This window comes from Henckelia pumila, chromosome 3 (assembly GCF_033568475.1).
Source record: "Henckelia pumila isolate YLH828 chromosome 3, ASM3356847v2, whole genome shotgun sequence".
Classification (NCBI taxonomy): Eukaryota; Viridiplantae; Streptophyta; class Magnoliopsida; order Lamiales; family Gesneriaceae; genus Henckelia; species Henckelia pumila.
Window position 1 is genome coordinate 44,600,605 of NC_133122.1, and position 59,434 is coordinate 44,660,038.

Genomic DNA, 59,434 nt, shown 5'->3' on the forward strand with positions numbered 1-59,434 from the left:
CTTTGGAGAACATTTTGCACCCGAATCACTGGTTTCACACTTTGGAGAACATTTTGCACCCGAATCACTGGTTTCACCCTCCACACCAGGGGTCATAGGCTCAAAAGAATTTGTATGGTTTGTCTCATTAACAACTGAACCTGATGCAGGTTTTATTGGTGAACTTGATTTTTCATTACTTAATTTCTGAGTCTCGGCCTTCACAACTTTCTCTGGAAGGTCGTCTTTTGCAGCATGACCCTCTGGCTCACTATCCTTGGTTTCAACACTTTCTGGTAAGGCTTTGGGTGAAACATGAATGGTACCATTCGGTTTCACATTGATAGCATTGGGCTTACTGCCTACTCGTAAGCCTGCAACATCTCTCCCCATTTGCCTGCTTGAAAACAAAAAATCAAAGTGATGTCCATTTTCAGATTTCATAATAATGTTCCAATTTAAGATGCGAGTTTTTTGGTACTGCAAGGACATAAACTAAGCTCAAGGTCATTGGAAAATAGTCTTGAAATATTAGATGGTTGTGTTATAGGAATTTGTGTGACTTAAGCACTTCTGAAAAAAAATAATGTAAACCATGAATCAACAATATTTGCCAGTAGTGGTTGTCTAGGTGTGTGCCAACGTCGCAATAATCAATATATATATTAAATATGAAACACAGAAAAAATCACAAAGCTAGATAAACTATAATTGCCTTGGAATTCAAAGCTTACATATTCTTGACTCAGAATACGTTGAAAAATATTTAAAAGAACAATAGATCTTCTCTACAAATATTTCAAAAGGCAATAACAAAACCTGAAAGAAATGAAATCATTAAAAAAGGAAGAACAAGTTTTCCTTAAAACAAAAATGAAATCACTAAAAAAGAAAAAAAAAAAAAAAGTTTTCCCTTTAACCAAAATAAATACATTAGAACGATCAGAAATAAATAGCTAACCATCCTTTTTTTTTCAACAAGAACAAAAGTTGGGCATCTTCTCATGACAATTAACGAAAGACTTTTAAGCGAAAGAAACCCAACACGTCCTACTCTAGGAGCACATAAATGTAATGTAAAAGCTAAAATTTCATTTGAAACTCAAATAAAATAATGGTAAAGGCCTGACTTTTAAATCCATCAATTGAAAGAGAAGCGAAGAAAATTTGTCACCTAAATGCCAAAGATTTTTATTTTTATTTTCCTTTGAGGAAGCCAAAGATTATTGATATCACCACACTCAAATATTATCGAATCCCATCAATGAAATCGTACAGAAAATAGCAAATGCCAGCATATTTCCCTCATCTGTCAACCCCATTTCACCAAACAAACAAAGAAAAAAATGCACAAATTAACAAGATTATCAAACCATTTACTCGTATAACAAGATAATCAAGAAAGCTCGAGACAAACACAAAGATCGAACCAAACAAACAGCAAAAGCAAATGCATTAAACGATTGGGAAATCAAAAGTACAACCAATTAATTAACTAACCAAAAAATACAGTAAAAAAATCTTACAATTTTTCCCCTTTCTTCCCGATCCGGGTAACAAATTTCCCCCAAAAACAGCACACCGCCTACAAATAATGCGAGCCCAACTCGTTATTTTCCTCGCCAACCAAAAAATTTTCCTTTTCTTGGCTAGTTTTTACCCTTCTTTTTCAGTCCTTTGGTAAGTCTCCAATCTCGAAAACCCGTTTATGTCGGACTGTTGCTCATTTTTAGTGTTTTTCATTTATTTGTTTTCTTTTTTGTTTTATATTTTTTCCTCTTTCACTTTATTTACCATCGTCTGTACGAATTAGGATGGAGTAAATCATCGACTATTTAATGCAATGTTTGATTTTTTTTTCCTAAAAAAACACACACAAAAATAAATAATTATATGAGACGGATTTTTTTACTTAATCGAACTGAAAAAAGAAAACATTGTTTTTTTTATTAAAGTCTTGTTTGGTATCAAAAGTTGGATCAGAAAAATATTTTTAAAAAAAAAAACGTGTTTTTTAGTTTATAAGGTGTTTAGATGGTCATAAGTGTTTAAAAAAACACTTTTTAAGTCAAATTTAGAATTTTTTCAAAGACCCAAAATTAGAGCTTACAAAATCAATTTTTTTTAAAAAAAAGTCTATGAAATCCAAACGGACTCTAAGTCTTTTATGCACGGTTTCACGAAACTATATGCATGAGACGAATCTAACTGATCATGTCTATAATGAAAATTAATACTTTGAAATAAAAAAAAATATTTTTTTTTGGATTGAGTCAAATAAGATATTTGTTTCACAAAATTGATCTGTGAAACTGTTACGTAATAGTTTTTGTATATTTTTTATATCAAAATTATTATTTTTAATGCAATGTTTGATTATTTATCATCGTCTTCGTCTGTACGAATTAGCATGGAGTAAATCATCAGCTATTTAATGCAATGTTTGATTGTTTTTTTCTAAAAAACACACACACAAATAAATAATTATGTGTGATGAATTTCTTACCCAATCGAACTGATAAAAGAAAACATTGTTTTTTGAGCAAGTCTTTTATGTACGGTCTCACAAACTATATGCATGAGACGAATTTAACCGATCATGTCTACGATAAAAATTAATACTTTGAAATAAAAAAAGTATTCTTGGGTTGAGTCAAATAAGATATTTGTTTCACAAAATTGATTTGTGAAACTGTCATGTAAGAGTTTTTGTATATTTTTTTATATCAAAATTATTATTTTTCATTGCAAATATGGTTCATATTGAACCATTTTGTAGATATAATTCTTGGCATCGTCTATTTTTTTAAAAAAAATATTGTTTTTTTTGCTCGGTACACGTGTAAACATATTTTTTTAAAAAGAATTAAATCAGAAATGTCTTTTTAAAAATTTAAAATTTAAAAGTGTGTACATATATACTTATAATTACAGTTTTAATTCGACTTCAATAGAGAACTAGACTTACTAAAAAAAATAGAGAGCTAAACATTTAATCATTAGATTTAGAAAGCGTGGTTCACTTGCTTCAATTGGCTTACCTTCCAATGTTTCTAGAAAAATATATCTACTTTCTAATAATTAAAGTTTAAACAATATGTAGTCCAACTCTTTAAATCCATATATAATTTTACATTTTATATATTTTTCCCCTACTGTAACTAAATTATATATTGTGTCGTTCTTCATATGATCATTCCATAAATAACATGATTACACAATCAAACTCAACTTCATAGCCTTAATTGATCGAGTTTGCCTGCAGTTTTTCGTTGTGTTTGGTTTGCATACTATTATATGTATTCAAGTTTGCGCAATATAAATCCGAATGAGAATGACAACACATTCTGTAACACCCGGTATTTTTAATTACATAAATCCGCCTGCATAATTAGGATATTTAATTAATTAAATTTATGATTTATGGGTTAAATAATTATGTGAATTATATATGCATGATTTAATTTATTTCTAAGCATTTAACCCATAATTAGTGATTTTTATGATTTTTAGTATTTTTATTATTTAATCGCGTAGACGGGACCGTGGACGGACGAGATGACAACTTTTCATCCAAATTATTTTATGAGCCTTTTTAGAGCCCTAAAATAGTATTTTGAGTTTTATTATCTCAAAATTTTAAGTATTTAATTTTATTTAATTTTAGGAGTCCATTTTTATCCAAAATTAGCCAAAATATTGACTTTTTAGTATTTTTAAAATTCCCCTAAATTATTATTTCGAGATTTATTTTATGTTATCAGATTTCTAAAGTTTAATTAAGAGTTTAAGTTGTATATTAATTATTTAAAACCTTTTTATTTAATTATTTAACCTATATTCTATTTAACACAAAAATAAATCAACCCTAATCTACCAAACCCTTCTAGCCGATTGTTTTCTCCCCCATCAGCCGTCACTTTCATCCCACCTTCTTCTTCATCGATCTTCAATCCTAGAAACTCCATAGAAGGTCGGTTTCAAGGTTCCAAGCAACCCAAGGTCGCCCCGTCGTCCTGAAGTCCTTCCTACGCGTGTTAAATCCATATTTACGGTGAAAGGCATGATTCTTCATTCTCTTTTCTTCTCCATATTAGTATATGCATGTGTGGTCGTGTATTCATCAGATTTTCCAAGAATATTTTTCAGAAAGTTTCAATTTTTAATGTTGCACCTTGTTCTTGCATTGTTTTGGGTTTCATACTCACGTTTTCTTGCATGGATGGATCATGGCTGCTGCTCCTTAGTTGGATACATGTATCAAGGTACCTTGGGTCGAGTCAGGTCGGGGCTTGAGGCTAAGGAAGAAAGGAAACGAAGCCTTTCCTTTCTGAAGCTTCTGTCGCGCAGGTTTAGGGTTCTGGGGAAGAAGGCTGAGATCTTTTTCCTCAGGCCACTATTTTGGGTAAGGTCGGTTGGGTTAGAACCCCCTTTGAGTTTTCTAAGTTTTTGCAGAAGGTTTCATGGTCTTTCGTGGTCGGAGCTTCGAGAACGAACGTTTCTCCCGCAGCTGCTCGGGTCTGCGCGACAGTGCAGAAGGGCCGGGTGGCAGAGCTTCGTTCTCACCCCATAGTCGACGGTTTGGGCTGGTTCTTGGCTTGTTGGAAAGGTCTGGATGTGAGCTAAGTCCTAGGGGTGGCCCTCCGGCCGGTGGGTGGTCGGAGCAAGGCGGCCGCCGGGATTTTCGGTGGCTGCTCACTGTGGCCGAACAGTTTTGGGAAGGGGGGATCGGGCTAGGGTTTTGGCATGTTCCGGGTCGGGTCAGGGGCTCGGGTCGGGTCAGTAAGTTAGTGGGTCGGGTTAAGTTGGTCCGGGTCCGGGTTTGGTGGGCCGGGCTCGAGTCTTTTTATTTTTAAAACATTTTAAGAATTATTGGGTTTTTGAGTCAATTAAATTAAAATAAAATTATTTGGACTCCCAAATAATTTTATTTGGATTTTTAAAATTTTAATTAAGTTAGTCCATAATTTTTATGGGCTTTTGGGCCCATAAAAGTTATTGGGTCAGTCTTTGGGTTTTTGGGCCCATTAGGCCAGGTTAAGTTGTTATTGGGCTTAGTGTATTTTAATGAGCTTTATTAATTTAATTGGGCTTAGAATAATTATTTGGGCTTAAAGTTTAAGATATTGGGCTTAAGTATGTTAATGGGCCAGATTTAAGTAAATGGGTTTGAGTGTTAGGACCAGCAGTCCAGGACCATCCATGAGAAAATTGCATGTGTCCTGATTATATATTTAATTATTTTTATGCATTTAAGTTATTTTAATATTTATATGTTAGTAAGAAAATTAAATTAAATATATATGAAGGACACACAATTTATTTAAGTACATGCATTCATGAAATCAATTTTTATGCTATGATTTAATTTCTATGGTTGAGCAAATAAAATATTTTAGGTGGAAATTGAAGTAGTGTGGCCATTTATGTATGGGCAGTTTCTGTCATTTATGTATGGGCAGTTTTCTGCCATTTATGTATGGGTGGTTCGCCACCAGCCTCGTACGATGGTTTCTTAGACTGATCAGTCGCACTATGGGTCACACTTACGGATAGGACCATTCGATGTTAAGAAAATAAATGCTCAACAACTCAAGTATGTATGTTATGTATTATGTATTTATGTTTATTTAAGTAAGTTATGTTATGTAATTTTTAAGCATGCTCATTCATGTATATGTATGTATTAGTATTAAATTGTTTTAAATTATTTTGAACCCTTGTTAGTATGCATGTTGGGCCTCTAGGCTCACTACACTGATATGGTGCAGGTGAGTACGTAGAGGAGCAGGTTACTCCTACCGGTGGTGAGGACGTATGAGCAGCGCTGCAGTAGCCCCGTGACCGTGACAGCTTCTGAGTCACCGTGCATGATGTCATGTGAAACATTTTATTATATTTTTAGTGGTTGAGGTTTATGGAAATATTTTATTAAATGTTTTAGTGCATGCACATATTTTAATTATTTTATTTATGCAGTATATTTTTAATTCTAGGGTTGACTCAGATGTTTAATTATTTTAAAGAATGCATTTTTTCTTAAGTATTTAATTGTTTATTTATTTAGCCATGTATTTATTTTAAATATTTTATCCTGTGCATATATGTATGGGCATATATGTACATATTTTATTTAGTAGTATAAAAAAAAAAAAAAATTTCCGCATATTTATTTATTATAGAGTTAGGGTCGTTTCAGTTGGTATCAGAGCCAGGTTCCTTGGAGGGGTCACTACTGCTTTGCGAGCTCAGAAATCCACGCTACCGGTCTGTAAGTTTTAAATGTTTATAGTATGATTTAATTTCTATAATTTAAGTTAGCCTTAAATTTTAAACACTTAGTTATGCAAGGCGATTTACGTAAATAAATATGTGGTGGTGCAGAATGCCTCCCAGACAGGTGAATCGACGTGGGAGACCTCCACATCCACCTCCACCTCCACCGCCACCTCAGCAGCACCCCATGACAGCACTGGAGCAGGCCAGTGCCACGATGATGGCGGGTATTACTGCCTTGCTGGAGCAGCAGGCTGCCCGTCCCAGACTGTCCCACGAGGAGGACGTCGCAGAGAGGTTCCAGAAGAAGGGGCCTAAGGAGTTTGTGGGGACCACCGATCCGTTGGTGGCTGAGGGATGGATTCGCTCTCTTGAGTCCAATTTCGACTATATGGGGATCACAGACGCCGACAGGGTGAGCTGTGCTACGTATATGATGCGAGGCGATGCAGCCCTTTGGTGGGAGGGTGCAGTCAGAGGAGTCCATCTACCTACACTGACGTGGGCTGAGTTCAGGCGTATCTTCTACGCCAAATATTTCACTGAGGATGTGCGCAGTCGCATGATCCGAGAGTTCATGAGTCTCCGTCAGGGGGACAGATCTGTGGTGAAGTACGTGAGCCAGTATGAGAGGGGCTGTCATTTTGTGCCCATGATTGCTGATAGTCCGCAGGAGAAGCTGCGACAGTTTGTTGAGGGCTTGAGGGCTGAGATCAGGCATGACGTACGTATGGCAGACGTCTTTACATATGAGTCTGCAGTCAGCAGGGCCTTGCGTTCCGAGGAGGGACGGAGGGAGATACAGAGAGAGCAGCAGGGTAAGAGGCAGTTTGTGCAGACAGGGTATCAGCGACCATCTTCGCAGCCACCTGCGAAGAAACAGTCTACAGGGCCATCTAAGGGCCCGAATCAGCAGAGGCCTCAGGGGAAGCCACAGCAGCAGACTAGGGGCGGGGCCCCTACTCCAGGGAGATATCCAGTGTGTCCGAAGTGCCAGAAGATGCATTCCGGGCAGTGTCTATTGGGAGCAGGAGTCTGCTATCGTTGCAAGGAGCCAGGGCATCAGATTGCCAACTGCCCGCAGAGGCAGAATGTCAGTGGGCGAGTTTATGTGATGCAGGCTGAGGAGGCAGACCCAGATACCTCCTTGATCACCGGTATACCTAACCCCTAGAACTTTCTCAATTCTTTTCTTTTGTTTAATTGCGATTATATCTGAATGCCTGTTACATGAGTTTAATTATCAGCATGCTAGAATAAGAATTTTGTTTCTTTGTGATTAGAATTAAGGATTTTAGTGTTTTAACCTTGGGAGCATAGTGGTATGAATTGTTGGGAATCTTCTGCGTGCAGGGAGAATTCTAGTTGGAGGCAACTCCACGTTTGCGTTGCTAGATTCAGGAGCCACGCATTCGTTTATCTCCCGAGATTTTATCAGACGGATAGGCATTTCACCGGAGGTTGTAGACAGTGGTTACGATGTTACCATGCCATCCGGACAGATTATCACTACCACTAGTGTCATCAGGGATCTGGAATTGGAGCTGCAGGGACACTCCATTCGAGCAGATCTAGTGGTTCTTCCATTGACTGGGTTTGACTTGATTCTGGGTATGGACTGGCTATCAGTTAATGGAGCTTCGATTGATTTCCGACGTAGGACAGTGTCAGTGAAGCCAGCAGGAGGTGAGATGTTTACTTTCTTTGCATCTCAGTCTAGCAGTATTCCTCAGATGATATCACTTGTTCGTGCGAGGAAACTGTTGCGCCATGGATGTCAGGGTTTTCTTGCTAGTGTGGTCACTACCTCAGATGTTTCTAGCAGATCTTTATCAGACATAGAGGTGGTACGTGACTATCCAGATGTTTTTCCTGACGATGTTGCAGGAGTTCCACCAGTGAGAGAGGTGGAGTTCAGTATTGAGTTGTTGCCGGATACTGTGCCTATCTCTAAGGCACCATATCGACTTGCTCCTACAGAGATGAGAGAGTTGAAGGAGCAGATTCAGGAGCTGTTGGAGAAGGGCTTTGTTCGTCCTAGCTTTTCTCCATGGGGAGCTCCAGTGTTGTTTGTGAAGAAGAAGGACGGCAACATGAGATTGTGCATTGACTACCGAGAGCTCAATAGAGTCACAGTGAAGAATAAGTATCCACTACCGAGGATAGAGGATTTATTCGATCAGTTACAGGGAGCTTCGGTATTCTCCAAGATCGATCTGCGATCTGGTTACCATCAGCTGAGAGTCAGGGATTCAGACGTGTCTAAGACTGCCTTTAGGACACGATATGGGCATTACGAGTTCTTAGTGATGCCCTTTGGGTTGACCAATGCTCCAGCAGTTTTTATGGATCTCATGCATCGTGTCTTCCAGCCGTATCTAGATCAGTTTGTCATTGTATTCATTGATGACATATTGATCTACTCGAGGAGCATTGAGGAGCATACACAGCATTTGCATACAGCCTTGCAGACTTTGAGAGAGCATCGACTGTTTGCAAAGTTCAGTAAGTGTGAGTTTTGGTTGGAGCAAGTGGCGTTTCTAGGCCACATTATTTCTAGGGATGGGATTGCAGTGGATCAGTCCAAGGTGCAGGCAGTGAAGGATTGGGGGATTCCAAAGAATGCTTCGGAGATTCGTAGCTTCTTGGGTTTAGCAGGATACTATAGGAAGTTCATCAAGGGTTTTTCCTCTATTGCAGTACCCTTGACTTCCTTAACCAAGAAGAACGCGAAGTATAGTTGGAGTCCAGATTGTCAGAGGAGCTTTGATCAGCTGAAGGATGCACTTACTTCAGCACCTGTGTTAGCTATGACAGTGCCACATGAGGAGTTAGTGGTTTACACCGACGCGTCCAAGCTTGGGTTGGGCGCAGTACTTATGCAGAGTGGCAGAGTTATCGCATATGCGTCGCGACAGTTGAAGATTCATGAGCAGAACTATCCGACGCATGATTTGGAGCTTGCAGCAGTGGTATTTGCGTTGAAAATCTGGAGGCACTATCTTTACGGCGAGAAGTGCAAGATTTTCACCGATCACAAGAGCCTCAAGTACTTCTTCACCCAGAAGGAGTTGAACATGAGGCAGCGCAGATGACTTGAGCTTGTTAAGGACTATGACTGTGACATTAGCTACCACCCGGGTAAGGCTAATGTAGTAGCAGATGCTTTGAGTCGAAAGTCGTCAGTGGTATCATGTTTGACTGTACAGTTACCACTATAGACCGAGATTCAGAGGTTTGGGTTGGAGTGCTATCCGAACGGCCATGCACCGAGCTTGTCAGTGTTGACGGTGCAGCCAGTTTTGAGAGATCGGATTAGAGAGGGGCAGTCCACTGATGAAGAGCTACAGCGATGGCGACAGAGAGATGAGGCTAGAGGAAATCTCTTGTATACAGTGGAGGATGGCATCGTTCAGTACCGTGGGAGGATGTGGGTACCGAACGTTGATCAGTTGAGAGCCGAGATTCTAGCAGAGGCTCATGCATCTCCGTACTCCATTCACCCCGGAAGTACGAAGATGTACCGAGACTTGCAGTTATTGTATTGGTGGCCTGGGATGAAGAGTGACATCGGGAGAGTGGTGTCAGAGTCCTTGACTTGTCAGCAAGTCAAAGCAGAGCATCAGCGTCCAGCAGGACTTCTTAGACCTCTCCCTATTCCGGAATGGAAGTGGGAGAATATTACGATGGACTTTGTGGTTGGCTTACCGAGGAGTACCAGAGGGTGTACAGCGATTTGGGTGATTGTGGATAGACTCATCAAGTCAGCTCATTTCTTGCCGGTAAGAACTACTTACACTTTGACACAGTATGCAGAGCTTTACATCAGAGAGATTGTTAGACTGCATGGCATACCAGTGTCTATCGTGTCAGACAGAGATCCAAGGTTCACCTCAGCGTTTTGGAAGAGTCTGCACACAGCTTTGGGGACTAGACTTTTGTTCAGTACAGCATTTCATCCCCAGACAGATGGTCAGTCCGAGAGAGTGATCCAGGTTCTCGAGGATCTTTTGAGAGCTTGTGTCATCGATTTTCGAGGATCTTGGGAGACTAGACTGCCATTAGTGGAGTTTACCTATAACAACAGCTTTCAGTCGTCTATAGGTATGGCTCCTTATGCAGCACTGTATGGGAGGAGATGCAGATCTCCGGTGCATTGGGATGAGGTTGGTGAGCGGATTTTGTTGGGTCCGGAGATTGTGCAGCAGACAGCTGACATCGTGACGCAGATTCGAGATAGGATGAGGACTGCGCAGAGTCGGCAGAAGAGTTATGCAGATGCCAGACGACGCGATTTGGAGTTCGCTGTAGTGATCACGTATTCTTGAAGGTGTCACCTATGAAGGGAGTAGCGCGTTTTGGACGGAGAGGCAAGCTTAATCCGAGATTTATAGGGCCATTCGAGATCTTGGAGCGAGTTGGCACGTTGGCCTATCGTTTAGCTCTACCTCCAGGGCTAGCGGCAGTGCACAACGTTTTCCATGTATCCATGCTTCGGAGATATGTCTCCAACCCGTCGCATGTATTGGATTTCGAACCCTTACAGTTGCCACCAGATCTTGTGTACGAGGAAAGACCAGTGCGGATCTTGGCTAGAGAGGAGCGGAGGCTTAGGACGCGGGTCATACCGATGGTCAGAGTCCAGTGGCTGAATTACTCGGAGGAAGAAGCTACTTGGGAGACCGAGGAGGATATGAGGACTCGCTACCCGGAGTTGTTCGGGTAAGTACTTTAATTTCGAGGACGAAATTCAATTTAAGGGGGGGAGAATTGTAACACCCGGTATTTTTAATTACATAAATCCGCCTGCATAATTAGGATATTTAATTAATTAAATTTATGATTTATGGGTTAAATAATTATGTGAATTATTTATGCATGATTTAATTTATTTCTAAGCATTTAACTCATAATTAGTGATTTTTATGATTTTTAGTATTTTTATTATTTAATCGCGTAGACGGGACCGTGGACGGACGAGATGACAACTTTCCATCCAAATTATTTTATGAGCCTTTTTAGAGCCCTAAAATAGTATTTTGAGTTTTATTATCTCAAAATTTTAAGTATTTAATTTTATTTAATTTTAGGAGTCCATTTTTATCCAAAATTAGCCAAAATATTGACTTTTTAGTATTTTTAAAATTCCCCTAAATTATTATTTCGAGATTTATTTTATGTTATCAGATTTCTAAAGTTTAATTAAGAGTTTAAGTTGTATATTAATTATTTAAAACCTTTTTATTTAATTATTTAACCTATATTCTATTTAACACAAAAATAAATCAACCCTAATCTACCAAACCCTTCTAGCCGATTGTTTTCTCCCCCATCAGCCGTCACTTTCATCCCACCTTCTTCTTCATCGATCTTCAATCCTAGGAACTCCATAGAAGGTCGGTTTCAAGGTTCCAAGCAACCCAAGGTCGCCCCGTCGTCCTGAAGTCCTTCCTACGCGTGTTAAATCCATATTTACGGTGAAAGGCATGATTCTTCATTCTCTTTTCTTCTCCATATTAGTATATGCATGTGTGGTCGTGTATTCATCAGATTTTCCAAGAATATTTTTCAGAAAGTTTCAATTTTTAATGTTGCACCTTGTTCTTGCATTATTTTGGGTTTCATACTCACGTTTTCTTGCATGGATGGATCATGGCTGCTGCTCCTTAGTTGGATACATGTATCAAGGTACCTTGGGTCGAGTCAGGTCGGGGCTTGAGGCTAAGGAAGAAAGGAAACGAAGCCTTTCCTTTCTGAAGCTTCTGTCGCGCAGGTTTAGGGTTCTGGGGAAGAAGGCTGAGATCTTTTTCCTCAGGCCACTATTTTGGGTAAGGTCGGTTGGGTTAGAACCCCCTTTGAGTTTTCTAAGTTTTTGCAGAAGGTTTCATGGTCTTTCGTGGTCGGAGCTTCGAGAACGAACGTTTCTCCCGCAGCTGCTCGGGTCTGCACGACAGTGCAGAAGGGCCGGGTGGCAGAGCTTCGTTCTCACCCCATAGTCGACGGTTTGGGCTGGTTCTTGGCTTGTTGGAAAGGTCTGGATGTGAGCTAAGTCCTAGGGGTGGCCCTCCGGCCGGTGGGTGGTCGGAGCAAGGCGGCCGCCGGGATTTTCGGTGGCTGCTCACTGTGGCCGAACAGTTTTGGGAAGGGGGGATCGGGCTAGGGTTTTGGCATGTTCCGGGTCGGGTCAGGGGCTCGGGTCGGGTCAGTAAGTTAGTGGGTCGGGTTAAGTTGGTCCGGGTCCGGGTTTGGTGGGCCGGGCTCGAGTCTTTTTATTTTTAAAACATTTTAAGAATTATTGGGTTTTTGAGTCAATTAAATTAAAATAAAATTATTTGGACTCCCAAATAATTTTATTTGGATTTTTAAAATTTTAATTAAGTTAGTCCATAATTTTTATGGGCTTTTGGGCCCATAAAAGTTATTGGGCCAGTCTTTGGGTTTTTGGGCCCATTAGGCCAGTTTAAGTTGTTATTGGGCTTAGTGTATTTTAATGGGCTTTATTAATTTAATTGGGCTTAGAATAATTATTTGAACTTAAAGTTTAAGATATTGGGCTTAAGTATGTTAATGGGCCAGATTTAAGTAAATGGGCTTGAGTGTTAGGACCAGCAGTCCAGGACCATCCATGAGAAAATTGCATGTGTCCTGATTATATATTTAATTATTTTTATGCATTTAAGTTATTTTAATATTTATATGTTAGTAAGAAAATTAAATTAAATATATATGAAGGACACACAATTTATTTAAGTACATGCATTCATGAAATCAATTTTTATGCTATGATTTAATTTCTATGGTTGAGCAAATAAAATATTTTAGGTGGAAATTGAAGTAGTGTGGCCATTTATGTATGGGCAGTTTCTGCCATTTATGTATGGGCAGTTTTCTGCCATTTATGTATGGGTGGTTCGCCACCAGCCTCGTACGATGGTTTCTTAGACTGATCAGTCGCACTATGGGTCACACTTACGGATAGGACCATTCGATGTTAAGAAAATAAATGCTCAACAACTCAAGTATGTATGTTATGTATTATGTATTTATGTTTATTTAAGTAAGTTATGTTATGTAATTTTTAAGCATGCTCATTCATGTATATGTATGTATTAGTATTAAATTGTTTTAAATTATTTTGAACCCTTGTTAGTATGCATGTTGGGCCTCTAGGCTCACTACACTGATATGGTGCAGGTGAGTACGTAGAGGAGCAGGTTACTCCTACCGGTGGTGAGGACGTATGAGCAGCGCTGCAGTAGCCCCGTGACCGTGACAGCTTCTGAGTCACCGTGCATGATGTCATGTGAAACATTTTATTATATTTTTAGTGGTTGAGGTTTATGGAAATATTTTATTAAATGTTTTAGTGCATGCACATATTTTAATTATTTTATTTATGCAGTATATTTTTAATTCTAGGGTTGACTCAGATGTTTAATTATTTTAAAGAATGCATTTTTTCTTAAGTATTTAATTGTTTATTTATTTAGCCATGTATTTATTTTAAATATTTTATCCTGTGCATATATGTATGGGCATATATGTACATATTTTATTTAGTAGTATAAAAAAAAAAAAATTTTCCGCATATTTATTTATTATAGAGTTAGGGTCGTTTCACATTCCTCGCCATTAAAAAAAAAAAAAAAAGTCAATTTCACAAATATTACAAAAATTATTGTTGGTGTTAAATACCAAAGAATCGACACATCCAAAAATGTATCTTTTGTTGGTGTGTGGGTTGGTGTGTGGGTGTCCATAAAATTTTCAAGATCCAAGCCACAATTTCACAAAAAATAAAAGTAAAAAAAAGCTGGAGGGGGGATTTGCACGGTTTGTTTGAAAATTCAAACCAGAGGAAGGCTATATATATTCAGAATAAACTTTCATCATATCGTCTTACACGTCACTTCTATGAACTGAATATCCGATCCGACTCGGTTCATAGAAAATACAATTTTTTATATCAAAGTGTTACTTTTCACTCCAAATCTATATCGGATCTACTCGTTTTATGAATATAAATTCAAGAGATTATCTCATAAAAATCTCGCTCATGATATATATATACATATTTCTTTAATATGCAGACATAATATTTAAATATATAGAGAAAAGAATTGAATGAGTAAACGGAAAGATTTCTTTATTTCACACATATGGGGCTGTGGAATTGAGTGCCAGTAAATTACCAACGCTGGAAGTGTGGAACAATCAGTGCAATTTCTTTTTAATTTATAGTCAACGAAGAAAATAATTAAAAAAAAATTCAAATTTATAAAACTTAATTTTTTGTAGTAGAATTTTTTGTGAATTTTTTTAATCAATAAAAACAATTTTCAATGTTTCAAATTCAAATTTCAAATAAATAGTAATTCCTGGATCAATAGGAGAGTATATATATGAATCCAAATATTCCTTGTTTCTGGATTTGGATAAATAATTTGAAACAACAGTGACTAACATATATCCACCGACAAAAGCCTCATGACAATCGATCGATATATCAAGAACGGAACATAATAATTATAAAGACTAGTATACTTGTGCTCGTTTTGCATGCTTGTAAAGTAAGTATGCCCTCCAAGAGGTGTCTAAGTTGATGGAGTAGGTGAACTCTTGGTCATAGGTCAGTGTTAGAAAAAAGACTTGGACCTAACTCACCTCAAAAGCTAGGAATAAACATCTGGAGCGTGGAGATATTAACGGGTGGTCTAACTACCATGTTAGAAATAAAACTTGGACCTAACTCACCTCAAAAGCTAGCTCAAGAAGTGAGGGTTGCCCTTGTCTATATTAAGGGCTCCCAGTAATTATATCCTTCCGATGTGGGACAATATTTCAATAGTCAGGAGTTCGATTCCCATGCCAACACCTTTTTGAACTAGTCTGTCACACAGGACTTGCCTAATGTGGTTTACCTGACTAGCGTAATTTGCAGGCTATTGCGTTAATCCGGGGATTTACTCAGAGCGCACCGAAAGGTAGCGGTTACGGGTTCCCACGTCACAAAAAAAAGTAAGTCTGCGTTTTTTAAAAAAAAATCGTAAAATATAAAAAATACAAAAAATAGTGTTTTCGTAAATAAATAGTTACTAAAACGCAACAAATATATTAATTTTACGGGTAAATGTCATTTTCATAATAAATAAAAAATACATAAATGTTAAAAAGTTAATGTAATTTTGGTAAATAAGAGATCATCTAATTAATGACTAAAAATAATAAGGTCATATAAAATGACTGATTTGTCTAATAATTTTGGTGATGTTGTGAATTAAGTTATGATATAATCGTAATTTTATCTCAAATTTAATTAATTAATTAAAATTTAGTTAATTAAACAATCTCTACTATAATAAAATAGTAAGATGATACATTAAACCATCAGCACCATCAAGTGTTATTTAATTTCATCTAGGTTCTACCCAAAAAATTGTTTGAATTTGAGGATGTTGGATTGGATTAATTTTCAACGACACTCTAAATTTTTATTTAGTCGTTTTAACATATTTAAGTTGAAAGGTCTTATTTTGAAAATGAAATTGTTAACATATTTGAAAAAAAAAACATAACAATGAAACTTAAAGACGTAGATATGTGTTATATTATAAAATATTTTCATTTTAATTTTAGTTTAATAAAAAAAAGGTACACGATACTATAAAATTATTATAAATAAATATTTTTTTTAAAAATATGTTTTGGAATATGTATCATTGAACTTTGGGAGATATTAATCTAGGATAATTGTAGTAGTTCGTACCCAAAATAAAGTGATTAAGTCGTAAATCACAATTTAATTAAGTTAAAACAAGATTAAAGGATTTCCTAAATGACTTCAAAAAGTGTAAAATGAACTCAGAAAGATCGAAATTGGTTCGGTAAGAGCTTGATCTTCTAGCAGATCGGACGCTCCTCACATATCGGATCTATTGTTCCAAGTTCGGAAGCTCTGCTGAGTTCGGAAGCTCCGAACTACAATCGGGCGCTTCGATCGTCACCGCGACCAACTGTCTGAAGTTAATGCGTAAGCAGTGATGTCAAGAGTTCAGAAGCTCCGAAGATGGATCGGAGGCTCCGAACTGCTGTCGGCAGACGTTCTCTAGAAGCTAGACACGTGGTTGGCAAGGAGAGATCGGAAGCATGGATCGGAGGCTCCGATCTCCGTCTATATTAGAGGGTGCCGAGACTCATTATTCCTTGCTAAGTTCTCTCTTCTCTCTCGTTCTTAGCTTCTCCTAGTCGGTTTTAGGGGTTTCTAGGCGTCCTATTGGAGAGCCGAGAGTGGCGGGACACTGCGGGGATAGTGGCGGAGCTGTGCCTAAGTTTTGGAGGATATCAGTGGGCTGACGACGGACGCAGATATAACTTTGGACTCCTAAAAATATTAAGGAATATGATATAGCTTAATTAAGGCTTTTAGAACATGTTTAAAAGTAATGCATGAATATTTTGCATTGTAGACTTGTAGTGCTGGATGGTAGGCTTGAAACATAGATGAATGCTTCTAGGACTGCTTTAGTGAGGTACATAAGTACTGACTGAGATTATCAGCAGGTATGCATAATTATATGTTGCATTTATGTGTTATTATTGCATGTTTCTGTTATGCTACACGTGCATATATCTTGATTTAGCCGGTATTGTTGGCTTACCCGGTATAGGGGTTTTGCTCAGCCTCATTGCATGTGTGGATGAGAACAATAGTTTTGGGACCCGGATATGTCCACGGTATATGATATGGGAGCCACATCCTGATGCGATGGCCCAGCGTGCTACATACCATGACGCCTAAACTGAGCAAGATTTAATTCTCAGTATGATACCCAGATATTCATTTGCATGCATCATGTTTGTATGATTACTCGTACTAGCGTATTGAGCTTTAGCGCCCATGTCCAGTATTTTGTTATTGTTTGGACACCCCATTCGACGGGGCAGATGCAGGTGCAGGTGCATGTAGCAAACCCAAAGACTCGGTGGAGTCAGTAAACCGGGAGGAAGAGAGAACAGGGTTAGCTCTTAGGCTTATTTTGTTTATCGAGGTTTATTCGATTGGGTTGTAAATTATGGATTTGTTTAGCTGGTTGTATTCTGTCGACCATCTTTTATTTAAGCTTCCGCAGTTATTTTTGATTTACTGTAATTGCATGCTTGATTAAGCACTAATCTCTGGTTAATAATGGATCCGGATTGGATCACTACACTAATTAATTGAGTGAATATTTTGGCTTATTTTCAAACATTAAAATAAAATCATAATAATAATTTTAAGGTGGCACAACAGCTTATTTTAATATGTTACAATTTCATTGAGAATTTTTTTATCTTGAAATTTTAGCTACTTTCTTTTTTAGAGTAATTTTTAAATTATTTTTAAGAACTTATAACTCAGTTAAGTAGACTTTACATGACACAAGATGAAGCGAAAGTGACTTAATTATAGGGTGTTCAAGTTGGTGACAGTTTCGATTTCCCGACAAAAATTTTCTTGGTCGAGTTTATCGCACAAAATTTATTTACTTGATTAATATGATTTGTAAGCTAATATATTAAATTCTCTCGAAGATTTATCTAATACGTATCGAAATGTATATAACGATGGAGTTTTAAAAAACAAAAACAAAAAGGGATAGTGCAAAATTATCAAACGGGTTATTTTCATTAAATAATCACCCATTTATAGCGAGTCATAATATTCTTTTTCTTGCCTCTACATCTAAATTCAACACAACATAATTCCCCACTTTAAAGGACCACATATTTTCAAATTTGCATTTACCTCTTCTTTATGGTACTTTATGATTGTGGGTGAACTGAATCAAGACTTCGCCAATGGTTGAATGGGCCAGTGTTTCTTCCATCATCCAAAAAAACACTTTTTATCTTTCATGTATGATTATCATGTAGTAGATAATCACGATTCCAATTTCTCGACATTATTTTTTGGTGTCACAAAATATTATGTTACTCGTATATATGGATTTTCATAATTCCAACCATACCATAGATATATTAGAGTAAAAATTGAGGAGAAGATAATAATTGTTACTGAATAATTTATTAGAAATGCAAGTTTTTTTTTATTATTTCATATCTTTTCTGTTCATTTTTAAAACTTTGTCTATAAATATTTTCGATCAAATATCTCTTATATTTATTAACATATACTCCCTCTATCACATATATATTGTCATTTTTTTCTTTTTACACAGATTAAAAATTTTTATTGAAAAAGTAAATTTTATATAGACTTCCTATTTTATCCTTATTTAATGTATTAAAAAATGATTGCACAATTTTCAAGATATAGTTAATAGGGATATATTAGTAAAAAAATGTAAAAAAATATTACTAAATATGATATATGATTATATATTTGAAAAAAAAAAAAGTAACGTGAATAATATATTTGGGATTAAAGGAGTATCTTGCACACTACTTTTCAAAATTGCAGATCCCATGAGATAGATGATGACCTTGAATGACAAAAAGTAATAAATGCAATAAATGCGCAATTCACTCCATTGACTTTGACTTGGTAATGCTTCTCTTATATAATAAACAAAAAATAAATAAACTTTCGTACGTTAGATTTGGAATATCATTCTGAAAGAGATTTTTCTCCTCATGAACTTCACTTATAATATATAATACAACACCGCAACGTATTCTAAAATTAGGACATGTTACCAGAAAAATGAAAAACATTATGCTTAAGCACATTCAAATATTAATATTCTCTTTGTTTTATAAGTTAGCCGTACGAAATAATAATGACCTTATTGATATATAAACACGTCCAACGATATATCAACAAGAGCTTTTTTGAACTCCATATTTGTGGAGTCCATAAATTTTAAAAAAAAAATCCAATTCAAACTCGATCCATTCATGAAAATTGATCACATCAAAAAGGTTTTCTGATCTTCACAAACCTTCATTAATTCTTGATAGCATGCAAATCACTCTTGAAAAATCCATTAGTAAAAATTCTAACAAATCACACCAAAGCATCTCATCTGATCAAGAACTAGAACAAGAAGAATGCTACACTGGAATGATATAATGCTTACAAAATGTAAAATCCAAGCACTTGCAAACTAAGATATATATGCTAAAGAATCGTCTTGAAGTTGTTCATTGTCTTGAGGAGGCACGGAGGCACTGCTTGTTGGGCACCCAAGTTCACGTGGTCATAACCGACAATGTGGTGAATACATGTCTCAAGTTCGTGGTTCTGGACGACCTTGTTCAATATGATGGGATCCCAGTTGAAGTTTTTAGGGCCAATCATCCTCATGACTTGTAACAATTAGAGTAGTTTCCCATGTAAAAAAGTATTCTTTTCTTGTTCTATTCAACACTCAATATAACAATGTTCTCTACAGCACTTCCAATCGTTTTCTGATACTAGAAAGCTCGTGCCAAAGATAGTCTAACTCAGAACCTCTATCCATGAACGTGTTTTCTAAGAGATCATTCTTTCTTCCTATTCCCACTGATTCTTGAGTATACCTTGTGTCATCGAGCTCTTCCAAAAAACCATTACTCGCATCCAGCGGAACTTCATCTTTTGACAAGACAAATAGTTTTTCCTCAAGTTTCTTCAAAGATTTCAGAATAGAATCCTTTTCAGTTTCTTGATTCTGGACATCTGGTATAGGACTTTGCTTGAAAAAATTATTTGACGTGCCATTTTTGAACTGTTCAAGCTCCTCCTCGAGAAACTGAATATGCTTGTCCTTCTCCACGAGAAGGTCGTTTACTTGTTGGAACGCCTCACCATCATACTCAGCTTGTTCTTCCATCAGTCTTAGATACTGCGAAGCCTCCATATGGATCGATGCCTTCTCCTCTTGCAACCTCGTAATCATGGCCATGGCTTGATTAGCAGCAATCGAGGAAGCGTTCCTCTCTTCCTCCAACTCTTTATACAAAGAACCCATTATTTTCTTGTCATGCACAATCTGTCGCTTCAATCGATCCACCAAATTTTCACCTTCGATATCGCTCACCGTGCTTCCATCTAGAGATATATTTGATTCATTTCTCTCAAGCGAGATCCTTCTTTGAAGTAGTTGCATCCCTATGGAAGGACTAGAAGCATCCATAGATAAATAATCTTCATTATTTATGTGCACCATCCTAGGACTATCACTTAACGAGAATTCAATCCCTCGGGCTGAAGATATTTGTGACAGCAAGAGCTTCAAATCTTCACTGGCTCTCTTAGATTCTTTCATAGACATTTGTTGTTCCAAGAGTTTCCCAGATAGCTGCCTTCCCCTAGCCCCAATGGCTAATCTATAAGCATCAACGAGTTCTAAAGAATCGGAAATTTGCAAACTTGTGTCGGTTGTACTAGGTTTCGGATCCATTTGATTTTCATTTGCTGCAATGGGATCACTCCTGATCACTGAAATATCTCCAAGTTCCACATAATTTTCTCTCTGTAAATATGTTCTGTCCATGGAGTAGTTTCCAGTCGTAGACGTTTCTCCACATTCAACCATAGCATCTTGCTCCAAGACAGAGGTTCTTCTATAATCTGAAGGAATAAAACATAGATTAGGTATGAGAATATCGGACATAATTTTTTTGACTGCCTAAAGGATCAGACGCCTACCACTATACCAAAAGTTAAAAATTAATGGCAACAGTATAACTCGGATTTTCTAAATCCCAAGCATCATGTTCCGAAAGCTGTGCTACACACCATCTTATAGCAACGAGTGTTAAAAGCTAAAGGGATTCCACTAAAATTATTAGGCATAATGAAAACAATATGCAGCAAGAGATACCAGTTTCTTTGGGTTCTTCGAAATGAGGCCCGGCAACAGTGGGCAAGGGAAGTGCCTCAGTAAAAGAAATAAGATCAGATGGTGTATTAACATCATTTTTGTCATGCCACTTAAGTTCCTCCAATCCATGCCCAAGAGGGCCCTCGGATTGGTCATTATAACCGGAACTGAAAGTATCATCTGACTCCATTGATTTCTCCACAACTGGACAGACAGTAACTGTAGTAATTTGTGGTTCTGAAAGGGAATAAACAGCTGCTGAATCCTGTTCTGGCACATCAATTTCACGAATAAAAGTACTACCAGTATCATTATCTGATGTTTGAGTTTCGGATTCAGTGTCAGACGTATCCTTGATTTTTGCATATTCTACATGTGGCAAAGGACCAGCATCATGGTTCCTCGACAGGTGGAGGTTTGATGATTCAGATTTATCAGAATCAGTTGATTTGGTACGGAAAAACTTTGGCGCAAGATTCCTCGAGACCCACGGTTCATTACAACAACACATTCTTGTATTACAAGAACCAAGATTATATTCATCATCAAGCCCATGTTGATCATCATTCCCTAATTTCCCTACCAGCAATCTATATGTTTCAGCATTTGGCTCATTCTTGGTTTCAGCAGATGAAAAGAAGCAACTTTCACACGTCCCATGAATATCTACAAGGTTATTATGAAGTTTACAAAAGACTAAAGAAGAGACCTTGGACTTGTGCTTGTTGCACATTAAGTCCCAAACAAAGCCAGGCCTCTCCTTTCCCAGTACATGATCAAGTCTTGAGCATAGCAAACACGGGATTTGGAGTCGGAAGTAACGAGCGAAAGTCGTGACCAAGTAGGAGAAAATGGCTTCAATAAAAAGCATAAAAATCAGCAGCCATTCATGCATTGCTGAAACTAAGGCTGATGCGATACCGAGGGAGGAAACTTTCTGCTCATTTTCAACCTTTTGAGTCCGCCTCGTCTCCATTTTGACTAGTATCTCCAATAAAAGAAGGATCCAACTTTGCCAAATGCCACTGATGAGTAAAAGCTTCAAATCCCGAACTGGAAAGATTGGAAAAACATAAAGATGTGAGTTAAAATCTAGTGTTTAAGGCAGCATATTTCTGATTATAGAGAACATATAAATCGATTTCAAACACAATCTTTATGCATCATCTGGAAAACTATGAAAATTCATAACTCAGTCGAACTTAAGCTCAACCAAGTACATTCATCAATTACTTGCGAAACACAGCACATCAGGAAAAATATTTCTCCCATGTATCTTAAACCAATCTAAAAAACAGAGCGTAATAGAAACAGTAAATCAGCCAAAATCGCCAAAAAGACACTTGATCAATAAAAAGTAAAAATTTATGCACAAGTCAGAGACAACCTTGATTTAAACAAAAACTCAGGCATACATACTCGAGTATTTTACATTTCAAGAATGTTTTTCATATCCTAATGTTGTCTAAAAACAGAAAAAATTCCATAGGACGCCCCAATTAGCGCAGAATCAAATGCAAACAGAACCCAAAAACAACCCATTAATCTAAAAATCAAATCAGCTCATAAATCTGTAAAAACAACTAAAAGTTACAAGAAATGTCAAAGGCAGGCGGAATCAAACCTTATAATCCGAAGAACCCAAATAAAGTGGGCAGCTTCCACTTCAGCAACCAAATTGATCTATATAGAAACAAAATGGACTGGGTTCAAACAAAGAAACGAAAAAAGTCAAGAACCGATGAAGATTTACAAATAGTTACATGTACAAATGAGGTGTGCACGCAGTTTTCAGAGATGGGATTGGTTGAAATATGATTATTATACTGAAAACTAAAGGCAAGTTGGAAAAGAAAGCAGACATTGACCGATGAATGATGAACATCATGGTATTTATATGTTAATAGTCGAATGTTTTATTTGGTTTATATGGTAAGTTTTTACTAATTTATTTTTGAAAATTAATAAATTTACATATCTTTTACTATTTAATAAAAGAGGAGGGGCTCTTGGTAACCAACCATATTTGGTATTTTAACGTAAATTTCCTAAAATGTTCTTGATTATATTAATTGAAATGTAAAAAAAAAAAAAAACCAATACAATAAGGGTCCGTTTAATGTGGCATATTAATAATCTAGGTATAAATTATCTTATCTAGTATATATATAATAATAATAATAATAATAATAATAATAATAATAATAATAATAATAATAATGATCATCAGCACCTTAGGGTGTAGGATTTTCGTGTGCAACCATTAAAACCTCATATCGTGTTTTAGTATTAAAAAAAACACTAAAAACCGATACCTAGTTTTAGTGGTCGCACACTTAAAACCCTAGGGTGCAGATGATCATTATTATTATTATTATTGATGCCCCGGCAAGACAGGGGAGCAGGGCCACGTATGCCCCGGGAAGCAGGGACATAAAGAGTCAGGGATTACATGGTTGTATTAAAGCAAGGGTGACGGAACTGTAAGTCAGGACAGCGAGTAAGACTCTAGCCCGACTATTTTTGGGATGAGTAGTGATGCCCCGGTAAGCCAGGAGGGCAGGGCCACGAATGCCCCGGAGTGGTAGGGTCGTATTAAGGTAGCCCAGTAGCCTCAGGAGCCCGGAAAACCAGGTATGCAGGACTTATATAAAGCCCGTGTTTTAGGGGCATGATCCCCACGATTATCATCAACCCAAGCTTTCCGGGTTCATCGTACGTGACAGGCAAACATGGGCAACTACCACACCCACGATCCAGATCGTAGCCACTACCCTGGAATTGCGGAGTGGCACTCTCACTCCAAGGCCTTTAAATACCTGGTCACAGATATTTGTAGAGGTATGTTCACCTAAATTTCCAAAGCACTATACTCATTTTCTCTAAAAAGCCCACTCTATTTTTAAGTCTAACTTAAGCATCGGAGTGGCCCCGCCGGAACTTCCTCCGGCGTCCCACTAACGTGCTTTTTATTCCCTTTTTTGGTGTGCAGATCATCTTGATTAAGGAAGGGCAGCTCATATATTACTTTCATTAGCCCGGTCACCACGTCAGGCCCACAACACTACCCTGATAGTCCGGGCCCTGATTTTACAACCATCATCAATTATTATTATTATTATTATTATTATTATTATTATATATATATATATATGATGTAGCCAATAAATAATATTTGGATTTTTTGACCACCCGGAATGACTTTCTATCCGAATTTGTCAAACCATCAGGTTAATTGATCGTCTGGATCCTCTTATTTCGAGTAATATTTTTTCTTCGCTACATTAATTTTACTTCTAACTATTTTGTGAAAGGAGTTAAATGATAAATCCATATCAATTTCTTTTTTTTGAGAAAAAGTAATTTCAAAAATCCGTTTTTTCTCGCATATAAAATATGAAAGCAAACTCGTATCGCACATGACTTGTCCAGTACGATTTATCTGAGTAACGTAGTTTACAAGCTATTGTGTTAGTTCAAAAACAACGGTGGTGAGTTTTAACGTCGTAAAAAAAATGTATAAACTACATAATTTTTTTGCATTATTATGTACAATTATATAGTAATATATAATCTCTTCGAATTGTAAAATATAATAAAATAAGGAGTTAGTGAAAATGGAAAATTGAATTGAGACAAGAAAATGTAGATTTGTATTGATTTATTAGTGATGAATGGCCTACTCAGACTACGAGTCGTGACAAGTTGCCAACCATATAACCGAAAGGTAGCCAGCCTTCCCCACTTTCCATCAAAGCAATTACTTTTTCATATTTTATATTGAAGATTCTTCCAAATTATTCATATTTTCAATTTATATTAGATAAATTCTTTATCTAACTCGATAACTTGCAAATTCAAATAAATTATATTGAACAAATTTTGTGCGACAACCTCGTTTAAAAGTGTTTTAAAAAGAATCAAATTAATGATAATTAAGTATTAATATTATCTATTCCACAACTTTGATGTACTAGACTTATGATTGCTTTTCATCTTGCAATAATGCTTTTGAATTAGACGAAACTTCGATTGGCCTAGCCTTTTAGAGATTGGGCGGCAGATCTTGATGATAATTTATTGTTTAAGCTGTCGATTGCAAACACGAGTGATTATATTTTATAAAGTATGATTTATGAATTAATTAATATAGACAAATTAATTGAATCTAATGGGTACATTTGACTCCCCTTCATTCAATTTTGGTCTAATATGTTACTTTGTCAGCAAATATTTTTGTAGATATTCACAATATTTGTATTGATATCACATTATTTTATTAGTTTATCTATTAAGTAGTTTATATGTAAATCGCATTGTAAGTTAGAGATTTATCTTATGTATATTTTTGCACTTTTATAAGAACAACTTTGAATCTTTATACATAGTTGATATCAATAAAATATCAAATTCCATAAACTCTATATAATGTTTCAATGATCATTCGCTTCAGTTAAGAAAGTATTTGCAAACGAATATGCTTTTGTAAAAATGATTAAATTTATAAATTATAAAAAAATTAAGAAAAATCAAATGTTGGTAGTGTCTGAAAACAAATGTGAAAATCTAAAAATCAAAGTTGGGTAGTATTTGATAAATACGTGATTAGAATGATTTTTTAACATTTAATTTTTTAATCACCACATGATTAGCTTTTAGATTTCAATTAAGTTAAGCATATAAGCAAACACATAATTTGGATTTAAGAAACACACAAAAATAATTTTTTTTAACCCAAAATCTAACAATCACTTTTTTTTAGTGATTGTAAACACTCCCTTAAAATTTAAAATGAATCTGTGCTAAGGCTAACGAAACTTCAACCTTGAAAGATTTGTATTGATATTTGTCATTATTTTGACAATGAAACAACTGAAAACATATTTAATTAAAAACTAGCAACCCGGTGCACACGCTATGCGTGCGCAAGACGTATTAATTTCGAATTAAATAGAAGAAATGCAGTACAATTCTTAATCGAAAGTTTGAATAAGGAGATTGAATTATATTGGGCGAATAAATGCTAAATTGTGTTTATTAAGTAATAAGTCTTAAGGTTTTTGTTGCAAGCAAATGTTGCAAGGTTTTAACGGTTTAACACAAACCTATTGAAGTTATCTATTGTTTTTGTAACACATTTATGATTGAGATGATTATAATAACCACCTTCGTCTTTGGTATTATCCGACTAAAAAAGTCCCACAAATGTTTCTCATATACTATGCGTCGGTGCAAAATTAAAAAAATCAAGTATAATATGTTTTATTTTCTCATTTTTGCAAATAAAGAAAAAGAAAAGTACTATATGCTTCAAATATATCTTTCACAATCAATTATTTACCCTCATTTTGGTAATAAAAAGTATGAGAAAAAGTGATGATTTAAGTGCAGAAATTTCATTTACCTAGTAAAATAAAATTTTTGGATGAGCAACGTTATAAGACTCAATGCAAAAATATTACAACACATTATAATGAAATTTAAAATAACCGATATAGATATATATATATATATATATATATATATATATATATATATATATATACATGACATGGACCACTAAGGAGGGCTTAACACCAAGTGAACATACAAAGAGTACTCCATATATATACATGTATTTAAAAGTATTTTATAAATTTTAGAATTCATTGATACAGTTGTTAGGTCATCATGTGGAGTCAAACTTCTTTAAGCATTATGTACATGTCAGTTGTATGAATTTTTTGTACCTGCATCTACATATAGAATTTGGATTAGGATGCTTATAAATAATTTAAAGTTGCACAACGTATGATAAAAGTGCAAGAGAAAAAACTGGATATGTTAAAATGTAAATTAATACAATGTGTAAGATGTAATATTGTCAAAATTAAATAAATAAAAGTTGTGATCATGAAAACATGATTCTTGATTTTACATTGTGTTTATGAACCGACTAATCTCATAATTTATGGTTGAGATTATTATACTAACCATATTTGTCTTTGGTATAAGCCGACTAAAAAAGTCCCACAAATGTCTCTCATATGCTATGTGTGGGTGCAAAATTAAAAAAATCAAGTGTAATATGTTTTATTTTATGATTTGCAAATAAAGAAAAAAAAAGTTGTATATGCTACAAATATTTCTTTCACAATTAGTTTTATACCCTCGTTTTGGTAAAAAAAAAAGAAAAAAAAATAGTGATAATTTATGTGTAGAAATTTCATTTACCTAGTAACATAATATTTTGGATGAATAACATTATAAGACTCAATGAAAAAAAGTCTACGACACATTATAACGAATTTTAAATAACCAAAAACTATATACACATGACATGCACCAGTAAAGAGGGCTTAACACCAAGTGAACATATAAAGAGTACACTTAAGTATATACTTGTATTTAATTTAATTAATTAAAAGTACGTTTTGATACATTTGTTAGGGCATCAAGTGTAGGAAAACTTGTAAGCACTATGTACATGTCAGTTGTGTGATTTTTTGGTACCTGCATCTACATATAGATATTGGATTAGGATGCTTACAAATAATTTAAAGTTGCACAACGTATGATAAAAGTGAAAGAGGAAAAACTGGATACGTTAAAATGCAAATGAATACAAAGCGTAAGATGTAATATCGTCAAATAGTCAAAAATAAATTAAAGTTGTGATCATGTAAAGATGATTCTTGATGATACATTGTGTTTATGAACTGACTAATCTCATAATTTTAATTTTTTGTTCAAAAAAATGCATAATTTTATTTCCATCATAATGAAATGTTGTTGAATTTTTAAAAATTAAACAAAAATTAAGAAATAAAATATAATGATGTTGTTTAAAGAAAATTTTAGAGAATAATTTAAGAAAGTTAAACAATATATGGTATTTTAGAATTTTAATTTGTTGAGATAGCATATACATGTACCAGCATTTGGAACAACTATCATCTTGAATTCCTTTTTAGTTATTGTAGTGACCCGCAATTAATCAAGGTAATTAAGGAAATTAATTACTAAATTTTGCCTAAAATTATCCGAAGTGGATCGGAAGCTCCGAAGCACAGATCGGAAGCTCCGATCGGGATCGGACGTTCCGTTGGAGGATCGGACGTTCCGTTCTGGCTAGGGCTGGCGTCATCACCGACATCAGCAAGATGACGTCACTGCTTACGCACGTGAGGTGACATCGGACGTTCCGATGTCACGATTGGACGCTCCGTTCGCGATCGGACGTTCCGATGAGGGATCGGACGTTCCGATGAGGGATCGGACGTTCCGATCGCCGTCTATAAATAAGGGTCCGAGCCCTCATTCTGTGCACCGATTTCCCCTCCTTTCCTCTGGTTTTCGAACCTTCTTACTTAGATCTACGGAGTTCTAGGCATCCTATTGGGAATCCGAAAGTTGCCTAGCGATCCCGGTGTCGTAGCGGAGGTGTGCCTAAGTTTTGAGGCGATTCTACACCAGCGGGCTGACGACGGACGAAGGTATAATTTGGCTTCCTAAAAATATTTAGGAGTATGAAATAGCTTAGTTAAGGCTTTTAGAGCGTTTATAGTGATGCATGGACTTTTGCATGTGTAGACGCAGTAGAGCAGACTTGTAGGCTTTGGACCTAGACGGGTGTGCTAGGAGTTGACCTGCAGTGTTAGAGGTACGTAAGTACTGACCGAGATAGCCGGCATGATATTTATACATATGTGTGTGATGCATGATGTATGTGCTGTATTGGCTATGTTTTACTGTTTTTAGCACATGCATATGTTTTTACGGAGACTGCATCGGGTATGATGTGAGTCATGACAGTTTCCATCAGTCGAGGCGATTCTTCTTGAGGATTCGTGTCTTGGGAATATACGAGTACCACGCGGAGTCGCTCTCTTGCCCGGTACTGTGTATTCCAGGCGTCATGAGTAAAGTGATTTAACCCTGATTTTTAAAGTCATGTGCATGCTCATATTTGTATTTATATCATTGCTTCCGTATTGAGCGTAGTCGCTCACGCCCTTTATGTTTCATGTTTTGGGACACCTTGTGGCGAGTCAGGTCTGAGGCTGGACGGTCCCGGTGGTTTCCAGCAGGGTTGAGGTTGCTACCTTGCAGAGGTAGTTTGTTAGGGATTCTGATACCCTAATTTCGATTTGGTTGTATAAAGAATTATACACTGTTTCTATCGTCGGTTGTATTCTGCCGATGAGATTTGTTGTACTTTGGAATTATCCGCTATTTAACGCTTTAATTGTTGTTGCTTGCGCTAATCGCTCTGATTAGGTAGTGGATCCGGGTAGGGTCGCTACATTTATTGGTATCAGAGCGCATTGCAACTGGAAATTAGTAAAATGGATTTTAAAGAGTTGTCTGTTGTTATTGACAGATGGCAGATGATGATTACGAGAGTCAGGCTAGCGGTGGTCGTTGGGGTGATCCACCAAGGAGACATCACCATAGACATCATCATGAGGATCATAGGCGTTTTAGTATGAACCGTTTTCTTCAAATGGCTCCTAAGCCATTGGTGGGTGGCGAGGCTCCTGCAGTTGCTGAGGACTGGTTGGAGCGTATGGAGAGTTGTTTTCGGGAGTATCAGTGTACTGATGCCCAGAAGATGGAGACTTTAGCTTTTGTTCTAGAGGGAAATGCGAAGAGGTGGTGGAGAGCTACTTCTACTCCGTTTATTGCCGCCAGGGTTACTGCTACTTGGGCTGAGTTTAAGTCTTCCTTCGAGAAGCATTACTTTCCTCCAGCTTTGCATCAGATGAAGGCGAGCGAGTTGCTGAGTTTGCGACAGGGTACTATGACCATTGATGAGTACCAGCAGAAATTCTTTGAGCTTCTTCTTTCAGTCCCCATATTGCGAGTAGCTCAGAGACGATGCACGATCTATTTCTTCAGGGCCTTAACCCTGACATTCATCAGTTGGTTGCCGTGGGCAGAGAGAGGAACTTCGAGAATTAGGTGAACAATTGTCACCAGGCAGAGGACAGTCTGCAGAGGAATAGGACTTTCGGATCTTCTGCATCCAGACCATCTAGCTCTTTGGGTCCAAGGGCCCAGTCTTTTAAGAGACAGGGTGGTACTTCTTCTTCTTCTTCCGGATCTGGCGGTGTTCATCGTTTTGGTGATTCACGACGTTGTCGTCAGTGCAAACGGAAGCATCACCCAGGACCGTGTCCTCATATCACTGGTGTTTGTTTTCAGTGCGGCCAGGAGGGTCACATGAAGAGAGATTGTCCCACTTTGGCCGGTACAGTGAGTGGTTCGGGGAGTGTTGGTGGTTCTCAGACCACTATCTATCAGCCACCGCAGTATCAGCAGTAGCCTTCACCGCAGCAGCGTCAGCAGTCGCAGCCATCGCAGCGACATCATTCTCAGTCTTCTTCGAGAGGACAGTCATCGCGCCCGCGTGCTCAGGGGCAGGTGTTTGCGCTGAACCAGGAGCAGGCTCAGGCAGACAGTGAGAACATGATTGCAGGTACTTTTAGTTTGTGCGGTTTTCCTGCTTATCTTTTGATCGATACTGGTGCTTCGCATTCATTCATATCAGCTCGGTTTGTTAAGAGGCATAGATTACATTTTGTTTCCTTAGACGTCTTGTTAGCAGTTTCGACTCCGATGGGTCAGGAAGTCTTAGCTAAGAGTCTTGTTTTGGGTTGTATTTTGGGATTTGAGGGACATCTGTTGAGCGCTAACCTGATGGTTTTAGCGATGGATAACTTTGATGGTATCATCGGGATTGATCTTCTGACTTCGTATCGAGCGGTAGTGGATTGCTACCAGAGATTTGTCCAGTTTCGCCCCGAGGCTGAGGATGCTTGGTATTTCTATGGTGAGGGAGCGTGACCCCCGATGCCGGTGGTTTCTGCTCTGAAAGCCCGACGTGCTTTAGAGTCTAGCGGGGAAGGCTACCTGATCTATGCGATTGATGCATCCTTAGAGGGTCCGGACATGGAGGAGATACCAGTAGTCAGTGAGTTCCCGGATGTGTTTCCCGACGAGATTCCAGGGTTACCACCTGTGCGAGAGATCGAGTTTGGCATTGACTTGTTGCCAGGGACAGCGCCGATTTCCCGAGCACCGTACCGATTAGCTCCATCTGAGATGCGAGAGTTGCAGCAGCAGTTGCAGGATCTTCTTGATAAAGGCTACATTCGACCCAGTGTTTCACCTTGGGGAGCCCCGGTTCTATTCGTCAAGAAGAAGGATGGTTCGATGCGTTTGTGCATTGACTATCGTCAGTTGAACAAAGTGACAGTAAAGAACAATTATCCTCTCCCGCGGATTGACGATCTGTTTGATCAATTGCAGGGTACTTCTGTCTATTCCAAGATCGACTTGCGTTCTGGGTATCATCAGTTGCGAGTTAGAGACGAGGATGTTTCGAAGACAGCATTTCGTACTCGATATGGGCACTATGAGTTCTTAGTGATGCCATTTGGTCTGACGAATGCTCCAGCTGTTTTCATGGATTTGATGAACAGGGTTTTCCGAGAGCTCTTGGATAAGTTCATTGTAGTGTTCATCGATGACATCCTTGTGTATTTTCGTAGCATAGATGAGCATGCCTTTCATCTTCGTACTATTTTACAGACCTTGCGAGAGCATCAGTTGTATGCTAAGCTCAGCAAGTGTGACTTCTGGATTGACCGAGTTGTGTTCCTTGGTCATGTCATTTCTAGAGATGGAGTATCAGTGGATCCTAGCAAGACAGAGGCTATTCTTAATTGGTCGCGCCCGACGACAACATCTGAGATTCGTAGTTTCTTGGGTTTGGCCGGATACTACCGTCGATTCGTGGAGAATTTCTCTCAGATAGCCAGGCCTTTGACACAGTTGACGTGAAAGGATGTTTCTTTTGAGTGGTCTTCCGCGTGCGAAGACAGTTTTCGTGAGTTAAGACGTAGATTGACGAATACTCCAGTGCTATCCTTGCCGACTGGATCTGGTGGTTTCGTAGTCCACACCGATGCTTCTCTTCAGGGTTTGGGGTGTGTGTTGACTCAAAATGGGCATGTGATTGCCTATGCCTCCAGGCAACTAAAGACTCACGAGGGGAATTATCCCGTACATGATCTAGAGCTTGCAGCCATTGTCTTTGCTCTGAAGATATGGCGTCATTATTTGTACGATGAACGATTCCAGATTTTTACTGATCATAAGAGTTTGAAGTACCTGTTCACTCAGGCAGAGTTGAACATGCGACAGCGCCGTTGGATGGACTTGCTGAAGGACTTTGATTGCGAAATCAATTACCATCCAGGATCTTCTAATCCGGTTGCTGATGCGCTTAGTCGCAAGATTTATTTGAGTTCCCTTCGTACCAGTGCAGTGTCACGAATGGTCGAAGAGTGTTGTTCCTTGGGTTTCACTTTCCGTCATAAGAAGGAACAACAGGGAGTTCATGTTGCGTCTGTGCTTGCTGAGCCAGCCTTGTATAGACGTATTCGTGAGGCATAGGGTGTTGATCCCAAGATGCAGAGATTAGCCCGGTTCACTGAGGGTGAGAATTCAGCTGGTTTCCATTTTCAGGCGGATGGTTTATTGTGTCTTTCTGGCCGTGTGGTTGTGTCTAATGATTCCACACTTAGAGACGAGATCTTATCGCAAGCTCATCATAGTAGGTTCTCAGTACATCCTGGCAGCATGAAGATGTACAAGGATCTACGTACTCGATTTTGGTGGAAAAGAATGAAGCGCAGCGTTTATCAGTTCGTGTCCCGATGCCTTGTGTGTCAGCAGGTCAAGGCAGAGTATCGTCGAACCGGAGGTCTACTTCACAATCTCGATATTCCTGAGTGAAAGTGGGAGCATGTGACGATGGACTTTGTCACCCACTTGCCTATGTCTTCCAGGAATTGCGACGCGATTTAGGTTGTTGTTGACCGATTGTCGAAATCCGCGCATTTCTTACCATATAACCGGGATTTCACCTTCGACAGGATGGCACGGCTGTATGTGCAAGAAATTGTCCGTTTTCATGGTATTCCACTGAGTATTGTGAGCGACAGAGATCCTCGTTTCACCTCAAGATTTTGGGGGAGTTTTCAGCGGGCTCTTGGTACCACTTTGAGTTTGAGCACAGCGTATCATCCAGAGACTAATGGACAATCGGAGAGGACTATCCGTACTCTCGAGGACATGCTTCGAGCTACCGTAATGGATTTTGGCCCAGCATGGCACGATCATTTGCCATTGGTGGAGTTCGCTTATAACAATAGCTACCATAGCAGCATTGGCATGGCACCATTTGAGGCTCTTTATGGACGTCGTTGTCATACACCTTTGTTTTGGGACGAGGTTGGTGAGCGGCAGGTGGAGGGTCCTCAGATGATTCAGCAGATGACTGATGCAGTAGAATTGATCCGACGCAGGATTAAGGCATCCCAGGATCGACAGGCTAGCTATGCGAACACTCATCGCAGGCCACTTCATTTTGAAGAAGGAGAGTATGTATTCTTGCATGTATCACCTTTCCGAAAGGTGATGAGGTTCGATCTCAAGGGTAAGTTGTCACCAAGATTTATTGGTCCTTTCGAGATTCTCGAGAAAGTTGGAGACGTGGCTTATCGTCTAGCCTTGCCACCAAATCTTTCTAAGATTCATGATGTGTTTCACGTGTCTTTGTTGAGACAATACGTGGCGAATCAGTCCCACATCTTGCGTTCGACTGAGGTGCAACTAGACCAAGATTTGTCATATGTGGAGAAACCTCTCAGGATTCTCGACAGGAAGGACAAGGTGCTTCGTAACAAGCGCATACCGTTGGTGATGGTACAGTGGCAACGCAGAGGTACAGAGGAAGCTACTTGGGAGTTGGAGAGTCGGATGTTAGCCAAGCACCCCGAGTTGTTTTAAGATTTTGTACTCTGTTGTATCGAATGTATATTGTTCAGTTGTAATAAGAGCATTGATTTTTGCGTACTATGTTTTCCTTAAAATGTAATTTCGAGGACGAAATTTCTTAAGTGGGGGAGAATGTAATGACCCGCAATTAATCAAGGTAATTAAGAAAATTAATTACTAAATTTTGCCTAAAATTATCCATAGTGGATCGGAAGCTCCGAAGCACAGATCGGAAGCTCCGATCGGGATCGGACGTTCCGTTGGAGGATCGGACGTTCCGTTCTGGCTAGGGCTAGCGTCATCACCGACGTCAGCAAGATGACGTCACTGCTTACGCACGTGAGGTGACATCGGACGTTCCGATGTCACGATCGGACGCTCCGTTCGCGATCGGACATTTCGATGAGGGATCGGACGTTCCGATCGCCGTCTATAAATAAGGGGTCCGAGCTCTCATTCTGTGCACCGATTTCCCCTCCTTTCCTCTGGTTTTCGAACCTTCTTACTTAGATCTACGGAGTTCTAGGCATCCTATTGGGAATTCGGAAGTTGCCTAGCGATTCCGGCGTCGTAGCGGAGGTGTGCCTAAGTTTTGAGGCGATTCTACACCAGCGGACTGACGACAGACGAAGGTATAATTTGGCTTCCTAAAAATATTTAGGAGTATGAAATAGCTTAGTTAAGGCTTTTAGAGTGTTTATAGTGATGCATGGACTTTTGCATGTGTAGATGCAGTAGAGCAGACTTGTAGGCTTTGGACCTAGACGGGTGTGCTAGGAGTTGACCTGCAGTGTTAGAGGTACGTAAGTACTGACCGAGATGGCCGGCATGATATTTTTACATATGTGTATGATGCATGATGTATGTGCTGTATTGGCTATGTTTTACTGTTTTTAGCACATGCATATGTTTTTACGGAGACTGCATCGGGTATGATGTGAGTCATGACAGTTTCCATCAGTCGAGGCGATTCTTCCTGAGGATTCGTGTCTAGGGAATATACGAGTACCACGCGGAGTCGCTCTCTTGCCCGGTACTGTGTATTCCAGGCGCCATGAGTAAAGTGATTTAACCCTGATTTTTAAAGTCATGTGCATGCTCATATTTGTATTTATATCATTGCTTACGTATTGAGCGTAGTCGCTCACGCCCTTTATGTTTCGTGTTTTGGGACACCTTGTGGCGAGTCAGGTCTGAGGCTGGACGGTCCCGGTGGTTCCCAGCAGGGTTGAGGTTGCTACCTTGCAGAGGTAGTTTGTTAGGGATTCTGATACCCTAATTTCGATTTGGTTGTATAAAGAATTATACACTATTTTTATCGTCGGTTGTATTCTGCCGATTGGATTTGTTGTACTTTGGAATTATCCGCTATTTAACGCTTTAATTGTTGTTGCTTGCGCTAATCGCTCTGATTAGGTAGTGGATCCGGGTAAGGTCGCTACAGTTATTAATCTTAAGCGCCTAAGTTTTTTTTATTAAGAAGAATTACACCAAGCCAAACTACAACACATGAAACTTAAACATATGAAGAATCAAATTCCAGATGACTATTGATGTTTTATAAAAAAAAATTGAATTCCTACAAAGAAATCGTAAGAATTAATAACACCATGTGAACATAAATAGAACCAAAACATGTATCTTAATGTTACCTTGCATATCTGATGTGACATGGATGTTGTGCTCTCTTGGTTGATAGTTGTCGTAGAACTACAATAATATTGTTTGCGTAATTAAAATACATGCAACTAAATGCATGAGCAAGTAATAAAAATTTTGATTTGATATTATAAAGGATGTATAATATGGATTTAATACCACTTGAATGTCGGTGTCATTTGCACTTCTTACTTTTTTCTTGTGGTCATAAGAAATAATACGAAGTAATCATGTGAGTACGTAATGTTGTAAGAATATAAGTTAGTTTGTGGTTTTTTATGAGTGCCTGAATAACGTTTTTTCTTTCATATTCCGTCTTGTCAATATGCCTCTCTGCATAATTGAGTAATGAATAATAATAATAAAATTTATATATATTGTTAAAAATGTGAAAGATGCATATTAAAGATATCGATAATTTAAGATATCATACCTTCGTCAAATCTCATCCTTCTATCCAAGCAATTCTCTTTGCACTGTAAAAAAATATACAATTTTATCTGCCATTATTTTAAGTTAAAATTAATAATTTAGCAACGTGGGTTCACTTACACATGTTTCTTTTGTCTCCTAATAACTCTTAAAATCAATCTCCCAAAGTCGTGTGTATTTATACCAACAGTAATTTTCCATCCTGGACTAATTATTCTCAATCTTGTAGGCTACAATGTTTGTAAAAGTGAGATTAGCTTATGATATGAAGTTTTAAACACTACAATGCATTAATGTAATAAAGTCATACTCTTTTTAATGTAGCATTCAGATTGTGTTGATATTCTCTGATGTGCTCAATGTTTTCTTCAGGAGCTAAGTGGTTGAAAATATTTAATTGGTTACCTGCATAACACAAAAAATTTCATTAGCACTGCAACTATTCACATTAAAAAGTTTTTGTAAATTTTATAGTGTAAGTTGATGTTGAAAGTTGAATTTAATCATACATTATTAGGCAACAACACGTCTTTGTAAACCACGTTCCTTGTGTATACACCATTCAAATTCTCTAAATTACCATCCACTACCAAAACTTTTGTAGAATGTTGCGACACTCCTCTTGAAAGAGCAACATATAATTGATCATGGCTGAACACATGATTGCGCAGAAAGATTTTGATATTTGGTATTGTTTGTCCTTGTGATTTGTTTATTGTAAGAGCAAAACTCAATCTTATCGGAAACTGTCTACGTGTAAGTTCAAACGGTAATCCGGAAGTTTCTTCGCTTTTAAGAGGCATTCGATGAAGAAAATATCTCATTCCCTTATGCGGTCCTGTTATAATCTCTGCATCGATGAAGTTTCTTCCAAGAGTGCGACATATTAATCTTGTCCCATTACATAGTCCAAGTTCAGGCGCAACATTTCTCAAAAGCATGAGAGGACAGCCTACCTTCAAAGAGATTCTGTGTGGTGGCAAACCACTTGGGATAAGAGAGTTTAAAAACTCTTCCTGAAAAAGGTTGCTATTGTCATCTTCGACGTTATCCCAAGATGTGTACACTATTTCATCACCGGGAAATTTTGAAATTAACATTTCATTAATTTTGTCGACATCAAAGTTTTTTGGTGTAATAATAGCCCTGCCGACCATGTATTTTGCATCGTTGACATGATGTAGCATATAGGGGAAAACAACGTCAATGAGTTGATGAATTGATTGTTCTCCTTCCCATGATATGATAATAGATTCAGGCAATTCTATGAAATCACCATGCGTAGTATTTTGCAAGCCATCACCAATGCGCAATAGAAATTGCGAGAACTCATTATCCTGTGCAGATCTCATATTTTGCTCGAGTTGTAATATCTTGACATGATTCCAGAATGTTGATCTTGAAATGCTTGCAGTAATTTGATCTCTCATTGTTCCTCGTTTGACAACTGGTAGTATTTGCCTGAAATCTCCACCGAAGACCATAATTTTTCCTCCAAATGGCAATTGATTTTCCATTATGTATTGAAATATTTTACTAACAGATTCGAAAGCACAACGATTTTTCATTGGAGCTTCATCCCATATTACAGCTGCCGCACATCTTATGAGCTCTGCAAGTTCAGTTTGCTTTTTAATGTTGCAAAGTGTTGTTGTCGTTGGTCTAAGTGGAATTTGAAAACGTGAATGAGCAGTCCTTTCCCCTGGCAACAACGTTGCAGCTATTCCAGAAGTTGCAACTGCAATTATAATTTTTCCTTGCTTTCTTAATTGTGCCAAAATTGCACGATAGAGAAAAGTCATACCAGTCCCCCCTGGACCATCAATGAAGTAAAGGTTTGGTTGGTTGCACATAATACTCTCGACAATAATATTGAATACTAACCTTTGTTGAACATTCAATTGTTCAATAGATCTCAAATCTTCATCAGGAATTTGAATAGAAAGCTCGTCTTCAATTAGTCTTGGGAGTGTGTAGTCATTTAAAAACTCAAGATCGATCGAGGGCAAATCAAAATCATCGAGTTTATGCCTGTAATGATGCAACAGCCTTCTTATCTCAATTAGCAACTTATTTGTGATAAATATGGTGCTTGCTGAACTTGATCTTACATAATCTTCAGACATATAGGGGTGAAACTTGTTCCAAAGTTCTCTAACTCCGTTTGGTTGACAGAACACCAATATTGAGACAAATAATCTTCTTAATGAAAATGGCATTCTAGTAGAACATGCTTCCTGTAAACATTGATGAAGATAATCGTCATGCTGGAGAAGTCCCCTCATTTGAGCTGCCTCTTTGAATGTTCTATAGATATTCCCATTTACTGTTTTTAGTTCTTCAAAAGATATTGGGCCTCTCACATGATTTAGGAGTATGCGAAGATAAAACCTCTCACCTTCAGAAGGAGACACAACATACACTCTTCCAACCACCTTGTTTTGACTTCTTCGAGGAATCCATTTTTTTCCAGATTGTATCCAAGTATAATACTGAGGGAATTCCATGTATAATTATTTTCCCTTTATTGTTTGATCATTATTCATCTTGAAAAATTCGGTAAGTATGGTCTTGGTGTTTCTGTCATCCGTGAGTATATCGGTTATGCAGTTAGTTGGGTCATAGATGATCAAATGTTGGTACGGTAGATGTATCTGCAACCTAATCACCGAAGGGTACATCCTGCTAAATTCGAAAGAAAAAATTCTCCACAGTGCCTCGGGTGCGCAAATCCATCTACCATCCACATATTGTTGGATTTCATCAATATTCTGTCCATTACGCAACTCTAGCGCGACTCGATCAGGCCCTTTATGAATGTACTTATATATATATTTCACACACTTGATACCTCCACAAACTTCAACATTAATATGACAATCATATTTCAATAGAAGCCATGGGTTGTAAGGGACAACCCAACCATTGTCCACCATTCGTTGATCATTTTCAGATAGTACGACTGTTAGACCTTGACGTCTTCGATACAAAGGATACGAATCATTTCCTCGAGAAGTATATGATACAAATGGTTTCGGAAAGTGTTTTTTACATTTATCATCGGTCATACATGGAGAATGACGATTGAGTAAACCACATGGTCCATGTATCATATGGTGGAGTACTGCTTCATATAGATTTGGCTCTTCTGTTTGCGAAGGAATTTCAGCACGTACTATTGAGTCGAACTCATCTGGGGTACGCAATTTGTCCGTATTTTCAAAGATGAGTAACATATGAGCATGAGGTAGCCCTCTCTTCTGATACTCGATGACATATGAGTAAGAGCGAACATTACCTAATACTCCTTTGTCCACGACGTCTTTCTTAAATTCATCAAATTTTGACTTAAATACCCTTGTGATTAAATCTGGACGATCTTGAGGAGATTGTCCTGGATGCAGTTGATTTTTAATCTCATTCCAATTTGGGTTTCATGTCATAGTAAGCATCAGATCTGGTTTTCCATAAGTTTGTACCAGAGTCATTGCATCTTGGTAACGTTGAAACATATCACGTGGGCTTCCACTGAAAGATGATGGGAGTATTATTCTACCAACATTTTCTGTTTCAAGGATATGTTAGATATTTGATTTATGGAACGCATAGTATATTACAAAATAATATCGTATATATTAAACCATTTAATTACCAGCATTATTCTCTCCACCATCTAAACAATCTTGTAGTCCTTGATAAAGTTCAGATCGGATATTATGTTGATTTGAACGTATCCATCTGAGTCTTTGTGTTTCAATCTTTATATAATTGTCGACTACATATTGTTGTAACAAACGGGGAAAATTGCTTTTTTGATCCTGTATGTTTGTCACTTTGCGATTTTGGTTCTTTATATTTTCAGATTGCAGTTTTAGTCCGCTATCTTTATTTTTTTGGCAATTTTAGTCCTTTTTCCGATGTGGCGCTGACGTGGCAAAAATTCAATGCTGATGTGGAGCTGACGTGTACAGTGCCACGTCAGCATTTTCGAAGAAAAAGGACCGAAATTGCCAAAAATCGAAACATACAGGACTAAAACTGAAATGTGAAAACATAAAGGACCAAAATCGCAAAGTGACAAACATACAGGACTAAATTTGCAATTTTTCCTAACAAACGTCCTCCTCGAAGAAGCAATGATGTAGAATTTTCGCGTATTTAATGCAAAGATGATATATACATGATTTTAGTCATAAAAGTAATTTTTTATTTTTTCTTATTAAGCACAAAGAACATAGAGTAATTTTTATCAAGATATTGCTAACCTGTAGCATGTACGCATAGTAGTTTAAGCAAGATAATCGAGTACCATCAATGTTCCTGGTATTTATATTCCAACCATATGTTCCATGAGGTAGAAAGAGAGGATATTGCAAAGGATCATAGTAGCCAACAATGTCTTGAATATTTATGAGATCTCCGTTGATTCCTTGTACAACAATGTCTCTACCGCTCAAGTTGATCATGACTTCATTGTCAACAATTACAGCTGCGACCTGGGATACGGTTGGTAGACTATATTGGTGTTCATTAGGTTTTTGTTGCTTAATTATAAGCCTGCAAGTAGGTATATCTTGTCGACGACCTATTTGTCGGAAGACACTTACAAATGGATTATGTCTATCGAGAATATTCTGTAACTTGGTCAACAAATCTCGTCGGAGCTCATTATTCTCTTGTATTCTGTTTTCAATTTCATGTTCTGTGTCAATAATCCACATTTGCATATACCTTGGCCTACAGTTTTCATTTGGCAGAAGACTTCCAATAGAATGATATATTGACCCATGAGCATGAAACGTGTAGATCCCATTCGCTCCAGTTGCTAAGTTATGATCTATGTTGACTCCCATCGATGTGAAGGAGAAAACATGATTATAAGCTCTTATGTACTGTATAAAATGTCTACCTTCTTCATTTTCTTCCGCAAAGAGTTGTTGCAACTCAATTGGGGAAGGTATAATATCTAGTTTTGTACGTCCATTTCTACAACACAACTGAGATGTTTCTTCATGGAATAATAAAGCTTGACAATGCGGGCAAACAATTGGAGGAGGCATGTGCCATTGATGGTTTTGTTCACTTTCTTTGAAATTTCTTGCTGCAGTACGATGTCTACGTGGACGTTGACCTCTTTGAACAGTAATGATCGTATGATTTTCAGTATAGTTAGTTCCTATAATTACAATTAAATCAAGTTAATGTTATGAAAAAATACCATTTGAAAGATTGTTTTAGTGCAGGAGTTATTTGCGCTTAATAATTTGATATCAGTTTATTTCAAAGTTGGTAATGAAGAGTTTTATCTATAAGAAGATATTTTGTTGTTTGAGATTTTTTTTTAGTTTTTAAAATTTTGAAATTGTAGTATCAATTGTGTCAGACCTTAAATTTTGTTATGAGTGAAAGATTATTAGTTGATTACTTTGTTTGCGAAATTCAGTTTGATTCTTTATTTATATTTAATTACTATGAGTGAATGTTGAATTCATAATTTCAAATATATGAATTCATATGATAGTATTTGTTTAGATTCAGAAATTAGTTCATAACATGTTATATGTTTAAAAATACAATTAAAAAATTTATTTTGGAAAAAATAATTGTTAAAAGATTGAACATTACGTTATTATTTTGTTCCTAGAAATGTATTTAATTTTTTATGAATCTAAAATTTGTGAGACATACTGATAATGTTGAAATTTGTATATATTTGTTTTAGATTAATTTATGTGCTTTTGACATTTATCAATATCAATATTTTATTTTTTATGTCATAAAAATTAATAGACAACAAAAGTGTTGGGTTGAGTTTTTTTTTTTTTGTTAGCTTACCTTTATATATATGCATATCGGTGTATTTAAGGACATATTATAAATAATATTTTGATACTATTAGATTTTTTTTTATCCTTAGATTATTTAGTTGAGTATAATTAAATTTTTGAACTTTATTAATATATTAGGATAATTATTTTAAATTTTATAATATTTATTATAGTATGAAAATCGCAATACATTTTAGAATATTATCTTGATTATTTTTTAACAAAAGTGTTGGGTTGAGTTTTTTTTTTTTTTTTTTTGTGAGCTTACTTTATATATATGCATATCGGTGTATTTAAGGACATATTATAAATAATATTTTGATACTATTAGATTTTTTTTATCCTTAGATTATTTAGTTGTGTATAATTAAATTTTTGAACTTTATTAATATATTAGGATAATTAATTTAAGATTTATAATATTTATTATAGTATGAAAATCGCAATACATTTTAAAATATTATCTTGATTATTTTTTGAATGGATTTGACTGGATTTGTAAATTAACCACTATTATGCGTGATGTGATGGAAAATAATTGGATGTATGTAGCAATTATACCAAAAGTTAAAGAAATGGAAAATAAATTTATATCGAACATCTCATGTATATACCAAATACAACGAATATTAAATATCAAAATCATACATTAAAAATTTTGTTATCTCGATGGTCAAAAGTTATTGGTTGTTATACACTGGTATCTCCACGCTCAAAATTTGATGAGAAAGTATGATAAGGTATTGACTCCACACGACATGTTTGTCCCACCGTAATTGCATGTACACCTACAATAACACCAAAAACTTAACAATTTTTATGTTTGTAGACACATTAACCAGGATTGGAAGTAGATTATATATGTGTCAGTATTGGGAAGTAGAAAATCTTTAAGAATGCGTTAAATATTTTATAAGATGCTTACATCTCTCATTGTCATTGGATATTTCTTCCGGATTAATTGAGTTTTCTGCAACAGAGTTAGTGTTTGAATGTCTCTGTCTTCCTCTTTGATATGTTTCTGTACGGCGAGCCAAATAGTTGGATCTTTCTTTCTCAGTCATAGCTTGGCGTCTGTTGCGTTCACATAATCTTCGTCGACTTAGTTGATTTGTGAAACAAATATTGAGTATTAATATTATCTATTCCACAACTTTGATGTACTAGACTTATGATTGCTTTTCATCTTGCAATAATGCTTTTGAATTAGACGAAACTTCGATTGGCCTAGCCTTTTAGAGATTGGGCGGCGGATCTTGATGATAATTTATTGTTTAAGCTGTCGATTGCAAACACGAGTGATTATATTTTATAAAGTATGATTGATGAATTAATTAATATAGACAATTTAATTGAATCTAATGGGTACATTTGACTCCCCTTCATTCAATTTTGGTCTAATGTGTTACTTTGTCAGCAAATATTTTTGTAGATATTCACAATATTTGTATTGATATCACATTATTTTATTAGTTTATCTATTAAGTAGTTTCTATGTAAATCGCATTGTAAGTTAGAGATTTATCTTATGTATATTTTTGCGCTTTCATAGGAACAACTTTGTATCCGTATACATAGTTGATATCAATAAAATATCAAATTCCATAAACTCTATATAATGTTTCAATGATCATTCGCTTCAGTTAAGAGAGTATTTGCAAACGAATATGCTTTTGTAAAAATGATTAAATTTATAAATTATAAAAAAAATTAAGAAAAATCAAATGTTGGTAGTGTCTGAAAACAAATGTGAAAATCTAAAAATCAAAGTTGGGTAGTGTTTGATAAATACGTTATTAGAATGATTTTTTAACATTAATTTTTTAATCACCACATGAGTAGCTTTTAGATTTCAATTAAGTTAAGCATATAAGCAAACACATAATTTGGGTTTAAGAAACACACAAAAATAATTTTTTTAACCCAAAATCTAGCAATCACTTTTTTTTAGTGATTGTAAACACTCCCTTAAAATTTAAAATGAATCTGTGCTAAGGCTAACGAAACTTCAACCTTGAAAGATTTGTATTGATATTTGTCATTATTTTGACAATGAAACAACTGAAAACATATTTAATTAAAAATTAGTGATTTTTTTTCTTTTGTAAAATTACATTTTTTGTCGTGTGCTTTGTACTTTATTTATTTTTTTCATTTTTGGCCATGTCGACGATAAATTAGCCTTTTTAGTCTTATAACTTTTAATCAATCCATCATGTTTTTGGGTAAAAAAAATTAAAAAAATTCATACGAATTAAAGGACAAATAATGAAATATATATACAAGTTATAAAATTAAAAATAAAAATTCATTGTAATAACAAGATAAAAAAACGAAAAAAAATATATGTAACTTACAGAACTAAAAAATAAATCATATTTAACAAAATAAAATATTGAAAAAATATAAATTACAAGATAAAATGTAGTTATTTTTTATTTTATTTTATTTATGAGACGAGATGGGCACTGATGATAGTCTGATAGCCATATGGATAATTGGGTTCCCTGTTTTTCTCTACCTTTTATGGGTGAGATATTTATTTTTTTTATTTATTGCTATTTTTCTTTATTTATAAAAAAATATCAAATGATTATTTATATTTGAAACCCCTGGATATTCATAAACACAAAAACTCATGTGAGATGATGTCACCGGTAAATTTTGCGAGACATATCTCTTAATTGAGTCACTCATGATAAAATACTACTTTTGATGCTAAAATATTACTATTTATTATTATAAGTATGATCATGATTGATCCGTCTCACAGATAAAGATATGTGATATTGTTTTACAAAATATCTACTCATTTATAAAAGACGGATTATGTGGCGATAATGATATTTTAAATTAGTAATGTAATATAAAAAACTAAATGAGCTGAGAATGGGAGCAAAAGTTTTACAACTCTTCTGAAATATTTTTAGAATATAATTAACTGAAAAAAATTTGAAGTTATTTTTTTCATTTTTTTTAACAAATATACAATTTGTTTATTGACATGTTAATATTTACTAAAGACTTTAAAATTCTTTATCCAAATTTATTTCATATTTGTCTTATCATATACTTATTATGAAAAATAGATGACTTAATGCTTAATTAATTAATGGGAGAAAAACTACTCCAATTATGTGATAAATAAAATCAACCGATAGATTCAATCTTGTGAGCAATTCCAATTATTTAAATTCAAAACTCAGTATATTATTATCTTATTAAAGTTGAGAGGGTTGAGTAAGTTATTTAAATTCCAAACTCAGAAAATCTATATTATCTTATTAAAGTTGAAAGATTTAGAGTAATTAGCTATTGAGAACATTATATTTGTATTTAACAAAAAAATTATAAAAACATATTTTAATAAATGTATCTTATCTAAAACTATCATATCTTAATACGTTATTTTTTTAAATCTTTATCTACATTTTAAATTTTAAGATAACCATATCATTATAAAATAAAAAGTTACTATAATTTTTTTTTACATTTTTAAAATTTAATATTATCAATAAATATTTTACAAACAAAAAAATTAAGAAAGCGGTTTGATTTTGAAATCCCAGCTCGAACAAAATTTAAAATAATCGGCATATGGTAAATTGAAATTTTATTTTGATTTTTGATTAATGCAGTCAGTTCTTTTACTTTTGTATCCTTTGGTGGGATGATGAGATCCCACCTTTTGGATAGTATTCAAATCATTCATTCGATGGTTTACATTTCAACACATATGTAAATTAATATTATAATGTTGACATAGCAAATCTTGAATTGCTATTTATTAAATCTCTTATTAGAATAATACGTTTAAGGTAGATTGAATCATACCTCTTCGATGTTTCTAATTTCTATCATTAATTACTTTTGGTTGGCTTTCAGTTACCAGCTTATCTTCTTTATCTCTTTTCTTGATCTGAGTAGAAAATTGGGGGGAAAAATTTATGTACGATATAATCAAAATTGTAGATACTAGATACCCTGAAATCTAGTATAATATTAAAATATATATTCATGAATATCTTTGTATTCATATAAATAGTTGAAATTTTACGCAATTTATAAAATATTTTGTAAAGTTGAAATATACATCACAGCGAGTTTTTTTTAATGAATTAAACCATTACTTTGGGAATTAAAATAATTTACGCCTAATATCAAATGGAAAATAATGACAAATTAACATTTTAACATAGCATCAACACACTTTGTGTTTTTAAGGTAGTGTTTGCAACCTTTAAAATAAGTGATTATAAAAAATTTTAACATATTTATGAAGAAAAAATCCATAATCACTTATATTTAGATGTTACAAACACTACTTAAGTACACGTGTAGCCTTTGTCCCTCGACTCCACAATTGTGATTACGAGCAAAGTAACCTTAGTGAGTGATCATTGGTCGTTGAGTGGACGAGAGTGGTTTAACATGACAATAGTTGGTTAAATGATAAATAAATTGTTCATTCACAACACTATAGAGTTCCTCATTAGGAGAATGTATCCTACTTACTTTATGTAATGGATGATTTTTGAACTCATCACAACTCATGAAAATTCCTATAATTGTCGAGATCTTCCTTCGATTTCCACACTTCTATGTTGCCCCTGAAGTTTATAGGCTCGATCGTTCCCACAACAGTCTAAGTCATTCAATATGAGTTTGACATATTCAACTCTTGACCACAATATCATATATTCTTCCGCATATACCTAAAATACTTATGACAGCCCGCAAGGAGGTGTCCAAAATGGTGTAGTTTGTAAACACTTACCAGTAGTCAGTGTTCAATTCCTCTTGCCAACATTTTATTGGATTATCTTCTCACACATAAGTGTTCAATTTCTCTTGCCAACGCTTTATTGGATTATCTTGTCGCACATGACTTGTTCAGTGTGATTTATCTGATGAGCTTCGTTTGCAGGTTATTTCATTAATTCGAAATTTTACTCTGTACCATCGAAAGATAGCGATTGTGGTTCTCACGTCACAAAAAAAATACGATGATAATTTCATTTGCTAAAATACTTGTATGTTGAAACTGTCAGGATGGTGACAAAGATAAGTTTATATCATTAATCATTTCATTTTTGCTTAACGTTATTTCATAAAAAAAAATTAAACCAATAAATATATAAAAGTAATTTCGTATCTCAATGCATACCTTGGAGACTAGGTAAGAAAGCCAAAAATATATAAAATTTCAATATTTATACAAACTGATCGAATATTAATTTGATACTCACCCAAAAACTAGAACAAAAACGAAATGAAATTAAAATATTTTGGTCCAACATGATATTAAATAATACAAAATATTGGAATATCATCTCATTATTATCAAATTCCAGAACTATAATTTGATACTCTTGACAAAAATGAAATGACAAAAAAGAAAAGAAAAGAAAAAAGATAGGGGAAAAAGAAAAAAGAAAAATAGAAAAGGGGGTATTATGGTAAGTACAAAAATTGGGGAAAAAGAAGAAATATATCCCATACAAGTTTTGACCTAAATACCCATCTCTCACGGCTTCGGGAGCGCCTGGAATTCCCATCTCAACCCTCCTTCCTACGCCCCGCCCCCCTTCTGCCCTTGTTCTCTCTTTTTTCCCAATTTTCTCCTTCTTTCCTATACCCCTTTTTTACCCGCCACTTTCAAATTCTTGTTACTTGTCAGGTATCCCTCTAATTATTTGATTCATCTTTTTAAAGCATAATCCTTCTTGATTCTTTCTGGGTTTTGAGTTTAGATTATCTGGGGTCGATCGGTTTGTGTTTTTTCCCATAATTCTTGTGATTTATGGTGTTTTTGAATCTGGGTTTGGTCTATTCTGGGTTCAAGTTTACAAACTCGCAAAAAGATTGTATTTTTTTGGTATTTTTTTTAATACTGTTTCGATTTTGTTCTTTTTTTAGTTTGTGTGTGGGTTTTGATCCTTTTCTCACTTGTCTATCTGGGTGAAATCCTGGGGGCATGTTCTTTTCTCTGCTATCGGACGCTTTACTGTATTGGATTGATGTATAAGCTTGTTATGCTGATGATTCTTTTCAATATTTGTTTTTGTTTTGGTGGAACAAATGTGATTCTATACTGTTTAGCCTATCCGGAAAGTAACTTGTCTAAGAATCTGGTGATTCGCGTATTGTTGAGAATGAGTCGATATTTTTAATGTTAGAATTAGCAGACAGAAGTATAACTGTGTTCTGATTTTTTCCCCCATTAAATTCTGGCTAAATTAACTTAAAGATGTCGATTATACGACATTGTGAAGGCAGGTATCAGCCCTTGAAGGATAGAAAATGACGAACCAGGAATTGCTGCTTGGACAGAATCATAATGGAACTCTTGGTCAGAACCAACAGGTTATGCTAGGCCCAAATCATGACACAGATATTGCTCGGATCCGTGGTTTGGAGATGGGACAGACTCCTGAGCATGAGGCTGGTTTGGGGCAGAGCCACTTGTCTGATGCTGTTGATGAACACGAATATGAGCAGGTGAACGGTTTAGCAATGGAAGAGAAACCCGAACACGAAGTTCAAGACATGCATTTACATGGAGATAATATCGAACTAGTCATCTCTGAGCACAATGATTTGGCTCTATCTGATAACCAAGAACTTGACGAGAATATGGATTTAGCGGTACTCCAGCATGAGGACATTAGTATTGAATCATTGCATGAAATGAGTGTTCACCAGAATGCTTTAGTAGTTACTCCCTCTTCTGTCCTTCAGCAACGAACTCTCGCTCTAAGTCCTAACCATGAACTTGTGGTGGGTCAAGAATTCGCCGATGTTAAAGCCTGTCGCAGGGCATTGAGGGACACAGCTATAGCTCTGCACTTTGAAGTGCAGACCATTAAATCAGATAAAACTCGATTCACTGCCAGATGTGCCAGTGAGAGCTGCCCTTGGCGCATCCATGCTGCGAAACTTCCTGGTGTACCAACTTTCACAATCAGGACCATTAATGATACCCATACATGTGGAGGAATCAGCCATCTGGGGCATCAGCAGGCTTCAGTCCAGTGGGTCGCCAATTCTGTGGAGCAACGCCTTCGAGAAAATCCCAATTGCAAGCCAAAAGAGATCTTGGAAGAGATTCACAGAGTTCATGGTATTACTTTATCATACAAGCAAGCTTGGCGTGGAAAGGAGAGAATTATGACTGCCATGCGTGGATCCTTTGAAGAAGGATATCGGCTCCTTCCGCAGTACTGTGAGCAAGTGAAACGGACGAACCCTGGAAGTATTGCATCTGTATATACAAATCCAGCTGACAATTGCTTTCAGCGCCTCTTTATCTCGTTCCAAGCATCTATCTATGGCTTCTTAAATGCTTGTCGTCCTCTTCTTGGGCTGGACAGAACATTCTTGAAGAGCAAATACCTGGGTACTTTGCTTCTCGCTACTGGTTTTGATGGAGACGGTGGCCTTTTTCCTCTGGCCTTTGGAGTTGTTGATGAGGAAAATGATGATAACTGGATGTGGTTTCTATCTGAACTTCATAGCTTGCTCGAGGTCAATACAGAAAACATGCCCAGGCTTACAATATTATCAGATAGGCAGAAGGGCATCGTAGATGGAGTGGAAGCAAATTTCCCCACTGCTTTCCATGGCTTTTGCATGCGCCATTTAAGTGAAAGCTTCCGCAAAGAATTTAACAATACTATGCTTGTTAACCTTTTATGGGAAGCTGCTCATGTTCTAACTGTTAATGAATTTGACACCAAAATACTAGAGATTGAAGAGATATCTCAAGATGCTGCCTTCTGGATACGGCGAATTCCCCCTCGTCTATGGGCTACCTCATATTTTGAGGGAACAAGATTTGGACATTTGACAGCTAATATAGTGGAATCACTGAACACTTGGATTTTAGAAGCCTCTGGTCTTCCTATAATCCAGATGATGGAATGTATTCGGAGGCAGCTCATGACTTGGTTCAATGAACGTCGAGAGGCTAGTATGCAGTGGACTTCCATTCTTGTTCCTACAGCTGAGAGACGAGTCGCAGAGGCCCTTGAACGTGCCCGAACTTACCAGGTTCTCCGAGCAAATGAAGCAGAGTTCGAGGTAATATCTCACGAGGGAACAAATATTGTTGATATCCGGAACCGTTGTTGCCTTTGCCGCGGATGGCAACTCTATGGTTTACCATGTGCGCACGCCGTTGCAGCCTTACTTTCATGCAGACAGAACGTTCATCGATTTACTGAGAGCAGTTTCACGGTTGCCACTTATCGGAAAACTTACTCACAAACCATACATCCCATCCCAGATAAAACTCTTTGGAAGGAGTTGTCAGAAGGAGATCCTAATGCCAGTAAAGCTACTGATATTGTTGTGTATAATAACCCAGCCGACATTGTGATCAATCCACCTAAATCGTTACGTCCGCCTGGCCGCCCAAGGAAGAAACGAGTCAGAGCAGAAGATCGTGGCCGCGTGAAGAGGGTCGTTCATTGTAGTCGCTGCAATCAAACCGGACACTTCAGGACGACATGTGCTGCGCCCATATGAGTGCTTCTCTTGGATAGGTATTTCATTTTATACAATAAAGTTAGGCTAAGTGCTTATCTGTGCAGGAATTTTCTTATACATTTTCATTACTTATTTCTTATTAGTCGAGTTGCAGATTAGCGTAAATTCTTATTCATCCTGTCGAATAATTAAGCTCTTTATGTATTGTGTTCATTATTCTACGTTTAAATTCGATGTGATGCTGCAGAGAATCAATCTCTTTGCTTATTTTCGACGTATCACTTTGTTTTTGTTTCTTTATCGTTATTAGATTTCTTACATGGAACGCTATTACCAGCTGGATTGGCGTTTGAGTTTGCATAGATTTATTTAAAATTATTAAATGGGAAAATTGCATTTTTATACCGAATATTTATTATTTATTTTTTTTAATTTTCACCCTCTACGTTAATTTATTGTTTTAGTTCGTTACGTTTATTTTTTTTTTAGTATTTTTTGATGTGACGTTCAAGTAAAATCAAAATGACGCTGACGTGTTCAGTGTCATATCGAATTTGTGTCGAAAATTGGAAGATATTGATAAGACCAAAACTGAAATTTGTCGATGTCAAAGACTAACATCGTCAATAAGTTTATGTATATGACCAAAAATACAATTTTTCCATGTTAAATTTGATAGAAAGGCTAAAATCTTGGTGGAGTAGTTCATGTTGTGGTGGGATAATCGATTCTTCAAGATAAAAACATGAAGGTTATTTTCACCTGAGTCAGGGAGAAGAGAGATTGTTTAAATTTCTTTGTAATTTTTCTGTCGGAATGCTATTTAAGATAAGCAAACATTTTATCAAATCATGAAAAATTACTCTACTTTTATAACAAAGTATGTCTCGTGAGATACGATATCACGGATCTATATCCGTAAAATAGGTTAACATGGTTCACATCTACAGATAAAAATAATAACATAAAAAATGATATATTTTGGTAGATATTTATTTTACAAAATTGATTTTAAATCTGTTTAATAAATTTTTTTGTGTTTAATGAAAAAATAGGGCTTGATTTAAACTTAATGTGATACGCAATCAAACAACATTGCACAACTACTAAACAAAACGTGATAAGACGTATCGACCCAATGATAGTTGCAATTTTGACAACTGTTTTGGAATACAAAATCAAACATCTAATCATCAATACACGACTAAGCAAAACATTCGGACATACGTGTAGAGTGTGGACTATGTGGATGCAAACCGAAGTCTAGAATATTGAAAACTTGACATTTCTTTTTTTTTTTTTTTTTTCCGAATAAAAACAAAATAGAAGAATTAAATAAATAAAAAAAGATCCAAATTAGGCTCATGGCAGAGAGGAAATATGCACGAGGAACGGTGATTTTGGTACGTAAAGTTATATTTACTCAAAAGATCTTCTCCGATTAAATATTTACCATGATTTCTTATATTCTAAAAGGAAAATATTATTACAATAAATTATAAAAAGATCTCAAATTTGGAATACTGTTTATCCAAAAACTCTTATGAAACAGTCACAATCCGTGAGACAAAAAACAAACACTACTTTTTATTGTGGATAGTTTTTACATTTTTACCAGGTCAGCTAAAAGCTAGCTGCATTTCCATGTGGCTAAGGCTTATGAGCTGGATAAAGCCACTTTGACACGTAATTCTAAGCTACAAAAATTGGAAAAGTTGTTCCTTCCAGTAAAGGAAACAGCAAACTTAGTAATGTGGTCAACCGTGTAGCCCAAACAAGGAATTTTTCAAAACGAGATTTAACTCAGCAAGATATACCTCATCCAAGCGTAATTTGGAAGCAAACCCCTGTTCAATTCCCTCATTCTCTCTCTCTCTATCTATATAAACACAAACCAAAGGAAAAGCTCCTACATAAGACAATCAAAATCATCAAAACAAACATATATACATAGTACATACAAGCATTTATCGTGAACAAAATGGCAATGCGGCAAAGAGGTAGTGGCACGGGGAAGCCGCCGTCAAGGTCAGCTGGGGTTCGACCCGTGTTTGAAGATTTCAAGCCCATTTCAGAATGGGAACAAGATGATGAATCTCATTTTCTTGTCATCTATCTTCCTGGTACGTACTTCCCTGGAATAAATGAGAGCTCCTAAGTTGGTCACAGATCGAAGGCCAACTTACGCATGTGAATAATGATATTAACGTAGCGCACTTAGAAACAGCACAGGAATTGGGGACTAGTCATTTACTTCTTTTTTTTTTAATCAGGTTTCATGAAGGAACAGATAAAGGTTAGAACAGAAGGCAGGAATATTATCCAGGTCCGTGGGGAACGTCTAGTTGCTGGAAACAAATGGAGCCGTTTTCTAGAGGATTTTCAGATTCCAGAAAACTGTGAAATAAATTCAATTCGAGCCAAGCATGAAGGAGGAAACCTTACCATTACAGTGCCGAAAAAGAACATAGACAAAGGCACGATGTCTCCCAAGAAACCTCAAGAGACCTTTTCTCCAAAAACTACGAGCATTGACACCACCCTTCAAAAGGACCATGATAAAGTTCTCCCACAAAATAGCTCTCCCACGGGAACTAATGAGTCAACGGATGAAAAAAATACGAGACAACAAAAAATGTTGGATGATCAAGGGGATAAAAACAGCATGAATGCCAATAATTTGGTTCTACAAGAGATAGAGTTAAAAGAAGACCATACAGTACCAAATAGGCAAGCGATCATCCCAGCAATCACAGTGGACAAGGAAAGGAAGAACTTGGAGAAGAGAGAAGAATTACGGTTACCTCAGGTAGAGAATGTCAAGAAGAAGAAATTTGATAAATATGAGGTTGAAGGCGCCTCCAAAGACGAAGAATCAATAGGAAAACAAATGATTCGTTCAAGTGAAGATGATTACAGTGCTTTCAAAATGGGGAACTACAAGAAGAAAGTGAAAGCGCTCACTGAACTCAATGAGGAGAGGCAATTGCTGGTGAATATGGGGGTAGCTGTGCTAGTTATTGTGGCGCTCAGTGCTTATGTCACCTACAAATTTGCAACAGGAAAAGCTACAAATTAGAAAGTCAGAGATGTACGAGAATGTAAATAATTTCAAGTATACAACTCGAGTATAAGGAAAGTTAAGACATGGATAGATAATGTCCTTGATTGTAAAGCCCAGTATGCATTTATTAGAACGGATGACCAAATCAGACTCTCATAATCAATGCTAGATAAGCTATATACTGTTTCATGCTAAGCATGTTATCATAAAACCAACAAAAGCATATACAATTACATGGTGTAATTGTGCCGGAACCAAAACTTATAGGGATATTGAATTTTGGAATAATACCTCATAAAAGCATTTTATCAGCAACTGAAAAGGACATACGTCCACCTGCATAATACCATTTGTAATAAGGGGTATATGAGGCAGGGAACAAAAAACTAAAACATCAAACAAAAAATTAATCCAGGCAGATCACCATGGTTACACAAATAATTAAATGTGTCATAATAGTATAAAAGGATTGAAATTCAAATAAACTTGTCTTTTACAGCAAACTTTCTAATACAACAAGACTCTCATCTTCTTTGATAATTAGACAAAAAAATGATACAGCAACCTAAACTGAAATCAGATGGAAAACCAGATTTCTCTAATAATATCCAGAGCCTGAAAATAAAGAATAAAAAAGGACGTTTCCATCACCATGAAAAATAAAGAACAGAATAAACATATACTGATATTTGGGAAAAACAGAACAAGTGAGCTTTATCAAATAATCCACTGCCATCCTCTGGCTATTCATCCATCAGTGATAAGCCGATAACATCCTTTAGTCAGTAACACCTCTGATCTAAAACATTAAACAAACAGAAACTTGTTCTGTTATAAATCAACAAATATAAACATGCATTTCATAATGTATGAGTTCAGAATGCACTGGAAACAATTCTCAGAGTAATCCTCAGACAAACTCCAATCTTTGCTTCTTCAACTTGAACGGACTGAAATGTTGGAATCAACCTATTCTGTATCCTTATCTTCTTTCCCTAATTTTACAGAGAAGAATAGAAAATGCACTGGGTGAAATGAATCTGATTGCTTGCAGAAGCCTCTGTTTTATCATCAATTGCTTGTTCCCTCCAGATTGTGTCTTCACAAAGTCCCAGTCATGATATGTTACCCTGTTGGCGTCAAAGCATCAGCAGTCTCAAATTAATTAAAAAGCATTGATAAAAAGATCGAATCTTAAAATGATTAAAAAGAACAAAAGAGTATCCTTTTGCTATTTATGTTTGAAATCTTTCAGGTTCACAACTGCACAAATATTTTCCCCTCAAATTTCTCATTAAGCAAGAAATTGCAATAAAAAGTTCAAAGAAAAAAGCTTTATACATCTTTCAAGGAATTTTGCCGGTGGGAAGTGGGAACATCATCAGCAAGTTCTAAGAACTCTTTTTATTACAAATTGCCCATCTATGAAAGATTACTTAAGATTATTGTCACACATAATCGAAGGTTGGCCCCAGATTAACCCCAAACTAACTCATCGCATGAAAGTACTTCAAATTGGGAACAAAATATAACCAAGGGCATGCTTATCATTCATTTAAACTAGCTGTAGCAGGCAGAATTTTGGCTTCCAAATTTTCATAACAGCACACGAAACATCAAGACTAGATAGATACATTTGAATGCATGTGGTCATGCAGATATTAATTGCATTCCCATGGTGCTTAACCAACTGCACTATAGCAAGTGATCTTACAGCTTCCAGTAAATTGCTTGCAGCTTTCATCTTTGACGATGGCTTCTTAACATTCTCGGCCTGAAATTCCAAAACCTTTTCTGAGGGTTTCCTCTTTCTTTTAAAAGATGCTCCTCCCAAGTCCTCTGCAGCATAATTGACACATCAGTACAGAAAAAATAATAATGTTGATGATTTGCTCAATGCACATGATGTCGAAAGATAATAGCACTTGAATAATGCTCATGTAAATTGTCAAATAAAGCCATAAAAATCATCAACTAAAGGCTCCTCAACTCAAATATACAGTTCAAATCCTTTCTGAGCTAAATGGATATCCCAAATTTATCAAATCATGGCACCATCATATCAATCTTATTGGACTATTGTTTCTGGTTCAATCAAAGCCTTTAACTGATAAGTCGGTATCAAGAGATGCATCTGCCAGGAACTTAGTTATCGTGCACCCATAAAGTATCATTACCCTATGAACCAAACACATACAAAAATTTAAGGGTCCATTTGAATATGTTTTGTGAAACAGTTTTTAAAACCCTGTTTTTTGTGGACAATCCACCATTCTTGTCCTAGTTTTGAAAACACCTGTAGTTAGCTTTGACAGCTCTTAAGTTTAGATAAACATAAGTTTGAACAGTACAAAAACGAAAACAGCCAAAGTGTTTTTCCAAAATTTGACATATTTTTCACCATTAAGTTTAATCAATTTTTTTCCTCCCAACATGACCAATGGTAGTTAATGTGTAATGACAAGACATTTGACCTCCACATGGGATTCAAATGACATAAAATAAGCATACTCCCTAAGAAGGATAAATGTTCTGTCACTAGAAATCCAGTTACTGAAATAGGTGTGTAAGCAGTAAGTGGAAAGTACTGATGAACCCTGAAAAAATATTCTTTAAATTTATGGATGTTACCATTAAGTGGACTGGATTCATGGTTTGTTAAATGACCATTCTGTTCCAAGTCCTCTGACAGAGGAGATGTGCACTGGTCGATGTCCCCCAGCTTTGAAGTACTTAAAACACCGATATCCTGCTGCTCAGGAACATCTGGAGATGGATCAGGAGGTAAATAACAAATGGCATCCTGTGACATATCCGAATCACTGAAAGCAGGATCTCTCTCAAATGTCATTATATCAATTTCATCATCTTCATTAATATCTGAATCTCTCACCTGCAGGCACATTTGACACAAGTGATGTGATAAAGAAATAAATAGAAAAACATTACAAGACAGTCCTATCCGAAAAAATTCGATCACCTTTTCTGTCTCGGGCACCAAATCAAACTCATCTTCCCTTTCTACATACTCCTCATTTTCCTCGAGCTCTTTAAAATCTGGAGCAAACGCACTCCAATTCTCAGTATAATCCTTGGCCCAGATATAAACCAATCCGGTCAAGGAGACAGAAACAACAACAGGGCGCACAGGATGCCAAGCTAAATCAATCAATGCTTCCTTGGGACCTTCAAGGATTTTTACAAGATGGCCAGCTCTGTCCCATGTATAGATCTTATGCTCTCCTTTGCTAGCAGAACCTCCAATCACCCACTCACCGTCACCGCTAAAACATGGTGCTTTCCAGTGCATTTTGGTTATTGAATCCTGAAACTCACGAGAGAGAGTTAAACAACTTGATCCAACAGCTTTCAACTTTTCAACCTCATCTTGCTCCTCTGGCTTACAAATGGTTTCATCCAGAGCTTTAAGCTCATCTTTCACCGGCAAAAGATTTTCATAGACTCTGATAGTCCTATCGTTTGAGTTTGTGAGAAGATACTGACCATTCATGCTAAATACAATATTCTTTATCACAGAACCCCCTGGAATAGGAACAATACCACGTATTTGGTTACTCTTATGATCAATAATAAGTATCTCCCCTTTAGAATTGCCCACATAAACCAAATCACCGTATTTGTTAAAACATGCGGCCGTAGGTGTAAAAGGAGAGGATCCATCTGAAAATTTGTTGCGTGATAAAGGGGCTATGCCATTTCCTGTATCAGATAATGACACGGGAAGCACAGTTGTGCTTGCAGTATTCAAGTCAACAATCATAGGGGCAGATGACAGAGGACAAGCTAAGCAAATATATGGAGAAGAGGAACCAGGATGTAAACGAGCTTGCAGTGGTGTCTGTTGCAGAGTCATTCTAGCTATTTTCTCCCCTTGGACAACATCCCAAAGAGTCAATGATTTATCAGCAGCCGATAACAGTATGCGGTGACCATGTTTTGACCAACAAACACTTGTTATCGCAGCAACACAGTCCTTGTCCCTGAGTTCTTTGGCGATACCTCTGGTTTCAAAATCCCATATAACACAACTCCCATCAGAGCACCCAGCTGGTGAAATAAATTGAAACATCAAACAGGGAACCCGGTATATATGGTGGCAGAAACATGCAAGGAAAAGAAAGTTGTATCTCACAAAAACAGACAAGCATGTCTAATGATGGTTGGTAAGGTTATTACTTATTATTACATGAACATGAACATAAAAAACTGTAATAACTGGACAATGTAGCTATTTTTAAGCTTAAAAAGTTTGATGATGTACTCTTTTACTAAAAACTCTACCAAGGAGGGGGATCAACAGCAGCACAGCGCCATAGCCATTTTACCACATTGTTTTCAAAAAAGTCACAGCATTACATTGTTACACCGGACAGGTTCCACTGATGTTAAAGGGGCATGCCAGAATTCAACAAAATCAGAGCATCACCAACTTTGCCATGGTGAAATTTTGTAAAACCCACTTCCTCGAATAAAGAGTTTGTTGACAAACCAAAACTCAATCTTGGGGTTCGATAAAAATTCAACACACACAGCCCAACAATTACATCTTTTTGAAGGGTTTTCTCAGATAAGTTGCCTCTATCGAACAACCGAAACAAGTTTCTGTTGAACCTACTTACCATCTTAAAATTCTCAAGATAATCCTATTTTTTTCATAACAACTAGGACTAGAAATGAAATCACATCAGAAGGATCTAAAGGTCATCATCAACATTTGAATAGCTATGCCAAAATCACATATAAGATTCTTAACTTTAACACCAAATATATACAACGGCATTATACACAAACATATTCGCATATACACAAAATATGACAATCTTGGCATTTTCAGCTAAATGTCGTGGTCCAATTGCACAAAGTTCAAGACTTGTAACGACCTTTCAAGTTCAAATACTCCGTAAAATTGACAAAGAATAGATAATTAATCAATATAAAAAAGTACTGATCCAACTGAACAACGAGAAACCAAACAATAGAAAATCATACCAGCCAGAAGGGTTCCCCGGCGATTGAAGGCAATACATTTCATAATCCCATGCTCCAGATACTCTTCTATCACTTCTGGAAAATCCCCCTGTAAAGGGTCTACAAAAAAAATATAATAAGAACAAAATAACATCGACAAATAAAGCGAGAAACAGCTAAATAAATGTCCACGACATGAAATTTTCAGTATCTGAATAAAATTACCAATAATTGGCGCGTTCATCATTCACACTGTCTCAAAACTGCATCAATCAAGATTCGGAAAAATAAAAAAAGAAAATACCGGGTTATACAAAATCTGACGACGAAACCATTGTACAAAAGGCGGATTAACAACGGAACCAACAGGGAATTTTATGGAAATTGGCCGGGAAAAATCACACAAAACGAGAAGGTTGTGCGTGTTAATGTGGTAAAAGTGGAGAATGTTTCACAGTGTACTGATTACACGGCTCCGGTGTCGCCGCCGGCGAGGGTTCAGTGAAAGGGTTTCGATTGGGGCCTCTGGAAAGCGGGAACGCGAGGTTGGGCTTTCAAAGCGATGCCGCGGGGTTTCCGAACCACTCCGCTTCTTTATGTCGGATAATTTATTTTTTCGTCTTGTATTATTATTAAACTATTTTGGACAATTTTTTTTTTAAATAGACAATTTTATTTAATTATATCAATCAAAAGTTTACATAAACACTTTGTGGGGCCTTTTATAAAATTTCCAAACGATAACAGAATATATTCTTTTAAGTTAATTAGGATTAGGATAATTATATGTTATCTTAAATCTATGATTTTAATATTAGATGGGTTTATAAACCCATTGGAAATCATGCTAGGTCGTTTTTTTTCACAAAATTTCTAATTTTTTAAATAATATTATTAAATCAGTGACAAAATACCGTTAGTTTGTTTTTAAAAAAAATTCAATAAATCTATCAGCCGCAAAAACCCTGGATTTTATTTTTCTTTTCTTTTTCTTTTTCCCATGCTAAAAAATTCTATCTTTCAAATTTTTTGCAAATGCTAAAAACATAGGCTAATCACTATTTTTTTTTTCTACGTAGATT

At 36.3% G+C, this 59,434-nt stretch overlaps 7 protein-coding genes across 11 annotated transcripts in view; 2 read left to right on the forward strand and 5 right to left on the reverse strand.

The window, feature by feature from the left end:
• The window catches only part of LOC140890991 (uncharacterized), a 4,089-nt gene extending 2,368 nt beyond the window's left edge, over nt 1-1,721 (reverse strand). The window contains exons 1-2 of one of the 3 annotated variants that reach the window (XM_073299188.1): nt 1,506-1,721; nt 1-376 (exon numbers count right to left, since the gene is read on the reverse strand). The exon at nt 1-376 is cut by the window's left edge and continues 159 nt beyond it. In XM_073299188.1, coding sequence (XP_073155289.1) covers nt 1-372 — 372 coding nt within the window. In that variant the 5' untranslated portion in view covers nt 373-376; nt 1,506-1,721. Of the gene's footprint in view, nt 380-1,153; nt 1,436-1,505 lie in introns of those variants that run through there. The other 2 variants (XM_073299189.1, XM_073299190.1) reach the window with 2 other exon arrangements.
• A 17,463-nt stretch (nt 1,722-19,184) lies between these two features.
• Nucleotides 19,185-22,894, reverse strand: LOC140889042 (uncharacterized). Its single transcript, XM_073296744.1, has 5 exons — nt 22,826-22,894; nt 22,687-22,745; nt 22,015-22,115; nt 21,063-21,917; nt 19,185-20,809 (listed from the first exon to the last, which is right to left on the reverse strand). The coding sequence occupies exons 4-5, from the start codon at nt 21,793-21,795 to the stop codon at nt 19,644-19,646; spliced, it is 1,899 nt and encodes a 632-aa protein (XP_073152845.1). The 5' UTR covers nt 21,796-21,917; nt 22,015-22,115; nt 22,687-22,745; nt 22,826-22,894; the 3' UTR covers nt 19,185-19,643.
• A 13,590-nt stretch (nt 22,895-36,484) lies between these two features.
• LOC140888612 (uncharacterized) lies at nt 36,485-38,488 on the reverse strand. Its single transcript, XM_073296307.1, has one exon. It carries the CDS (start codon nt 38,486-38,488, stop codon nt 36,485-36,487), a length of 2,004 nt encoding a protein of 667 aa, XP_073152408.1.
• Nucleotides 38,489-38,494: 6 nt separating this feature from the next.
• Nucleotides 38,495-40,834, reverse strand: LOC140888613 (uncharacterized). Its single transcript, XM_073296308.1, has 2 exons — nt 40,247-40,834; nt 38,495-39,307 (listed from the first exon to the last, which is right to left on the reverse strand). The coding sequence occupies exons 1-2, from the start codon at nt 40,832-40,834 to the stop codon at nt 38,495-38,497; spliced, it is 1,401 nt and encodes a 466-aa protein (XP_073152409.1).
• Nucleotides 40,835-47,262: 6,428 nt separating this feature from the next.
• On the forward strand, nt 47,263-50,542 carry LOC140890663 (uncharacterized). 2 transcript variants are annotated; one of them, XM_073298607.1, is made up of 2 exons: nt 47,263-47,489; nt 48,085-50,542. In XM_073298607.1, exon 2 carries the CDS (start codon nt 48,113-48,115, stop codon nt 50,336-50,338), a length of 2,226 nt encoding a protein of 741 aa, XP_073154708.1. In that variant the 5' UTR covers nt 47,263-47,489; nt 48,085-48,112; the 3' UTR covers nt 50,339-50,542. The 2 variants fall into 2 exon arrangements, with proteins under 2 accessions (XP_073154708.1, XP_073154707.1); XM_073298606.1 differs by having other exon boundaries at nt 47,264-47,489; nt 48,089-50,542.
• A 1,573-nt stretch (nt 50,543-52,115) lies between these two features.
• Nucleotides 52,116-53,627, forward strand: LOC140887783 (uncharacterized). The gene is made up of 2 exons (XM_073295256.1): nt 52,116-52,422; nt 52,573-53,627. The coding sequence occupies exons 1-2, from the start codon at nt 52,281-52,283 to the stop codon at nt 53,376-53,378; spliced, it is 948 nt and encodes a 315-aa protein (XP_073151357.1). The 5' UTR covers nt 52,116-52,280; the 3' UTR covers nt 53,379-53,627.
• Nucleotides 53,210-58,956, reverse strand: LOC140887782 (protein RBL). Of its 2 annotated transcripts, XM_073295255.1 has the most exons (8): nt 58,578-58,956; nt 58,374-58,472; nt 56,344-57,431; nt 55,995-56,256; nt 55,078-55,202; nt 53,929-54,493; nt 53,655-53,699; nt 53,210-53,344 (listed from the first exon to the last, which is right to left on the reverse strand). In XM_073295255.1, the coding sequence occupies exons 1-6, from the start codon at nt 58,597-58,599 to the stop codon at nt 54,479-54,481; spliced, it is 1,611 nt and encodes a 536-aa protein (XP_073151356.1). In that variant the 5' UTR covers nt 58,600-58,956; the 3' UTR covers nt 53,210-53,344; nt 53,655-53,699; nt 53,929-54,478. The 2 variants fall into 2 exon arrangements, with proteins under 2 accessions (XP_073151356.1, XP_073151355.1); XM_073295254.1 differs by having other exon boundaries at nt 53,655-54,493.
• Between the last annotated feature and the right edge of the window lie 478 nt (nt 58,957-59,434).

Bases quoted from the DNA above. Each gene is read 5' to 3' on its own strand.
- LOC140890663 (XM_073298607.1), top strand. From the start codon at position 48,113: ATGACGAACCAGGAATTGCTGCTTGGACAGAATCATAATGGAACTCTT.
- LOC140889042 (XM_073296744.1), bottom strand. From the start codon at position 21,795: ATGTGCAACAAGCACAAGTCCAAGGTCTCTTCTTTAGTCTTTTGTAAA. The intron at 20,810-21,062 runs GTATCTCTTGCT...TTATTCCTTCAG, and splicing joins CGAAGAACCCAAAGAAACTG to ATTATAGAAGAACCTCTGTC.
- LOC140888613 (XM_073296308.1), bottom strand. From the start codon at position 40,834: ATGGGAGTCAACATAGATCATAACTTAGCAACTGGAGCGAATGGGATC. The intron at 39,308-40,246 runs GTTAGCAATATC...GATGAATTTAAG, and splicing joins ACTATGCGTACATGCTACAG to AAAGACGTCGTGGACAAAGG.
- LOC140887782 (XM_073295255.1), bottom strand. From the start codon at position 58,599: ATGATGAACGCGCCAATTATTG. The intron at 57,432-58,373 runs GTATGATTTTCT...TTATTTCACCAG, and splicing joins CCGGGGAACCCTTCTGGCTG to CTGGGTGCTCTGATGGGAGT. The intron at 55,203-55,994 runs GTAACATCCATA...ATTATGCTGCAG, and splicing joins TGAATCCAGTCCACTTAATG to AGGACTTGGGAGGAGCATCT.
- LOC140888612 (XM_073296307.1), bottom strand. From the start codon at position 38,488: ATGGAATTCCCTCAGTATTATACTTGGATACAATCTGGAAAAAAATGG.
- LOC140887783 (XM_073295256.1), top strand. From the start codon at position 52,281: ATGGCAATGCGGCAAAGAGGTAGTGGCACGGGGAAGCCGCCGTCAAGG. The intron at 52,423-52,572 runs GTACGTACTTCC...TTTTTTAATCAG, and splicing joins TCTTGTCATCTATCTTCCTG to GTTTCATGAAGGAACAGATA.